The following is a 72,089-nucleotide window of genomic DNA, read 5'->3' on the forward strand; positions in this document are numbered from 1 at the left end:
TTTTTGAAAAAAATTTTATTTTCTATTGGAGTACAGTTGATTAACAATGTTGTGTTAGTTTGTGTACAGCAAAGTGATTGTTATACATATACGGGTATCTATTCTTTTTCAAATTCTCCCATTTAGGTTATTACAGAGTATTGAGCAGGGTTTCCTGTACTATACAGTAGGTCCTTGTTGGTTATCTATTTTAAATATAGCAGTGTGTACATGTCAATCCCAAACTCCCAGTCTGTCCCTCCCTCCACACCCTCCCTACCCCAGTAACCATAAGTTCTTTCACTAAGTCTGTGAGTCTGTTTCAGTTTTGTAATAAGTTCATTTGTGTCATTTTTATTTAAATTCTGCATATAAGCGATATCATATACTATTTGTCTTTCTCACTTAACATGATAGTCTCCAGGTGCATCCATGTTGCTGCAAATGGCCTTATTTCCTTCTTCCTAATGGCAGAGTAATAATACATTGTATATATGTACCACTTCTTCTTTATCCATTCATCTGTCAATGGACATTTAGGTTGCTTCCATGTCTTGGCTATTGTAAACAGTGCTGCAGTGAACACTGGGGTGCATGTAACCTTTCAAACCATATTTTTCTCTGGATATATGCCCAGGAGTGGGATTGCTGTATCATATGGTAGCTCTATTTTTAGTTTCTTAAGGAAACTAAAGGAGCCTCCATACTGTTCTTCATAGTGGCTGTACCAATTACATTCCCACCAACAGTGTAGGAGGGGTTTCCTTTCTCCACACCCTCTCCAGCATTTGTTGTTTCTAGACTTTACGATGATGGCCATTCTGACTGGTGTGAAGTGACATCTCATTGTAGTTTTGATTTGCATTTCTCTAATAATTAGTGATGTTGAGCAGCATTTCATGTGCCTCTTGGCCATCTGTATGTCTTCTTTGGAGAAATGTCTATTTAGGTCTCCTGCCCATTTTTTGATGGCATGATTTCTTTTTTTGATATTGGGCCCGATGAGCTGTTTGTAAATTTTGGAGATTAATCCCCTGTTGGTAGCATTGTTTGTAAATATTTTCTCCCATTCTGTGTTGTCTTTTCATTTTGTTTATGATTTCCTTTGCTGTGCAAAAGCTTTTAAGTTTAATTAGGTCCCATTGGTTTATTTTGGTTTTTATTTCTATTACTCCAGTAGATGGATCAAAACAAAGATATTGCTGTGATTTATGTCAAAGAGTGTTCTGCCTACGTTTTCCTCGAAGGGTTTTAGAGTATCGAGTCTAACACTTAGGTCTTTAATCCATTTTGAGTTTATTTTGGGGTATGGTGTTAAAGAATGTTCTAATTTCATTTTTGTACATGTAGCTGTCCAGTTTTCCCAGCACCATTTATTGAAAAAACTGTCTTTTCTCCATTGTATAGACTTGCCTACTTTGTTGTATATAAATTGACCATAGGTGCGTGGGTTTATTTCTGGGCTTTCTGTCTGTTCCATTGATCTATATTTCTGTTTTTGTGCCAGGACCATACTGTTTTGATAACTGTAGCTTTATAGTATAGTTTGCAGTCAGCGAGCCTGATTCCTCCAGCTCTGTTTTTCTTTCTCAAGATTACTTTGGCTCTTCGGGGTCTTGTGTGTCTCCATAGGAATTAAAAAATTTTTGTTCTAGTTCTATGAAAAATGCCATTGGTAATTTGATAGGGATTGCATTGAATCTGTAGATTGCTTTGGGTAGTATAGTGATTTAGACAATATTGATTCTTCCAATCCAAGAACAAGGTATATTTTTCTATCTGTGTCATCTTTGATTTCTTTCATCTGAATTGTAATAGTTTTTGGAGTATAGGTCTTTTATCTCCTCAGGTAGGTTTATTCCTAGGTGTTTTATTCTTTTTGATGCAATGGTAAATGGGACTGTTTCTTTAATTTCCCTTTCTGATCTTTTGTTGTTAGTGTATAGAAATACAACAGATTTCTGTGTATTAATTTTGTATCCTGCAGCTTTACCAAATTCATTGATGAGCTCTAGTAGTTTTCTGGTAGCATCTTTAGGATTTTCTATGTATAGTATCATGTCATCTGCAAACGGTGACAGTTTTACGTCTTGTTTTCCAATGTGGATTCCCTTTATTTCTTTTTCTTCTCTGATTGCCGTGGCTAGGACTTCCAAAACTATGTTGAATACAAGTGGCAAGAGTGGACATCCTTGTCTTGTTCCTGATTTTAATCCTACTTGGTCATGGTGTGTGATCCTTTTAATGTATTGTTGGATTCAGTTTTCTAGTATTTTGTTGAGGATTTTTGTGTCTGTGTTCATCAGTGATATTGGCCTGTAATTTTCTTTTTTTGTGTGATATCTTTGTCTGATTTTGTTATCAGTGTGATGGTTCCCTCATAGAATGAGTTTGGGAGTGTTCCTTCTTCTGCAAGTTTTTGGAAGAGTTTCAGAAAGATAGGTGTTAACTCTTCTCTAAATGTTTGATAGAATTTGCCTATGAAGCCATCTGGTCCTGGACTTCTGTTTATTGAGAATTTTAAAATCACAGTTTCAATGTCAGTACTTGTGATTGGTCTGTTCATATTTTCTATTTATTCCTGGTTCAGTCTTAGGAGATTGTACCTAAGAATTTGTCCATTTCTTCTAGGTCCATTTTATTGGCACTTAGTTGCTTGTAGTAGTCTCTTATGATTCTTTGTATTCTGTGGTGACAGCTGTAACTTCTTTTTCAGTTCTAATTTTATTGATTTGAGTCCTCTCCCTCTTTTTCTTGATGAGTCTGGCTAAAGGTTTATCAATTTTGTTTATCTTTTCAAAGAACCAGCTTTTAGTTTCATTCATCTTTTGTATTGTTTTCTTTGCCTCTATTTCATTTATTTCTGCTCTGATTTTTATGATTTTTTATGGTTTTGTTTGTTCTTCTTTCTCTAGTTGATTTAGGTGTAAGGTTCGATTATTTTAGGTTATTCTTGTTTCCTGAGGTAAGATTATATTGCTGTAAACTTTCCTCTTAGAATTGCTTTTGCTGCATCCCATAGGTTTTGGATCGTTGTGCTTTCATTTTCATTTGTCTCTAGATATTTTTTAATTTCCTCTTTGATTTCTTCAGTGATCCATTGATTGTTTAGTAGCATAATTTTTAGCCTCCACGTGTTTTGTTGTTTCTTACAGTTTTTTTTCTTGTAGTTGATTTCTAATCTCATTGTGGTTGGAAAAGATGCTTGGTATGACTTCAGTTTTCTTAAATTGACCAAGGCTCAATTTGTGGCCTAGCATGTGATCAATCCTGGAGAATATTCCATGTGCATTTGAGAAGAATGTGTATTCTGCTGCTTTTGGATGGAAAGCTCTATAAATATCAGTTAAGTCCATCTGGTCTAATATATAATTTAAGGCCTGTGTTTCCTTATTTTCTGTCTGGATATTTATCCACTGATAATAGTGGGGTGTTAAAAGTCCCCCACTATTATTGTGTTACTGTTGATTTCTCCTTTTATAGCTGTTAGTATTTGTCTTATGTATTGAGGTGCTCCTGTGTTGGGTACATATATATATATATACAATTGTATCTTCTTCTTAGATTAATCCCTTGATCATTATGTAGTGTCCTTCTTTGTCTCTTGTAACAGTATTTTAAAGTCTATTTGTCTGATATGAGTATTGCTACTCCAGCTTTCTTTTGACTTCCATTTGCATGGAATAACTTTTTCCATCCCCTAACTTTCAGTCTGTATGTGTCTCTAGATCTGAAGTGGGTCTCTTTTAAAAAGACAGAATATATATGGGTCTTGTTTTTGTATCCATTCAGCTGGTCTGTGTCATTTGGTTGGAGCATTTAATTCATTTACATTTAATGTAATTATCGATATGTGTGTTCTTACTGTCATTTTGTTAATTGTTTTGGATTTGTTTTTATAGGTCTTTTTTCTTCCCATCCTCTTTTGCTCTCTTCTCTTGTGATTTGACTATCTTTAGTGTTGTGTTTGGATTCCTTTTTCTTTTTCGTGTGTGTATCTCTGTAGATTTTCAGTTTGCAGTTACTATGAGGTTTTGATACTGCAGTCTGTATATGAACAAGATTGTCTTAAGTTGTTGGTGTTTTAATTTCAAATGCATTTCCAGTTTATTGCATTTGTGCTCCCCTCACAATTGCTGATTTTGATATCATATTTGTCTGTAGATGATTTCCTATCTCTACTGTAAGTTTGCCATTACTGGTGAGCTTTCCATTCATAATTTTGTTTCTAGTTTTGGCCTTTTCTTTTCTGCCTAGAGAATTCCCTTTAGCATTTGTTGCAAAGCTGGTCTGGTGTGCTGAATTCTCTTAGATTTTGCTTGTCTGTAAAGCTTTTGATTTTCCTGTCGAATCTGAATGAGAGCCTTGCTGGGTATTCTTGGTGGTAGTTTCTTCGCTTTCGTCACTTTAAATATATTGTGCCTTTCTGGCCTGCAGTTTCTGCTGAGAAATCAGCCGATAACCTTACGGGAGTTCCCTTGTATGTTATTTGTTGATTTTAATATTTTTTTCATCTTTAATCTTGGTCAATTTGATTATCACATGTTTCGGTATGTTCCTTCCTGGGTTTATCCTGCCAGGGGCTCTCTGCACTTCCTAAACTGGGTGAGTGTTTCCTTTCCTGTGTTGGGGAAGTTTTCAGCTATTGTTTCTTCAGATATTTTCTCAGGCCCTTTCTCTCTCTGTTCTCCTTCTGGGACACCTATAATGCAAATGTTGGTGCATTTACTGTTGTCCCAGAGGTCTCTTAGACTGTTTTCATTTCTTTTTCCTTTACTTTGTTCTGCAGCAGAATAAAGACACCACTCTCTTCCAGATCATTTATCCGTTCTTCTGTCTCAGTTATTCTATTCATTCCTTCTAGTGTAGTTTTCATTTTAGTTATTGTATTATTCATCTCTATTTGTTTCTTCTTTAGTTCTTCTAGGTCTTTGTTAAACATTTCTTGTATCTTCTCGATCTGTGCCTCCACTCTATTTCTGAGATCCTGGATCATCTTTACTATTGTTACTCGGAATTCTTTTTCAGGTAGATTGCCTATCTCCATTTCACTTAGTTGTCCTTTTGGGGTTTTACCTTGTTCCTTTATTTGGGACATATTCCTCTGCCATCTCATTTTGTCTAACTTTCTGTGATTGCAGATTGTGTTCCACAGGCTGCAGGATTGTAGTTCTTTCTTTTAATGGCTGTCCCCTGGTGGATGAGGCTGTCTGAGAGGCTTGTTATGCAGGCTTCCTAATGGGAGGGACAGGTTCCTGCTCACTGGTGGGTGGAGCAGGGTCTTGTCCCTCTGGTGGGGAGGGCTGTGTCAGGGAGTGTGTTTAGCAGGAAGCTGTGTGCTCAGGAAGACTTGAAGCAGCCTGTCTGCTGATGGGTTGGGCTGTATTCCCATCCTGTTGGTTTTTTGGCCTGAGGCATCCCAGCACTGGAGCCTACAGGCTGTTGGGTGGGGCCCAGTCTTGGTGAGAAAATGGTGGCCTCCAAGAGGGCTCACGCCAATGAGTACTCCCCAGAACTACTGCCGCTAGTGTCCTCGTCCCTGCAGTAAGCCACAGCTACCCTCCACCTCCACAGGAGACCCTCTAGCAGGTAAATCTGGCCCAGTCTCTGATGAGGTTACCGCTTTTTTCCCTTGGTCCTGGTGTGCACGTGACCATGCGTGCACCCTATGAGTGGAGTTTCTGTTTCCCCCAGTCCTGTGGAATCCTGTGATTAAACCTCACTGGCCTTCAAAGCTAGATTCTCTGGGAGCTACTCCTCCCATTGCTAGAGCCCCAGGCTGGGGAGGCTGATGTGCGGGCTCAGAACTTTCACTCCTGTGGAAGAACTTCTGTGGTATAATTATTTTCCAGTTTGTGGGTCACGCACCCAATGTGTAGGGATTTGATTTTATCACAGTTGCACCCTGTCTACCATCTTGTTGTGACTTCTTCTTTGTCTTTGGATGTAGAGTATTTTTTTGGGTAGGTTCCAGCATTTTTTTTGTCAGTGGTTGTTCAGCAGTTAGTTGTGATTTTGGTGTTTCCATAAGAAGAGGTGAGCTCACTTCCTTCTACTCCACCTTCTTGTCTCCTCTCAAAAGGGATTTTTCTTTCCAGTGAGGAATGGTTTTCAGAATCGTTGGGCTGGAGGCAGTGAACTAGCTGCTGGGGCTGAGGGCTGGCTATCCACACTTACAGTGCCAGGGTCTGTCTCTTCTGCTATGCTGTGGGGTGGCGGTGGCAAAGGAAGGCAGGAGGCGGCAGCTGCTGCCGAACAGGTCCTCAGTTATCTCTTTTTACTTTTTAAATGTGACTCCTAGAAGATTTGCAATTATATATTGGTGCACATTATATTTCTATAGGATAGCTCTGATCTAGACTGCCATGAGATATGGGAAGTGAGAGAAGAGGCTGGAGTAAGCCATAACATGTTATAACATGCAGTGCTTGTGATAAGGAAGGGGAAACCGTACATTCAGAAGTATTGGCTGAAAGGCTACTAAGTGCCAGACACTGTTCCGGCCATTTGGGATGTGTATCAGTGAATGACAAAATTCCTGCAGAGTTTACATTTTAGAGAAAGCAGGAGGGTCAACAAAGAAGCAAACACAAATAACATACTAGAGTATGTTGGGAATGTTAAGAGCTATGGGGAAAAAAAAAGTTGAGCCAGGTAATTGTTCTCAGGAGTGCTGGGCGTGTAGAGTGAGGATTCTTGCTTTCTGTTAAAGTAGGATGGTTGGGGTTGACCCACTGAGGCATATTTTGAACAGTGATTTGAAGAAGGTGCTAGTATGAGCCACGTGGTTATCTGGGGCAAGAGTTTTCCAGGAAGAACGGACACCAAGCATGTACTCAAGGAGAAGGCCTGGTGTGTTGTAGGAAAAGCAAGGTTGGTGGTATGGAGCAGAGTGAGTTAGAGGGTGTTAGTAAGAGAGGAAGTCAGAGAGAGAAAGGACAGGTGCTGCTCCCATGGAAAAGGGTAGAAGCTGGAAGACCAGTTAGAAGGTTATTTCAGTATTCAGGTGAGAAATGAGAGCAGCTCAGAGCAGGGTAGAAGCAGTAGATATTGTGAGAAATAGTTTCTGGATATGTTTTGATGGTAGAGTGAATAAGGTTTTCCTGGTGTGAATGTGGGTTTTGAAGAGGCCAGGATGACTCCATGTTTTTGGTCTGAGGAACTGGATGAATGAAACTGCCAACAACTGTGCTGGGAGAGCAGATTTGGGGGGAAGATGAGAAATGGTCACCAAGGAATGAGTGAAGATACAAAATCCAAAGATTGAGATCAGGGAGAAGAGGAGGAACCAGCAAAGAAGACTGAATAGCAGCTGTTGAGGTAGAAGAAAAACCGAGTGTGGTGTCTTTGGAAGCTACATGAAGAAAGTTTATTAAAGAGCAGGAAGGGATAAAATGTATCAAATGCTGCTGACAGGAGAAGGGTGAAGTCTGAGAATTGACCAATAGCTTTAATACAAGTGACCTTGAGTATAATTTTTGTGGTATTGGAAGTGAGATGCTGGCAAAATTTGATTTGGACTGGGCTGAAGAAACAATGACGATGGGACTTCCCTGATGGCAAAGTGGTTAAGAATCCACCTGCCAATGCAGGGGACATGGGTTCGATTCCTGGTCTGGGAAGATCCCACATGCTGCAAATCAACTAAGCCTGTGCACCTAGAGCCCATGCTCTGGAACAAGAGAAGCCCGTGCGCCACAACAAAAACTAGCTCCCGCTCGCCACAACTAGAGAAAGCCTGTGTGCAGCAACGAAGACATAATGCAGCCAAAAATAAATAATAAATTTATTTTTTAAAAAAAGAATGAAGATGAATTGGAGGCAGTGAAAATAGATAGCTCTTCAAGAGGTTATATTTCAATGAAAGTCAAAGCATTAAGAAAAATAGTAGAATTGTGGTCAAGAAGTATTTTTTTAATAGCAGAAATAACAGCATATTTGTGCATTGAGATGCAGTGATCCAGTAACGAGGGGCAGTTTGATTATGGAGAAAGGGGCAAGTGCCAGAGTGATGTCTTTGACTAGGTGAGAGTTACAAGACCTAGTAAGTGGATGAGCAGGGAAAAACATCTATGATAGCAGTTTTCAAAGTGTGGTCACCTGGAACTTATTAGAAAGGTAAATTATTAGGCCCTATCCCAGACCTCTTGAATCAGAAACTCTGAAGCCCTATTTTATACCTACACCACTCACAAAAATTAAATTGAAATGAATTAAAGACCTAAATGTAAGACCTGAAACCACAAACCTCCTAGAAGAAAACACAGGAAAGACATTTGTTGACATGGGTCTTGGCAATGATTTTTTGGATATGACAGTTAAAGCACAAACAACAAAATGAACAATAAACAAGTGGGACCACATCCAAGTTAAAAGCTTCTGAAAGTCAAAAGAGATGATCAACAAAATGAAACGGTAGCTTACAGAATGGCAGAAAATATTTGCAAATCATGTGTCTGATAAGGGGTTAACATTCAAAATATATAAAAACCCGTACAACTGAATAGCAAATAATAATCATCATCTAAATGAAAAATTGGCAACGGACCTGAACAGACATTTTCCCAAGATATTCAGATGACAAAAAGGTACATGAAAAGGTCCTCAACATTAGGGCAGTGCAAAGCCACAATGAGATAACACATCAGGCTTGTCAGAATGGCTATCAGAAAAAAAAAAAAAGAGATAAGAAATGCTGGCAAGGATGTGGAGAGAAGAGAACCTTTGTGCAAGGTTGGTGGGAATGTAAATTGGTATAGCCACTATGAAAAACAGTATGGACGTTCTCAAAAAAATTAAACAAAATCACCATGTTGAAGAGATATCTGCACCTCCATGTGCATTGCAGTATTATTCATAACAGCCAAGACATGGAAACAAACTATGTACCCACTGATGGATGAATAAAGAAAATGTGGTATGTTTATAAACAGTGGAATATGGTACAGCCATAAAGAGAAGGAAATCCTGCCATTTGTAACAACACTGATGGACCTTGAGGGCATTATGGTAAGTGAAATAAGTCAGAGAAAGACAAATACTATTCATCTCATTTATATGTGGAATCTAAAATAAAACAGAACACTAAACTCATAGAAACAGATATCGGATTTGTGGTTGCCAGAGGCAGGAGGTGGAGGGTAGGGGAATTAGGTGGAGGTGGTTAAATGTACAAACTTCCAGTAATAAGTTAGTACCGGAGATGTAATGTACAATATGATGACTATAGTTAATAACGCTTTATGGTATATTTGAAAGATGCTAAGGGAGCAGATCCTAAAAGTTCCCATCACAAGGAAAAACATTTTTTTTCTGTAACTGTATGAGGTGATGGATGTTAACTAATCAGTTTGCAATATATACATATGTCATTATGCTATCTTAAACTTACAATATTTAATGTCAATTGTATCTCAATAACACTGGAAAAGAAAAAGAACTAAAGATGTTCAGGCAAAATGTCTCTTGGAAGGACAGGCTGTCATCCAATATTAGAACTGTATTGTGTGGAAGAGATTAGATGGCTCCCTAGTAGTTCCAGAGAGGGACAAATGAAAGTTACAGGTAGATTAACTTCAATTCAAAATTTAAGAAAAAGAATTCTTTCTAACCATCCCCTGTCCACCAGTGGAATGGGTTATGTTGGGAGCAGCAATCAACAAGCTCAGCAGAGGCTGGAAGATACAAAACACAGAAAGGGGGACTGAGACACCAGTACTGAAATGTGTGCACAATTTCAAGATGGCTACAAACCTCAGATTACTATGTCCCAGACTGATGACTTCTAAAAAAGAACCTCTAGGGTGGGATCATGCAGTCTGGCTTAAGAAGCCCTCCAGGTGCTGCTAATATGTGTATTGTCAGAAAAGACAACAGAGGGGGAAAGAGCTTGGGGGAGGGTAATGGGGGTATGCCTGGAAGTTGTCTGCTGATGCTTCAGTTTTGTCAGTGAAGAGAGAACTGAAGTCACTTGCTGAAAGTGAAGACAGGAGGAGGTGTATGAAGAGCTGATGGAGGTTTTATGTAGGAAAAATAGGATCAGATTTTCACTTACGCAGATATTCAATGATCTTGTGCTAAGTACAAGGAACAAAGGATCCCATAATAAGTAAAAAAGATGTTTCCTGCTTTTATGGAGGCTTATCAGTAGTGAAAGAGGTTAGTCCAGAACTGAACAGCCCTTTAAATATTTGAAATGCTCACATAAGATTTTCTCTTAAATAGTTAGACATATTCAGTCCCTTTAACCATTATGTACGTGGCATGGTCTTCCCAGTTCCCATACACTTCTTTCGGTGCTTTTCAGGTGGTCAGAGTTCCCCTGAAAGTGTTGTGCCCAGAAGTAGACACACTGTCCCGGACATGACCTCGCAGAATTCAATGTCAGGTTAAAGAGGTTATTTTATATAAACTGCTATAGAGCAAGGCCTCCCCTATTCTCCATGCCTCAAAATGAATAAACCAAGAGTAGATAAGATGCCTATGGTAAAAAGTCCAAAGAGTACAGAAAGGTACGAGGTAGACAGTAGGTCCCTTGGCTTGTACCTCAGAGGTTATCACTCAGCTTCTTTCCAGAAACTCTGTGGACATAAAGCATAAATATGCTATCCACACACCCACACAAACTGCATTATTTTACTTTACATATTTCTCTGGTTTCCACTTTTATCACCGACATTGTTTTCTACTGGCACATAAAGATGTTATTTATTTGAATTAATGTACCTTATTTAGACCCCCCCTCCCTCCCCCCCGCCCCACCCCACCCCACTGAGAATTTTAGCCATTCTTAAGCTTTGGCCTATTATGAACAACTCCAGGATGCACTGAGGCTAATTTGCGAAGTATTTTCAGGTCTCAAATGTAAGCCTGCTGTTCCAGCCTTCTCCACTCTTTTTGGTTAACACTGAATATGAACTGTTCTGGTTATCTAATTGTCAAAATCATGAACAATGCAGAACAAAAATAAGCAGCTCACAATGCCAATACACATTTCTAAATAGATGCAGATGTACTAATTAGTAACTCAGCACTCTTCCAAGGGGCTAAGTCACTAAGCTAGAACTTTTCCATTATGCCCATAATCCACTGGGGAAACTTCGAAATGCTCAAAACTGATCACAGTATTCACTTATTTTTGTAGCTAAGAAAAGGAGTGAAGAATCATAGAAGTGGAAGTGTTCTGGGAAGAAATGGTCAGCAAAGTCCTCAAGAATGAGGTAGGAGGAAAATTATATTATTGGCTTTGTTTAAGGAGTGAATGATGGGTAACAAAACAAGAGTACCATGTACTCCATTTGAGAAGTCTAAAAATGAGGCTGCAAGAAAAGGCTACTGGATCGAGAAAAGAACTTCTTTAACTTGGGAAGCACTGTACTTTGGGAAGGCAACAAGAAAAATGCCCACATTTTGGCCTTGACATCCTCAGACACCTACCAAAAATGAAGGAAAGTAAGGCATAGCATATATTACAGGGTAGTGAAAACAATCATGGGGTATGGAGCCAGAGAACCTTAGGTTCAGACCCATCAGTTCCTCTGTGGCTCCCTCATATGCAGAGTTGAAACCACTGCATCTGAGAATCCGAGAGCCATACTCACATGTAACCCAGACAGCTTAGTATTAATGCTGAAGGGTGGGTAACTAGTTTATTGTTTACAATTAGCAGCTTATTATCTTGAAGACAGTTTCTTAGACACAAACACATTCATTCTACAATCTCTTTAAACAGACGAGATACATCACTAAAGGACCCAGTAACAGACCACAGTGAGAAGGAGTAATTTTGAGGGAAGTATGATCTCCCTGTGATAAGAAAACAAACCACATTCCTAAAAAATTGACAATAAAAAATAATAAGAAGCTTCCATTTTCTTTATTAAAAAACAAAAATCACCAACTCATGGAAAATAATTCATCAAATCATAAAAAGGAGTAGAAACAAAAAATCAAATGTCAATTTAAAGAATATCTGACACACTATAATGTGTGTATACAGTCTCTTAAATAATTTAAGATTAGCTCCATATTAAACACCCAGCTTTTCTCACATTGTTGCAAACCCAAGTATTGTTCTGACTATACAGTCATTAATTATCTTTTTTAACAAAAATAAAGACTGAACTCAAACAGAACTCCTCTTAGTATTGCCATTTTAACTTTTGCTGCATTACCAGAAAGTGTGTTTTCAAGAACTGGATCTTTCTAAGCCCATTTTTATTTTATTTTTTTTAGTTTTTATTTTATTTATTTATTTTTTTTGCGGTACGCGGGCCTCTCACTGTTGTGGCCTCTCCCATTGCTGAGCACAGGCTCCGGACGCGCAGGCTCAGTGGCCATGGCTCACGGGCCCAGCCGCTCCGCGGCATGTGGGATCTTCCCGGACCGAGGCACGAACCCATGTCCCCTGCATCGGCAGGCAGACTCTCAACCACTGCGCCACCAGGGAAGCCCCCATTTTTATTTTTAAAACTTCACTATTTGATTATATTCATTGTAGAAAAATGTGAAGATATGGAAAAATATAAAGAAAATTAAAAATTTATCCAGTATCCCTCCCCCCAAATATAATAAAAGAGTATATATCTTTCTATTCTTTGTACATATTTAAAACAAAATTAGTACTGTAAAATGCTTATATATCCCCATTTCATATTATACAGCAACAATTTCCTTAGTACGTTAAATATTATGTGAAACCATGATGTTCAGTTGGCTGCTTCACAATCTAATTAGAGCTTAACCATGATTACCTCCAGTTGTTGGATATTCAGAGTGTTTTGAATATCTGCTATTAAAACTATGTTCTACATCCTTCTTTATACATAATTATTTGTGTGTATCTCTGATAATTTCTTAAAGATAAATTCCTAGGAGTAAAGTAACCAGTACAAAGGGTATTTTTTAAGCCTTGTGATACATTTTACCAAAATGCCCTCCAAAAAGATTATACCAATTCACAGTCACATCAATACCTAGTCTAAGAGCTATTTCTTCACATTCCTTGGCAACATAGGAATGTTACTGCTTACCTTTACTGTTACAAATTTGGGGGAATGGTGAAAGGTGTCTTCTTTTTTTCTAATGTGTAAATATTTCCCCACGTTTTCTGGTTATTTGCTTTCCTTCTGTTATTTGAAGCAGTCCAAGTCTTTTAGAAGGCATCTCTGATGTGAGCAATGTCTTGTCTTATCACTTGTTCTTCCTTAGGGGGCAAGGGCACAGAAGCTGCATATCTCTTCTGTGTTTTCTCAAGCAGGAATTCCCCAAATGATTGGAGTTAGAAGGTTACCTTGTCTTCTGGGCAGCCATGCTATTTTAATGTCTTGGTAACATAACAGAAAACTGGGCCATTTTCTGAAAGAAAGCAGGCACAAATTATGGGACTTTGAGTGTAACTCCTAACTTTTAGCTCTTCATTCTTCTTTCATGTAAGGTGAGGTTCAGAATGTTTATCTCAGAGGACTGTTCTGATTCTCACTTATCTCCATCCGCCTTCACATCCACTAGGACATATTTTATACACCAACCTCTAGCCTGGATTGTTGTTTATGCAACCTCCATCATTTGCCTTATTCCACTGAAAAACGTCATTGAAATTTCTACGTTAGTATCACCAAATAGAATCGGAGCTTCTTCATTACAGCGTCTTACATATCTTGACATATAGTGGGTGCTCACTAAGTGTAGTGAATTAATGATACACACTTCAGTGCTGAGAGAGCTGAAAATACTGCCCTGGAATAAGGGATTATTAGTATGGTGTTCCTTAATGCTATAGAATGGAGGCCATGATTCTTAATTTGTCTAGAGCAGCAATTCTTCATTTTCTCTTTTCTACACATATTGACCCTCTTAAAAAATACATACATACAGAAACACACAATTTTACACACACTTTCAGAAGCGTCACAGAAAGAACACCAATTTCTACTATCCATACATCTTTACTTAAAAATGCAGCTGAAATAATAAATTTATTGCTTGACAAATTATCTTTAAGTTCAAGGGACTATGGTCAAAATGGGGTCAGAAACCTAAAAAAAAAAAAAACGAAAAAAAACAAACCCAAAACACACCATCCCATCTTGCAGGTTATACCCTCAGCAGCAGCAAAAGTAGTCACATTTCCTGCCAATCAACAGTGTGTTTATTTAGACAAGCCAAAGTCATGCTGCTCTATCACATTACACTCATTATGTTTAGCTAAATGTAACTGTTTCTAGTTTAAAGTGACATTCTCCAATTCTTAGAATTTGTTTTCTGTTCCCCTTTTCTTTATCCTTATAATAAGGGCTGCCTGTATTTCAATTATGATGAAATACTTCATGGGGAGAAGGGCCTAACATTTACTCATTAAAGAACATTTATCTCCTGGGTATATAGGCTGAAACCAATGGATGTGTTTCCTGCTCCTTATGGATTTAAAGTCTAGTAGGGAAGACAGATTACAAATGTCAATATTCCTGACTCTGCCAGTCCTCAAGGCTGAGAGGCATATTATTACAGTGGTGTGCTGGAGCCTGCTTGTACCAGCTTGTAAAAACCTGATTATGTACATCACTTCCCAGCTTACCAGTGGCTTCATGTTAGTAGCTTGAAGTTGGCCGTGCAAGAGCATTTATACCACAGCAATCAGCAAACACTACAAATCTTGGCACCTCCATGCCCAGCAATTGGCAATCATTTACTACCACATAGTGTCCTTGTCACACTAAAACAGTGGCTCTCATTCCAGGGCTCCTCGGTAGTAATTCAGGTAGAGAGGGCTTTTATCAACTTTTCGAATCCTCTCTCAACTACTTTTCTTAAGACCTAAAAGTACAGATGTGTTCTAGGAGACCTTAGGATATACTGGCTACTAGGTGAATGTAACATCTGATCAATTTCAGGCAACTCCTTATCCAAGGTGGTTAATCAAGAGAGTCTCAAGATGTCCAGATAAAAACCACACATCTCTGAGCTCAGCAGTCAGTTCAAATTATATTCTGGGAATTAATACTAGAATTGAAGAGCTACCAATCTGCAACCCATCACTTGTTTATCATTAATTACTATCTTAGTTTGACGCAGCATTAACTGTTAAGTAGACATTCCCTGGCACCATTTCAGTATTGCTGTTGTCAGCGTTTTGGCTTTAAAGGCTGCCAACACTTTGCATGGATCTGCCAAAGAGAAAACAGCCTTGTCTGTAGTGTAATCCATGTACAGAGCAAATATTACCAATCTTCTGAAGTAAAACTTAGGGATATACTGCAAAGCAGGACAATGTTAAGAACCTGGTAGACTACATAATAAAACTCTCCCCACCTTAACTTCCAGTGCTCTTGCATTACCAGCCAAAATGTATATCTATTCCATTTATGGTTAGTAGTAGTAAATAGCATGAAAACTTGTAGAAAACATCTAGTCTAGTATAAAATACATAAGAAGATGGACCAAGGGTGAAATGCAAATGAAGAGAAAAAGGCAGCTGAGGGTCTATGGAAGTGTCTGCTTACAGATGGCTGAGGATACTTACCCTAATGTTATGGAGGGTTTCTGACCATTCCATGGATCCTATCTGAGGTATGGTAGTGAGAAGTAAACTTTTGGCTTTATTGGCATTTTCTTTCAGGGTCTTTAAGACCCGGTCCACAGAAACCTAGAGAAACAACAACACGGGATGTTAACAGCAATTTAAAATTCCACTGCTTTTCACAGAACATTTTCTTGAGTTCCTACCTGATCTGTTAAAGTCAGTTTACCCCATTTTCAATCCCCTGAGCGCAAGCTCTGCATGTATCAGGGAGAGCTCTTGGAGAAACCCAATGACATCTCTGAAAAGCACTACTGGTTTTCAGTATGGCATCCAAGAAAGTTTCTCAGATATATAATGTGTTAGCATGGCCTAAAAAGATTGTGGCTCTTCTCATGTCCATAGAATGGATTCCAGTTTTAAAAAACTGTTGCTATACTGGATAAATCAGAAGATAAGCACATTTCTCTTTAGAGAAGTCTTCCAGCTAATAAAGAAAAATGATGGAATCAAAGCATCAGCCATTTTACAGTCCCAGTGAATTAATGGATGGGCTGTTAACATCACAGAAAACCCAAACCAAACAAAGAAACAGTCCACTTTAATGAGCTTCCTTGTGGATTATGATGACCGAATATGATCAAATCTCTAGATCCTACTGCAAATTTTAACAGAGCACTGAGAAATTGGATAAACCACCCTAAGGAGATGATATCACCAATTCGGATGGTGGGAAACTCTACAGGACAAATGACCTGGTTTCTTTAAAAAATACCTGGAAGAAAAAAATCACTTATGCTATTTGAGATAACTAGAAAATCGAACTTTGCCTGGATGTATTAAGCAATTATTGTTGGAATGCGATAACGGTAATGTGGTTATGTTAAATGTTTCCTAAAATGTTTATGGATAAAATTATGGATCAGAGTATAGATGAAATATGATTGGCCTTAAGTTGTTATGTTTATGATTGAAGCTGGATGTTGGATTCTTGGACGTTCATTACCATTGTCTGTTTCTGAGTAAAGCTGTTTCATAAGAAAGCTGAAAAAAGTTAAGTGTAAAACAGATGATCAGAAAGAGTACTTGTCATGTTTCACTATGCTTAGAAGAAACCCAAGATTCAGGGGCAGGGCACAATGATTACACCTTTCTGTTTCCTGAAGTATCAAGTCCAGACCCCTCCCACAACATTGAGATGTGTTTAGAACAAAATGATGAGCACTGTAGCAGAGGGGAGTCCCATCACTGTGCGAGGGGATCACAGCACAAGGTGGTGACCAGCTAGCTGGGTGCCTGGCCAGCTATGAATCTTCAAATGCAGGGTCATGAAGCATCCAAGAGATTTACCTTGTATTTTACTCTTTTCCTCACACTTTGTGACTAATATAGATTCTGATCTCCTTTTTCTCTTTGTTTCTGCTGTTGTTCTTCACCCAAAATGTCCTTTCTACTAACTTCCTCACAATAAATTCTAACCTTCTGTTCAACATCCAGCTTAAATCTCAGAGAAGTTTTCTTCAGAAACTATCCCCCTCCCCCATTCCATCACACCTACCATCTGATGACCACCCTCTCAGGAGCCAGCACTATACTAGATGCTCTACATTTATCATATGGCTTAATTCTCCTAATAATCTAATCTCCTAATAAATCTCCTAATAATCTGCAAGGTCAGAAATGTAACTACACAACCCCCACCCATGCGAACAGGTTAAATAACTCAAACCAGTATTACAAGTAAAAAGAACAACAGGAATTTGAAGAAGGGTTTAGGCAACTCTAAAACCTTTTTGCCATGCCAGGCTACACATCTGGTTTAAAGCACAATGACACACATAGCTGACTGAGATGATGCCATCTTTGTCTATGTTTTCCTGGTGGCATTTAATATTATTTGCTTTCGTGCCTTACTGCTTACAAAGAGCTTAGGTTTTTGTTTTTTTTTTTGCTTTTAACTGAAGTAGCTCCAACTGACTGTTTTCCAAACCTCATGTGGGCTACTAAACGAAAGTACCATTCGCTCTGCATGGGGGACAAATGTTACTAGACCGAGCAGAAAGCCACAGGCAGGAAGCAATCTGCTCTTGTGGAGTGGCAGAGGCTGGAGTCTCCTATTAATTGGAAGCAGCTTCTCAACATCATGAGGCTGAGCTGTCCCTTAGGTGACCAAAGCTGCCAAGTCAGAGACTTCGTTGAGTCAGGATTTGCAAATCTCTTACATAACAAACATCCTAGTTGTCAGCAACAGTTTATTACACTGCGGAGTCAGGATAAGACATTCATGCAAAGAATCTGTGTTCATCTATGACCCAAAATCCATACCCACGGATGGACAGGCAGCTAGAATATCTTACTCCATTTTACATGAAATTGGATGGTGAAACAAGCAGCCTGAGATGGTGGTAAGGTCCCTTTGGAGAAGATGTCACCTTCCCTAAGTGTGTTCAGAACCGCCACACCAGCACTTCTTCCTTCAAAAGTTCTTGGCTGTAGTTTTATCACTTTCTCTTTTTAAAATGAGATAAATGACAAGACAAATGATCTGGTTTTTTCAAGTAAGATGCAAGGAATGAAAAGGGAGGAGAATATTACAGTAAAAGATTTAAGAAGCATATCGTTCAAATACAATGTGTGGATTATAAGGGATCCTGATTTGAACAGTTAAAAATTATAAAACGAGGGAAAATGTGACAAATCTGGACATTTGATTATATTAAGGAATTAATATCAATATTTTTTCATACAACAATGGTGTGGCTTTAAAAAATTATTTTAAAAGAGAGGCCTTTTAGAAAAATTTACTTCAAAATAATTAGGGTTGGGGAGAGAAAAGTGGGTAGGGGCATATAAATAAAACAAGATTTGACATGGCTGATAACTGTGGAAAGCTCAGTGATGGTAACTGGGGGTTCATTATACTAGACTCTACTTTTGTAGATGTTCAAAGTTTTCCACAAAGAAAATATTTGTTTTGGAAGCCTGACCTCAGTGGCCCAGTGTCCTCAAATACCAGCTGGATCTTGCTGTCTTTCCTGCCAAAAACCCTCATTGACCTCCCATCTGAAATCCTTACACAGCCTACGTGGCCCTGCCTCCCTCTTCTCCCTCCTCTCCTCTCCACTCAACTCAGGCACGGCCATCTTTCCCACCACACTTAAACCAGGAAGCCTTCCTGGATTTCAAGTATTTGGTTGGGCCAATTTGATATGTACTTCTGTACCTTATCACACTATTTCTTTATAACCCTGAGCCTTCTCACATTGGTTTGCTTGGCCTCTACCCAGCCCCACAAAACCCAGAATGTTGGCTCCTTATGGACTTGTCTGTCTGCTATCATATTATTTTACCAAGCACAGTACCCAGCCAAGGTACGTGAGACAAACAGGAATACAGACAGACATGAATACAGAGTCCTTTTACCAGGAAGAGATACGTAATAGTAGGGTTTTCACCCTACATAATAAACAGTAGCACAGCATACAGAACTTATAACCAAGTCTTTATCCTTAAAGTAAGGGCCAAGTCTCAATATAATTCCCAACACACCTACATGTTTACAATGTACTGTTCCCCTGTTGATCCTTGGATAAAAGTGTCTTTTTATTCTCTATGAAGATTTCTGTTCTTCCAGTGGAAACTACAGAAAAAATCTGTTAATACCTAATGACAGTGTATAAAAAGCTGACTTTAAAACCTGGTAGAATGGCACTTTCTGGAACTAATGTAATATAAACAAAGAGTTAAGACACTCTCTTACTGGCTCACACAGCACGTGGAAACCCAGGCCATACAAGTTCCAAAGAGAATTTCACTTACCACTTCCTCATGCTCCTTCCAGCAATCATAATCTGTTGCCATGGCGATACTTGCGTAGCAAATTCCAGCCTCCTTAGCAAGAATCACCTCTGGAACTGTGGTCATGTTGATAACATCCGCACCCCAGGTTTGGAACATGACACTTTCTGCCCGGGAGCTAAAACGAGGTCCCTCAATTGTGATCATTGTCCCTTTTGAGTGGCACCGGAGTCCTAGCTTCTTAGCGGTCTCTATGAGGACCTAGAATGCAAAGAACCAAACTCAAAACACATGAACATACAAACAGAAGTTCAGCTTAATTTATTTTTCCTCTGATTCTTTAAAAGACTGTTACTATAAATACCTAGTACCTGTAGGCCCTCAAAGAGAACCTAGGAAATCACAGAAGGGTGTTTCCTAGACCCTTACCCTTACATAGTGCTCTGTCCTGCCCCAGCCCCTAGCTCACAGCTATAAGAGCAAACAGTGAGGTTTTTCTACACACCAGGCATTTGTTTACATGCTTTAATCTCACTTCTTAACAACTTTAAGAGACTATCATGGATTGTGAATGGGGGCTTAAGCCTGAGCTCTTAACCTCCAAGGCTACACTAAGGTGCCTTCCTCATTCACATCTCAGAGATGTGCAGAGTGAACTGTTTTCAAGCTCCTGAGAAACTCATTCTCACTGGTCTTTTATACAAAACCTGAGGGCTTTTGTGAAAGCTTTTTGGGGGTAGAAAGTGATTTCATAATCTCTTTTGCCTATTGCCTCTCTAAAGACATACAGTAAAAAACAGAATGGGGCTGTGCTGATTTCTTCTATCCAGAGATAAACTTATCTTGGCATCCCTTTAGAGGCAAGGTCACATATGAGTTTAGAAACATTATTTAAAAGTTTGATCACTTTTTTAGTGTCTAATAACGTATGTCTAATCTAATTTCATTATTTTCTTAGCCTGTGCTTCAACATTCGTTTTTAATTAAAAAACAAAATTAGTCTTTTAAACTTAACTGTTAAAGCACTGCCAAGAATTCACTTACCCTTATGTACGTCCTAGTTTTTTCATCTGTAAAATGGGAATAATAATATTATATAACTCAGAGATACTGAGAAGTTTTTTGTTTTTTTTTTTAAGAATTTATTTATTTATTTATTTATTGGCTGTTTTGGGTCTTCGTTGCTGCATGTGGGCTTTCTCTAGTTGCAGCCAGCGGGGGCTTATCTTTGTTACGGTGCGTGGGCTTCTCATTGCAGTGGCTTCTCTTGTTGCGGAGCACGGGCTCTAGGCACGGGGGCTTCAGTAGTTGTGGCTCGCAGGCTCAGTAGTTGTGGCACACAGGCTTAGTTGCTCCGCAGCATATGGGATCTTCCCAGACCAGGGCTCGAACCTGTGTCCCCTGCACTGGCAGGCGGATTCTTAACCACTGTGCCACCAGGGAAGCCCCGATACCGTGAATATTAAATGAGCTAAGGAATATATATAGCAAGGAATCTAAATGCTTAACTGGTCTTCTAATTATTAACACTGGCAGCTTCTACACATTTCCCAAATAATTTGTCAAGTTTCCTATGATACCATATATAAGATGGAGTGACTCAAAGTCAATAGAAGGCTCCAATCTAGGCCAAAGTCCTACCTGCACATGTCTGAACCACATAAGCAAATTAACCTATTTCCTTAAAAATCACACATTATGCTATGGCAAGACGAGAAAGAATTTTAACAAGAGCTTCGGCAACTCCAAATTTAGAACCATGACAAGCCCTAGATGACCACCTGATGCTACATCATGTTTATTTATCCTATACATGCTGAAAATAAGGTTCTGCTAAATAAAAACTTTTCCTTAAGGAGTATAGGTATAAATACACAGGCTTATTAAATCACTCTTTCCCCTGCTGTCCCCCCCCCACTTTCAAAATTAAGATATAACCAGCCCAGTCCTGTCTTCATTAAATGTCTTTAAAAATCCCAAATAACTGAGCTATATGTCTCAGCCAAACTTCAGAGTGCTTCTAGAGGTGTGTGAAGGAAGATCACAACTATCGCAGGCCAGTGGCAATGTGCCTTGTACGTCTTCACCATCACCCTGGGTGGTGGGTGCCACGATGGGGAGGAGGAAGTAGAGGCTTATTGGCCTGGGTGGGCCAGCCAGTGACAGACCCTGGGCCCTTGCCACCTGGGCAAGTACTCTGCACTCCCACACAAACAGATAAGGCCACTGTAAGGTGCCAGAAATATAAACTACAGGCTGAGAGGTCTCTTTACTGTGTCAGGACTTTAGAAGAATGTGTTTCAGATTACCTTTCGACTAGAAGTACTATTTTTGGAATAGGTAACACTTGCACATGGTACAAAAATGTAAACAGTACAAAAGGATATTATTCTGTGACAAGTATTTCTTCTACCTGTGTACTAGTGACCCAGTTTCCCCATGGGAAACCACTGTTACCAGTTCTTCGGTCAACTTTCCAGAAACACTCTATCTGCATATAAATATTTTCATATTTATCTCTTTTATATACATATATTTCAACACAAGTGGTAAGATATAGTACAACCATAGTGTACCTTGCTTGCCACTTGACAATCTGTCATCGGTACACGAAAGGACAAAATGATGTTGAAAGTTAAAGTGATAATTACGAAGGGGCAACACCACCCACTCTTTACATTTTTTGGACAATATTTTAAAATCTCTTTTAGGGTATATAAGAATAAAGTAATACTCTGAAGGCCTTATTTTCCCATTTTCTTAAACTGCCCTCCCCAGCATTCTTTTAAAATCTTTATGTGAGGGTCCTTAGCTTGACTAGACTAATAATAGCTGAATTAATTCAGTCTCAAGGGAGGCCAAACTGCATTACTGGAAACTATCATCCAACCACCACATTTACATGTGCTCTGCATACATCATTAGCACTTTTCCCTTACCCACCTCTACTCCTAGTACCCAAATCACTGGGCAGTACCTCTGATTTCCCACTGACATGCATATTCTCTCCCTAGTCTATTTCTTCCCAAGCTGCCCCCATTTTGAAGTGGACAAAAATGTTATTGCACACATCTACCTTCCTCTGGAGAGCAAATTTATTCTGTGGACAGATCTGTGTTTCAGACTTACATTGTTCTGATATATTCTGCTGATAACTACCCAGGAACATACACAGTTGATCCTTGAACAACATAGGTTTGAACCGTGCAGTCCACTCATACATGGATTTTTTTCCAATAAATTCATACTACAATACTATACAATCTGTGGTTCGCTGAATCCTTGGATGCAGAACTGCAGATAAGGAGGGCCAACTGTAAAGTTATACTCAGATTTTCAAGTGCATGGTAGGTCAGTGCCCCAACCCCTGTTGTTCAAGGGTCAAATGTATTCTAAACTCACACTTAAAAGTTAACCTGCCCTTTTTTTTGTTTTAAAGAAGTAAAAAAGGTGTTTTCACAGAAGTCACAGAGAATCAACATGCAGTGATATATCTGAAATGGCTCCAACGCCTGGCTTTGGATTCTAGATTTCTGAGACCAGAGTGAGGTTAAGGTGCCCTAGCTCTTAACTGTAAGGAAGTTAGTTTTACATGATTATACAAGGCTGAACATATACTACTTTCCACATTCAGGTGTTAAAATCACCTGAATGATTAACATGTTTAGGTATCTGTATCGTCTAAGTTATTTTATAAAGTAGATTTTACTAGGCAGTTTGTCTCTGACAATAACTTCTGACCTACTGGGTTGCACCTGACTTTCAAATCTTGAGTTATAAGAAAAGTACCATGGATGGACTTTTGAATTGTGGTAGCCATTTTTATTCTCTGAAAGCTAAGGCTGTGATTCCTCACTTTATATCACCATTGGCTTTTGTAGGGCTGCCCCTTTAGTCCTGAGATCTTACTATAATCCTGGAGAGGAAGCTGGACAGTAACAGCCAAACTCAGCTCAAAGGCAAATGATGCCAATCTGACAATTTACAGATTATTAATAACTTAATTCATAAAAGCAGTTAACAGTCACTGGATGTCTTATAACTAAAAGGCAGCACTCAAAGCACTTTATAAGTAAATAACTCTTTTATCCCTCACAGTCCTACGAGGTACATGTTATCATCACCTTATTTTACAAACGAGGAAACCAAACCCGAGGCTTTGGTCCAAAGACACACACCAATTAAGCTGAAGAGTAGAGACCTGATCATAAGAAATCTGGTTCCAGATTGTATACTCTAGACATACTATGCTACCCTAAATTATTTTAAAAGGTATCCTGACAGCAAAATCAAAACTTAGTTAAGAAAAAAAGAAAAGTAGGTTGCAACTTTGAGTGATTCATCTTACAAATGACTGAGAGTAGGGGAGACATTATTAGCAAAGGGAAACAACTCTTCATAAAACCTTGAGTAAGCAGCAAGCTAGAGAGGGGAAGAGAGACCACATGCTTGGCCAGTTAATTCTATGTCTAGATGCCACCCCAAGCCCTCATGATTTATTCTGGTGCACCTTCCAGAAATATTACGAACCTCTCTTGTCTTAGGGCAGAACGGCTCAGCCATTGGAATATGACACACTCCTCTGGCACAGGAATGATTTCCGTCATAGAAGGTCTGAAGCCTTCTGGTAGTCCTACAAAATAAAATAAAAAAGGGTAGTTTTTAAAAAGCCACCTTCCCACCCTCTGGGGGCTGGTAATCAGTTGTATCTAGGTCGATATCTTGGTCCTCACTCCAGAATCAATAGTTCTGGATAAGCTGAAGGAAACTTTTTTTTTTTTGAAAAAAACAACAACAACAAGAAAAAGAGCTTCTGGATGGTATTTGGCTTTTTTGGCTCTGGGTTGGTGGCAACGTGCTTCCCAACAGGAATTAAAGTGTCTGTGGTCTGGTGGCTGTGATAGGATAACCACACTGAACTGTAGATGCAACTCAACTGCGGGCTCAGGAGGCCAGGTAAAACACTTAAGAAGTCAATATGAAAATTTTCCATCATCTCAGATGTAGAGGATTGTATAGTGAACCCCATATATATCACTTAGATTCAACAGTTTCCTAAATTTTGTCAAACTTGCTTCATCTGTTGCAAATCCCAGACTTTGTCACTTCACCCCTACTTCAGAAGGACCAAAATATGTGGAGTATTTTCCACAGCAATGTCATTATCACAGCTGATAAAAATGACATTAATTCCTCAGTATCACCTAATATATAGACCATGGGCAAATTTCCCTGGTGTCCTCAAAAAAAAAAAAATCTTTTTTTAAACCGTTGCTTGATTAGTTTCATGTTCAAACACAGTCCAAACTTTGCATTTGATTGCCCTGTCACTAAATTGAGAGTAATTCCTGCCCTCTGCCCTCAACCTTATTTTTTCATGCCTTTGACCCACTGAAGAAAGCAGCCATTCATCCAGCTCCACATTTCAGAATCATTTGTCTCTTTGCTCCCTTACTTAAGCTTATGCGTCTACCCGCCAGAATTAGTTCTAAAGTCTCATGAAAGTTCTAAAGTTAACTTTCTGATAAAACATTTTTGAATCTGTAGGAGAGAGGGTAAAATTAAGCCAGTGGCAAGTCACCCAGCAACTTCTCTCTCAACGTTTTCAGAATAAAGCACTTCCTATATCCATTATATTGTTCTAAACTTGAACTCATGAGTAATATAGAAAAGAAAGTCCTCATTTCCCTAGAGAGGGGAGAGCAGGGGAGGGACACGGCAAGGGAAAACCAACAGCTGAAGGCAAATCACTTCATTTCTGCTTCCGGGGGTGGGAGGGTAGGCAACAGCATGGAGAAATATTCTGGTTCAGTTTACACAGCTGGCATGTCCACCTATCAAAGTTAACCTGTTACTTCCTCCCCATCACATATTAAACAGTGACACTAGCTGGCACCAAAGCCACCTTGCTCAGAGATCAGGCCTCAGAGATTGGGAGGAATGAAAACCCAGTCTGTTCTCCTCTCAACCCCTTATCGTATACGGGTCTTAAGGGAAAGGCTAAGTTAACCCCAAAGCAATGTCAGATGGCATTGAAGAACAGGTCAAATGACTCTTCCAGCCTATATTAGCAGAGGCTTTTCTCTTTTTGTAAAACTGACTAATAAAATGGTTCCACATATTCCAGCTTTGGCTTGGTTTCAGCCTTCACTGAGTCAAGTATTAGCAAAAATCCTACTTACAACCATGATTAAGTGTGAAAACAGGGCCACAAAACCCTTCAGTGGCTATACCCCAATAGATACCTATGCAGTAACACCCCCATCTTATCTATCTCTGTCCCTCTCTATCTCCATCCCTTCTTTGCCTAATTACTCCTCTCTCTGTTTTGAACATTTACCTTAAGACATAATATGTATGAGTTATTCCTTATGTTATGCTATATACATGTGATACTAACTGCCTACAGTTTTAATTCCCTCTCAACTGGAACATTTTACATTTTTCTCTTTAAACAAAGCTCCTTAACTCCCACCTCTAAGGCTTATAGCAAACCACCATATCTTCTTGATCCTTCATTTCCCAATTACAAAATGTAGTGTTCATCCACCCATTTATAAGAGTGTTATAAGGATTAAGTGAGCCCTGATGCCTAGATATCCCACGGCAGCTCAGAACTGAGGTCTGGGCTAGAGACTGAATTGGGAGTCAGCACCAAGGAGAAGCTGTAGCTGAGAATGGGGTCTCAGAGCACCCAACCTTGCAGGAGGGGTAGCCCCGAGGAAGAAATAGGGACTTTAATACCAGTATTTCTAATAGGTTCAGGGTTATGCTGTTAAGATCCCAGGAGGGAAAGTGCCAATAAGAAACATCTCTTCACACAGACTGCCCACCTACTTGTGGTGTTCTGCATAACTCAAACAGTGACATATTCAAGGAAAAGTAATGATCTAATTTTAAATCACTATAAGTACTCCTATGCTGCATAAAATAATGAGGCATGATTATGCTGAATGAAATTCAGACCAAGAGCAATGGGGTTTGCAATCACAAGTGAAGTGACTGAAGGACACCACCCAAGTGAAATTCTAAAATGAAAATATATGTGATTTTAAGATCTCCTGTCCTCCCCCTGAGAGCTTTTAAGGAGAAGTGAGAGCTTCTGTAATGTAGCAAGAAGCAAAGGACGTTCCACACGGTGGGGACTGTTACCTCATTGAGCCTGTGTTAAAGGGGGTTCCTGCCTGTTCACTCCCAATTTCCAGTCAAAAGAGCTCTTCTATAAACAAAACAGCAGTCTACTCTCAAGTGGAGTTTTCTGACGGATATGGAGAAAATATAGAAAATGTAGTTTTGTACCTGGATTTCAATCCTGTTACTAATTTTTCGTGTGGCCTTGAGCAAATTACTTAACCTCCCTGAATTCTTTCTTCATAAGGTATTTAGCAACATCCACTTACACCCTTGTTTAAAACAGGGCCGCAAAAAACCTCCGGTAGCTACATCCCAATAGGGTGATGCAATAACTCCTCCATTTATATGTCAAATGTGCGTTTGGGGATAAACAGTAATTGTTGCAAAGTGCTACTACTATTGCCCTGAGGATCAATGAGGGAACAGATGCAGCATCCGGCCCACAGTATTCACCCAGGTCACATTACCGATGGACACAGGCTTAGCAGAAGCAAGCACATGGAGGAGCTCATCAATGGAAGACACTTGCAGATTTTTCTTGAGGGCAGAAACTAGGTGTGCAGCCGTGCCTAGGTGAGCACCTTTCCCTGATAAAGGGGGCCCTTAATGAGATCTCTTCTTCCTCCCATCAAGAGATAGAACTGGAATCTCTTCCTGGGCCACAGGAAAAAAATTAGCCTTAGACAACGTCCGACTGGCTGGATCCATTGGGAAGCTGTGTTTTAGGCTGTGGGTGAGAAGAACAGGAAGGATCACACACCTTCCAGAAGCAACCTAGACCAAGGATGAGAGTTTAGGGGTGGCGGCTCTGTCCTACCAAGCTATGAAAGTGGCATGTGGCAGCAAACAAGATAATGCCCCCCTACACCCCTGAATATCCACACCCTAATGCCCAGAACATATGAATATGTTACCTTACATAGCAGAGGGGAACAGAGGTTGCAGGTGGAATTAAGACTGCTAACCAGCTGGACTTAGAAAGATTATCCTGGATTAACCAGGTAGGCCCAGTATAATCACAGGAGTCTTGACATGTGGAAGAAGGCAGAAGGGTCAATACTAGTGATGAAAACGACTTGACCCGCCATTGCTGGCTTTGAAGATGGAAGGGGGCCAGGAGCCAAGGAATGAAGGTGGCAAAGAGCAGGGAAAGGGATTCTCCCGAGCCTCCAGAAAGGAATGCAGCCCTTGATTTTAGCCTACTGAGACCCATGTTAGACTCCTAACCTGCAGAACTAGATAATACATTTGTGTTGTTTAAGCCACTAAGTTTGTGGTAACTTGTTACAGCAGCAATAGGAAGCTAATACATGTGCTCATATGGTTTAACACAGTTTTAACGCAATGCAACTCTGCCCCTAACTCTTGCTTCAATTGCTGAAGCCTCCTAGCGAGGCAAAGGGACTGCTAATTTCACCCCCCTCTCGACCATCAGCCTGGGATATATATCCACTGGAAGTAGACTTCAGGGACTGCCCAACTGACTGGCTTTACTGCTCCCTGGCTGGTTGTGTGCCTCCAGGAGAGAGTCACTCTGACCTGTGTTCACCTTATCAGTCTTCTCATATTTTAAATGGGGAAGTATGAAGGGTAAATACTGTGTGAAGACTGAATAAGAACACATGAAGCAAGTGCTCAGCCCGAGTAACTACTGCTGGTAGAAAATCTGCTTCTGTACTTCTCGTCTGCCAACTTCAGAGCAGACGTACTCGGGTCTCAAGTCAAGGGTACCCCCAAAACGGGGATATGTGATGAGAAAAGTTAGCAAAACAAACAACAAACTGTGTATGGAAGAGTGAAGAAGACAAAATGATGTTGTGTACTGGCAAGAGAAATGAGTTCAAGGCCATCAGGGAGAGAATACCGGGCACTTTCAGACACAGTGGGGGAACAAAGCCCAGAGAAAGACTGACCAGTAGGTTCTTTCTGGATCAAGATCCTTGAACTGGCACAAAGACAGCCATTTGTTAATAGTTTTCCTTTGAGGAAATGCTGAGTTGCAAACAAGATGAGGAAAAACACTTTTCCCACAGCAGAAGCAAACACACCTGCACACTTCCAAGGTGGTTCTGGAGCACAGCACATGTCCACGAGCCTCAGCACACAGGAACACGAGGCGGTTAATTTACTGGCAAAGCGGGGCCAAGGGCTGCTCATATGCAGCTTGGTTTCGGGGAAATGATTCTACCCATATCACTTAAAGTCTACCCAAACAGTCTATCTCATGAGTGCCCCTAAGTGAAAAATGCATCGTTTGGTGCATTTACTCTTAGCACTGCAAGCTGCAAAAGGGGAAGGCTGGTTGGAAAGGCATGCATATTGAAAACTTTAGTAATGTGTCAGATGGCCTTCTATTACGATTCTAACCATCTCTACCAGTAATAGGTATGTGCGTTAATTATCCAGGGCCTGACAGCATCTCACAGATGGGAAGAACTTAATATTTTTCTTTCCCTTCATAATTATCCAGAAATAACTTGACTTCATGTTCAAAAGACCAGAGATGACCAGATAATAAACATTAATACTTCACTGGGGAAAGGGAAATGAGCAGGGATGCAAAGTACAAAAGCAGTGAAGAAACCACCACAAAGGGGACAAGATAGTTTTAAGTACACATCAAAGATCATTACCATCAATGACAAAAGGAACTAGGAAAAAATTACATCAAATTACAGGAAGAGCTGAATAGCTGAGGTCTTCTACCCAGGGACAGCCCTTCTCTGGACTGTGCTGCTCATTCAGAAGTCTGCATATGAGCTGATGCTCAGTAACAGATTCCGGGGCAAGCCCTCCCAGAGGGTAGCAGTTGTTTGAGCTTGGTTTCCAGCACTCCTGTGACTGTGTCTTCCTTCCTGTTATATTTTCTGGGAGTAGTATGGCAACCAGCTTTGAGGGGAGTCAAGCTGGGAGAAGTAAAAATGTTAAGAACTAACCCAGATGAGGGCAGTGGTGACAGATGACAGGGTGGATTCAAGGCACACATGGGCACGACTTAGAGACCGACTGGATGTAGGGGTGACAGATCCACAGCAGCGATCACCCGGTAGATGGCAGTGCGATGGTATTACCAACTTAGCAACTTACCAAGTGGAGAAGAGGGAGCTCGAGACGGGGGAAGGTGTGGGGTTAGAAGACAACCAAGGGGGAAAATTAATGAAGTGTGAATTACAAAGTGTGAGGTGTCTTTGGGACCTTGTCCTGTATCTAGGAGCCAGTGTGGATCTCAAGGTGGAGGCCAGAGCTGGAAGTCCATGTGTCAGGAGTGGTTGAGGTCATAGGGTTTGCAGATGAACCTAATTCAAACCCCACAGGTCCCACTTATTAGCAAATGACCAATATTTCTGAGCTTAAGTTTCCTCAATTTAAACTGAGGAAACGACCCATATATGTGGTAAATAGGGTTAATTGATTTGTGGTACTTGGTAGGAACTCAAACATTGGGAGCTTACAGCATTTTTTAAATAACAGTAAGGATATAAGGTGAGAAGGTAGTTTGCAGAACAGAGTTAACCTCACACAGGGAACAGTTGCTCCCACTTCAAGGACAGCAGCAAGGTGACAAAGAAGAACAGGGATGCAAGTAACTGGCGAAAGGGAGGGTGAAGGAAGATGGCAAGTTTGTGCCTAATACCATCTGTTTTCTTGTAAAGAGGCAATGTTCTCAACCAAGAGCGAGGGATATGGGCAGGAAGCTGTGAGAGAACAGAAAGGGTTCAAAGTAGCTGCTGACAGGAATGGGAGAAAGAGCTAAGCAAAGGCTTCCTGTATAATTCTTTATCATAAACCTCCATTTCTATTGGTAAGAACAAACCCCGTGCCCAAGAGGCTGAAAGACTGAGGAACTGACATCATTACACACCTCAACCTCTAGGCCTACCTTCCAAGGATGGCTAAGAACTTTGCACTGTAAAACCCTAGGGGAAGCCCAAGGCAGGGTTATGTCTTTGGGAGAGGGAAATAAACTGACATCATCCCTTACCCCTGTGGTTACAGCGGGACTTTCCTGATGAGTAAGTGTGCATCACCAGCTAACGCTCATCCCAACCCCCAACCTCTCCCGATTCTAGCGAGAAAATAATTCTCTTAAGAGGGTGGGCATCAGAACTCTTAGGAATCAATCCAACACCCTCATTTAGCAGATGAGGACACTAAGTGACACAGGAATTTGGGGGCAGAGCCAGGATACAATTTTGGATGTCTTCACTTCCAAGCTGGGGCTTCTTCCACCACATTCTTTTAGTTGAACCTAACCAGGGGCCTCAGGCCAGCGTGTTAACAGCATTTTGCAGAAAACACTTGGCATTAGGAATTACATCCTGCCTTTTTTTAATCTTAATTTTTTGGCCATATTTTTCTCATTGTTAAAAAAACAAAAAACAAAATCCCCCAAACACCTTAAACATTCCTGATAGAGGCCGCTATTAAAAAGAAAGAATCTTATTCTCATCCTTACAGAAGTTACCCAGCTTCACCTTGAGATATTTCTGGTAGTGACAGAAGCAGTTTAAGGGACCCTACTAGTATGCATCTTTTTTTTTTTTTTCGCGGTATGTGGGCCTCTCACTGTTGTGGCCTCTCCCGTTGCGGAGCCCAGGCTCCGGACACGCAGGCTCAGTGGCCATGGCTCACGGGCCCAGCCGCTCCACGGCATGTGGGATCTTCCCGGACCGGGGCACGAACCCGTGTTCCCTGCATCGGCAGGCGGACTCTCAACCACTGCGCCACCAGGGAAGCCCTTTTTTTAACTTAATATAATGTGGGCATCTTTCCAAACACTCTGCATATCTAATTGTTCCTTTCATAAATATGGTGAGGGACTTCCCTGTTGGCACAGTGGTTAAGAATCTGCCTGCCAATGCAGGGGACACAAGTTCAATCCCTGGTCTGGAAGATCCCACACTCTGCAGAGCAGCTAAGCCCGTGCGCCACAACTACTGAAGCCTGCACGCCTAGAGCCTGTGCTCCACAACAAGAGAAGCCACCTCAATGAGAAGCCCACGCGCCGCAACAGAGAGTAGCCCCTGCTCAACACAACTAGAGAAAGCCTGTGCACAGCAACGAAGACCCAACGCAACCAAAAATAAATATATAAATAAAACTAATTCTTTAAAAATAAATAAACAAACAAATAAGGTGAGTTGAATTCCCTTCAATGATGATACTCAGGATTGATGGTGAAAGGAGAAAGGTCATATGTGGAAGTTGCTAGAATCTCCTGCCCATGTGTACCTTCCATGGCACGGAAAGTTACTAGTCTAGGGTGGAAGAGAGGCCATATAATCAGTCCCCACCCCCCACAGACAAATGAATTTCTAGGAGTATCTAACAATGACTGGGTCGACAATGGAGGGTATGTGCAACAGAAGGAAAACAGGAAGAGACAACAAAATTCCTCATGCTTTGAAAAAAGCATCTAGGGGAAACAGTGTTGCTTGCTCTATAATAGCAAAAATCTCATTAGAAATCACTTCTATACTCCACTTTATAATGTATCATCCAAGTCAGGCCTTAAAAGTGGGGTGGGATGCGAGGGATGGTTATGTCTTTACCTGCAAGGCTGAAAAGGAAAAACAAAACAAAACAAAAGCCAAGTAAATGCATAGTTATGCCTCTAAATTTCTAAGTCTTGTCTTAGAATTTGGTTAGTCTTATATGGAGCCCTCACCAAACCACAGGCAGGGAGGATCCAGCTTCATAAAACACCTACCACTGATCCTGCTGGGCTCAAAGGAGGGAGGTGCTTCTACCAGCAGGAAGGGAGGTAACAGCAGAACCACTGAGCAAGTAAAGCCGCTGGCTGTCCCAGCTGCTTCCTGGACAGTGGCAAATAGATACAGGAGATCAGAAGACACAAGGATGCAGGCAGGTATAAAGCACAGTAGAGAAACAATTTGAAAAACCTTAGTGGAACCCTGAGAGTAGCTAAGCTTTCAGATTTCTGTCTCTGTTTCATGTGCAAAGCCAGATTATGGGGAGGGAATCAACTTGGATTCCCTATGAGGTCTTTTCTCTCCGTCACTCGGACAGTCTTGCTTCCCCACCAGAGACACCGTGAGAGCCAGATGTACCCTGCACGGGCAGAGGTTTGTACCACAGGAGAACTACCCCAAATTATGAATCTTGGGAGTGTCTCCCTTATAAGATCCTTTTAAAGTAGAAATAGCCTCACAATCCTAAAACAGATGAAAGGTCAGACAGACACATTCTCTCCCCAGTTCACATGGACTGTTTAATAATGGTCAAGAAGCAGAACAAGCCCCATTCTTAACCATGTTTTATCATGAATTGCCAAATGACTTATGGCTCTGATGGTGGGGACCTCCACCAAGTAGAAGAAAGGGATTAATCAAACCCAGTGGGCTTCCCTGGTGGCGCAGTGGTTGAGAGTCCACCTGCTGATGCAGGGGACACGGGTTCGTGCCCCGGGCCGGGAAGATCCCACATGCCGTGGAGCGGCTGGGCCCGTGAGCCATGGCCGCTGAGCCTGTGCGTCTGAAGCCTGTGCTCCGAAATGGGAGAGGCCACACCAGTGAGAAGCCCGCGTACTGCAAAAAAAACCACAAAACAACAACAACAAAAAAACCAAAAATCCCCCAGTATATCAGGAGGCCCAAAGCAGGCACTGAGGACACTTACTGTGGGTGAGCCTCTTACAAATTCTTGGTATAAATTACTATTTAAAATTTTTGGTTTGTGAAGAATATTGCACATGGGGTCCAGGATAAGGGAAGAGTCAGGAAACCTGTCACTGTGCAACACACATGGGAAAATGACCAGAGAACACATTCTTTCAGCATTTAAGTTCTAGATCCACATACATTTTCCTTTCTACAGCAGCCCTAATCACAAATGAAAGATTACTTTCACTTTAAATATTAGCAAAGGTTATTTCCTTGCATGTTTGAGAAACAGATGAAAGGACTGAGTACACACACCCAAAAATACTGGAACCAACTCCTCTCCCCACCTGTCTGCTGTCCTGATTTCTCCAGGTCAGCCACACCCAGGATTCCCCTTTTCTCATGCCGAGGCTTTCAAGTTTTCACAGGTTGGAATGTAGCATGAGCAAACCCAATGATTTTCAGAAGAGAATGATCTTATTTTCCTAAAAGAGCTTTCAGCCTGTCAGACACCTTCAAGGGTATTTTTCATTTTTAGCTTATAGGCATCTAATGATTTTAAAAACAACCATAAAAATCAAAGCTACCTGTCACTCTTAAATCTTAATGACTTCTAAGTTATGCATGGCATGGTTGACAAGCCACGTTGGTGTTTTTTCCCCCTATGCTGAGCACTGAGGGCAAAGAAAGCAAGATGCTCTAGTTCTGCCATCTATTAAAAAAGAATAGCCATACTATTCCATTTTGATTCTTTATCACAAATGTATGTCAGGGAGATTAAAACAGTCCCTCTAGTCTTGGAAGACACTTTAGGATGAGGATATTTTTTCTAAGATGATGTGCTGGCAAAGTTATAGCAGTAGTAAGCAAAAATGTGTTTCCAGATCAATCCCTGGAGAAGAACCCATGGACAGTGCAAGGAAAAGGAGCTTAAGTGACAGAATTCAACCTGTAATTTTGAAGAAAGGACCATGGCCCACATAGGTAAAGTGATCTGCCTGAGGCCAAACAGAGCCAAGATGACCCTTCTAGAGTTCAGTGCTCCTGCCCCCACAGCTCTAATCCTCTGTGCACCTCTGCAGGATGGTGCAGTCCTATCAAATATTCTGGGGCTGTGGTTACAGCTATGGGCACTGAGGCTGTAAACAGCAGAGCCTGCAGCTCACCATTCATGCCTGATGACAGGACTAAGCGGAGGTTCAGACGCCTGCCTTAACACACCAGGATTTACTTTGTTAAAATAAAAAAGTGCTGTCAGTACAACACTTGTAGGGCATTTCTCACAAGGCAAAAAGTTCTGATTCTCCTCTCCTGTAAGACATTCTCAAGCCTGGGTAACAGAAACCACATAGCTCAAACAGCAGCAGTAACACTTAGAAGATGCTCTCCAATAGCAAAATAATGCAAGGCACATATGTAATTTAAAATGTTCTAGCACCCACATCAAAACAGTATAAGAGAAACAGGTAAAATGAGTTTTAGTACCTTATGTAACTTAATATATCAAAAATGTTATTGTTGCAATGTATAATTGATACAAAATTTGAGATCTCATTCTAAATGTTACTTAGGGGATCCTCCTTTCAACAGACCTTTTTTTCTGTTTTTACCAAGTGATGTTAACTAGCAGACATACTCCAGCCCAGACTCACAGTAAAGGCATTTATTGGGTAGGTACCACAGGCTAGATCCATAAAAGGCACTCGCTAGGGACTCAGAACTCCCAAGGCAAGACTAAGGAGGCAGGTTATAGACATGGCACATAGAAGAAAACAGACACCGGAAGATTTTAAGGTCACACAGCTAATAAGTGCCAAGGCAGAAAGAAACCAGATCTGATGGCAACGCCTGTTCTCTTTCTATTCTCTTTGTGCCCCACCTGCTTTCTTGAGAGCCAGTATGTGAAACATTTACATTTACTACATGTGAGACAAAGATCTGGGAAATGCAACAGTGTACAGTTACACCACGAAAGTAACAAATTAATCCCAGGCTTAGTATCCAAGCCAAACTTTTTCTTCCAGTACCATCTACCATACTTTATAAATCCACATCATTCTAGAGTTTTGTGCACTGCATTATTAAAAAAACCACATTGCACCCATTTTCTTAGGTCATTACCCCCAAACACATGTTTTTGACGGCCATAGAGATTTTGATCAGGATGTCCCCTAAACACAAACTCCAGCCTCCCTCTCCCTTCGAACAATCATGTTCATTCAGTCACTCAAAAAATACTGACTGAGCAACCACAGGCCAGGTAGTATTGTGGGTGTTGGGGATAAAGTGGCAAACAGGACATATGGGGTCCATGCCCTCACACCGTTTACATTCTAGAGGGGAAGATGAAAAACATATAGTGTCAGGTGCAGAAAAATGATAGGAAAAATGAAAGGGGAGGGGCACGTAATGATTTTAGTCTATCCTCATTATTTATTAGGTTGAACCACATGAAATTACTGATATTCAACCATTTCTAGCTTACAGAACAGGCAATTTCATTTGGTTCAAGCTAATAGCTTCATTTCATCAGGTAACATTCAATGCTTCTGATGGACTAGGGAATATTTAAATACCTGAAAAGCAGAAGACACACAGAACAGGACTGAATAAACCTTCCTTCCATAACAGTCAAGGTAGGAGAGGCGTTGGGTACAGCGAGCCCAGAGTTAACAGACTGGAAGAGTAGGATGGACTGAGGTGATGGTCAGGGTGAATGGATGGGGGACGCTGATAGGAGATACCAAGTGCTTTACCCTCTGTGGTACTTCTCCCCACCGCTCTGGCTCAAGTAGCAGACTGCAGTTACCTGTCTCCATCCAGAGCATTCTGGGAAGTGGTTACTTCCCCCAGGAATGGGAGGTGGGGGCAGCAGGAGGATGGGATCCCTAGGAGACCACCCTTTTTCTTATGACTTCTTCAACTACTTCTAAATGCAGAGAAAGCCCAGGATCTTGGCAGTCCATTATTGTTCAATATTTTGGTAAAGGAACATTATAGATTCCTTGTGCAATTAAGTAACAGAAAATCCCTAGCTCAGGAACCAACTATTGATCTTAACATCACAAAAAGACAACCAGACATTACGTGCCTCCTGATATGATGCAGAAAGATTCTCACCAAGAATTCAAACCTGGTTCTGATCAGGCCTCCGGAGTTAAGCACTGGTTTACGGTAAACAGAGGGAACAGGGGAAGACACTAAATGAGACTTAAGGATGCAATCAGTAAAATCCAGCATGTGGGGAGACTATAGGACAAAAAAGAAAAAAAGCCTTCTCTGGACCCTCATTTCAACAAACCAACTACAAAAAAAATGTCTGTGGGACAATAGGGAAAAAGAGAACACTGCCTAGACATCTAATACTAAGGAAATACTAAGTAATTTGTTTCTTAAAAAGTTCTTTTAAAGTTACAAACTGATAAATGTTGAAGCTGGGAATTAGGAACTTGAGAGTTCATGATGATTCTTCTATTTTGTATCTGTGGGCCTGTGTCCCCTTTCCCACAAGTCCCCACACATTGTCCACTTGAGCTGAGAACGACTGTACAGGAGGAGCCTGAGCATTTTAGACGACTGCTCACCTGTCAATGAACTGATCAATAATGACGATATCGCCAGGCTGAATCTCTTCCTTCAAGGAACCGCAAGCTGTGGTCACTATGACATGTGTACAGCCCTCCTCCTTCAGAGCCCAGATGTTCGCCTGATAGTTGACTTTTGAAGGCATGATGGTATGCTGCCTCCCATGCCTAAGGAAAGAGAGTAAATATATTAAATATGGTAGAGGAGTGAGCAGGGCATTTTTTTTTTTTTTCAGTACGCGGGCCTCTCACTGCTGTGGCCTCTCCCGTTGCGGAGCACAGGCTCCGGACGCGCGGGCTCAGCAGCCATGGCTCACGGGCCCAGCCGCTCCGCGGCATGTGGGATCCTCCCGGACCAGGGCACGAACCCGTGTCCCCTGCATCGGCAGGCGGACTCTCAACCACTGCGCCACCAGGGAAGCCCGAGCAGGGCATTTTTAATACTCTTGGAAAAGAAAACTCATTTACAGCAGTGCCTTCCAGCCCTTCCCACCAAAATGCTTTCCTTGGCAGAGGAAGAGTGAGAACAGGCCAGGCAATAACCAGCCTACTTTAAGTATAAACTATGTGGTTTTAAAGTGCAGACTCAGGACTTCCCTGGTGGTGCAGTGATTAAGAATCTGCCTGCCAGTGCAGGGGACATGGGTTTGAGCCCTGGTCCGGGAAGACCCCACATGCCGCGGAGCAACTAAGCCCATGCGCCACAACTACTGACCCTGCACTCTACAGCCCAAGAGCCAAAACTACCGAGCCCACGTGCCACAACTACTGAAGCCCACGCGCCTAGACCCCGTGCTCCGCAACAAGAGAAGCCACCGCAATGAGAAGCCCGTGCACCACAACGAAGAGTAGCCCCTGCTCGCCGCAACTAGAGAAAGCCTGCACGCAGCAACGGAGACCCAACACAGCCGAAAATAAAAATAAATAAAGTGCAGATTCAATTTACATTTCATAGTTTACTTTCCTATCAAGAGTAGGTAATAGCTTACTTAGAATTCACTCTCCAGGAAAATATGCCATGTCTATCCTGTGGGGCACCAACACCCCAGAATCTGAGGCATCTGGTCTCTCATAAGCCATGACACAGAAAACAAGAGGTGCCAAGGAAGAAACACCCAAAATAGAAACTCAAGTTTCCAGTCTAATCTCTCTATTCTTTTCTGCCTGATCACCCAAAGAAATTAATGAAACATTTAAAATATTAGATTTCCCAGTTGTTTATGTTGACATCAGCAGGTATGGTCCAAGAATGGATCACCTCACTCATCATTACTGTTATGGGCTGAATTATGTCCCCTCCAAATTCTTAGGCTGAAATCCGAACCCCCAGTACATAAGAATGTGACCATATCTGGAGACAGGGTCTTTAATGAGGTAATTAAGTTAAAATGAAGTCATTAGAGTGGGTCCTAATCCAACACGAATGGCGTCCTTATAAAAAGACACAGACATACACAGAGAAGAACATGTGAAGATACAGGGAGAAGACAGTCAGGTACAAGCCAAAGAGAGGGGCCCGGAACAGATCCTTCCCTCCCAACCTCAGAAGGAGCCAACCCTGCTGACCCCTTGATCTCCGACCTCTACCCTCCAGAACTGTGAGGAAACAAATTTCTGTTGCCACTCAGTCTGTGGCACCTTGTTATGGCAGCCCCAGCACACTTAACACAACCGCTAATGATTTCATGTCACGCTTCAAACAAAATCCAAACACTCTGCCACGGCGCTCGTATCATCTGGGCCCAGCCTACAAACAGCAACGTCAGTCCTTACCTTTATCCCTTCCCACCGGGGCTCAGCCTCACTGGCCTCGCTGCTTAGCTCCCACATCACCTCCCCAGAGGAGTGCTTTCCATGACCACTGCATCTCCATCACATCACTACCCCCTGACCTTATTTTTCTTTCTGGCACCTATTGGCCACTCAAACTATATATTTCCTTCTCAGTGTCCATCCTTCCCACTAGCATCAGCCCTGAGACGGTGAGGCCCTTATCTGTCTTCCCTGCTGGTACCTAGAACTGGACTTGCCATATGAGTAGTTCAATCTGTTGGATGAAAAACTGAGTACTTACACACACACTCTTTCCCCCTATCTCTCTCACACACTCACACACACACCCAGTGTGCCAGGAAACAGCCAGTAACGGGAACTTGACTTCTAAAATTATCTTTAAAACTTCACACGTTAGAGGGTATATTTATAAGCAGTATTTCACAGAGAGTTAAAATTATCCTGAGCTGCTTGAAAAAGTATGAACATCACAGGTAATGTTCTGCCACAGGAAGGCTAAGTGTCAAGAGACCAGTGGTCTTCACATGTGATAATATAGAAACAGGCTTTCAAGGAAGTAACAACACACAAAAATCTCACTTTGTACGATAATGATTAAAAGTTTGGGCTTTGAAGTAAAACTGCCTGGGTTCAAATCCTAGGTCTGCCACTTACTAGCTGTGTGACCTCATCAAAATCACTCAGCTTTCTCAGCCCCCAATTTTTTTTTTTTGATCTGTAAAATGGATAATAAAAAACCCTGCACCACAGGGTTGCTATCCAATATCCCTTGTATCATTCCATATTGATATTTTGAAATAAACTTTAATGTCTCTTCTTCACCAACAACAGAATTAAGAATATGGAAATAATTTGTACATAATTGCAGACAAGCATTAGCATATGAGGGTTTTTACCCCAAGGTCATAAACGACCTCTCAGAAGGTGGAAGTCCATGAATGCCCAGAAAGTATGGTAGTCCCCGCTTATCCACAGGAAATGTGTTACAAGACCCCCCTGTGGCTGCTTGAAACTGCGTATAGTACTGACCTCCATATATGCTATGTTTTTTTCCTATACTAACAGGTGGGTAGTGTACACAGCGTGGATATGCTGGACAAAGGAATGATTCCTGACCCGAGCAGAGGGGGTGGGATGGCACAAGATTTAAAACTTATGAATTGTTTATTTCTAGACTTTTCCATTTAATACTTTTGGACCACAGTTGACTATGGGTAACTGAAACCGTGGGTAAGAGGGGACTACTGTACATGCATTTTTTCTAAGGCTGGTCTCCAAATCTCTGATTAGATTTTCAAAAGAAATTCACATATCAAAAGGAGTTTAGAACCACTGCATGAAGTGGTTCACAGTCCGACACACTTCATTTCAGCTGGCAAGAATATAAAACCTTCACCATGGGGCTACAACATGAACCATTTTCTCTTACAGTCTGGAAAAAATTAAGCGTTTCTCCAGCAATGACCACAGACCAACAAAGAAGGTTGCCTGAAATCAACCCTATGCGACCATCTAGAACTAAAATTTAGTTTTACTGGACTCAGCAAAGCCACTTCCGTTTCAAAAATGCAGTGTGGCAGACAGACCCTAGGGTGGTCTTCATTTTCATGCTCTGAATAATTCCTTCCTTCTCGACTGTGGGCGGACCTGAGATGCTTCCAACCAACAGAACACAGCGGAAGGTACTGGGAGTCACTCCCATGATCAGGCCCCAGCCTGCCAGCATGCAGTACCTGGCCCTCCTGCTGGCCTTGCAGCAGCAAGCTGCTGTCTTGTGAACTGCCCACGGGGAGGGCCACAAAGCAGGGAACATGGACAGCCTCTAGGAGCTGACGGCCTCAGTCCTTCAACCCTGAGGAACTGAGTTCTGCCAACTCCTACATGAGCTTGAACGAGGACCTGGAGCTCCAGATAAGAACAAGCACTTAAATATACCCATGTGACACAATATATACTTGTGTGACCCTGAAGAGGACGCAGATGAGCTGTGCCCACACTCGGGTTACCTGGAAACTGTGGGATAATGTATGCTATTTCAGGCTGCTAAATTTGTGGTCATTTGTTATGCAGCAATAGAAAGCTAATACATGCAGTCTGACTAATTTCTAACTGTGATAAAATGACTTGCTCTTCTCTTTAGGGAACAGTACGAGCCTTGTCAAGGCAATAAGGGTGTAGACACCACCGAGAACCCACTTCAGTGACCCGAAACCCACTCCCCACAAATATACAACTATTACTACACAAGGGGTCATGAATGAAGCAGTTTTTCTTGATCTTGTTAACTAGAAGATAAAAGACAGAAAAGAACAAAAGAAAACATTTCCTCTTGCAGCTAGAACTGAAAGCAGAGCTTCAAGTTTAGTCAAATCATTGCATCACTCATTGGATTGTTCTAAACATTTTGCCAACCTAAGGGGGGATAGGCAAGATCTTTAATCTCCAAAGTCAGTAAAACCTACCCTGAAACTGTAAGCGATAAAGATGACTCAGATGCTATGGCTCCACCAACACATTAAAAACTCATACCTGCATCATTACTCTTTTCACAATTTAAGTAAAATTTTAAATGTTCTTTAGTAGTAACATTCAAAAGCTTGAAATACGTTACCTTGCAAGGAGGACGCAATCAACATTCTTTATTTTCCCCAAAATTAAGGCATCAGAAGGCTGCACACAGTGAAAAATGGTTACAAGTCAGTGATTTAAAAACACATATAGAAACAATCAAAAAGCTGCCATTTCAATTGTTCATCTGTAGTAGGATTCATAGAAACTTGGGGTCTGAGGGTATATTTCAAAGAAGTAAAAGAGTCTAGATTTGATGGATCAACTTAGTCACTCAATATTTACTGAGACCTCTCTACCAGTACAGAGATTCGTAAGACTTAGAAGCGTGCGTGGGTAGGTAGCATTTAGTAAGATCTATTTGTAGCAAGCACCCCTGGGGACTCTGATGCCACACTGATCATACACAGATGTGTCAAGGCTATTTAGCAGGTTCAAGAACAGGTGTGAGAGTGGAATGCAAAAGGAATAGGAGGCCCCTATCAGGGAATTTAAGAACTCAGCACTGGAACCGTTTGCTGTGTTAACCAGGTCTAAGATGGCCACAAGATAACCTCAGGTAATGGAGGAAAAAGTCTGAGAACATAGGAGGTTAAGAAAACATGAGGCTAAGAAGTGAACAAGCTGACAGCAGGACTTGGAGGATACCGGATAAAATCTAAGGACTTGGCTGAAAAGGAGGGTTTGGTTGGGATTGCCAAATACAGGGATCTTCGTAGGAGGATCAGAGGAACCACAGCATTTGGAAGTAGCCCTATGGAGTTAGGAGAAGGCAGACACCTTCACCCTAGCTGGGAGAACTAAACAGCCTCCTTTTAATAGAAAAGGAGGAGTGTTTTATTTCCAATTCAGTTATGCAGTTGTGTTCTCATTCCCCCAAAATCCCCCTTTGGGCCAGGGCTTACTAAGAAAAGGCCATTAGATATTTCCTCCCATTTGTTAAAGACTGTGGTATGACCGATGGGCCCCAAATTAGAAGCTGATTTGAATGCAGTGATCTGGAGAGTACAGTTCCTGTGTTTGAAATGAGCATCTGGCTTCTAGGGATATAATTAAGAAATTATTTGTACACATTTAAAAGCCATGTTCTCAGTAGTCAAGTCCAAGGCAATCTCAGGGATACTGTCTCAGTTGGCAGAGCCCAGTAACAGAAACTCCTGGCCTCTCTCAGCCTGGGGCAGGCAGCCCTGTGCTGCCAAGACAAAAGCAATTTAAAAAGATTTTTTAACTTAAAAATCAAGCCAGCAAGGAGAAAGAAAAAAGCTAGTATGTCTCCACTAACTGGATATTAACCTTGCCAAATGGAGTGTCCACATATTTTTCGGTTCTTCCTTCTAAGATTTCTGGATCATCCAGGCCTGTCCCACCAATTATTCCAATCTGAAGGAGACAATAAAAAGATATCACATTTGATCAGTTTGCAGTAGAAACAAAATCATTATTTTAAGCAAATTCGTTTATCCATACTATATGCTCTTCTCCATTCCTGGTAAGCCCTAGTTATTTTAAAAATCTGAACATTCCTGAAAAGCAATCATTTATTCAGCAAACATTCAAAAGCCTTCTATATTCCAGAAATAACCAAAGCATGAGTCACCTTTTCGGACTAAATCACGTTCTTGCTGACTATCTAAATAACAAATTAGCATGGAAACGTACTTCAACTAGTTTAAATCATAAAGCCAAACCTAAAAATAGGTAAATATGGTTGGAGAAAGTACTTTCTAACCAATTTTATTATCTCTACTAAATGCGTGATGGAATAAATGTTCAAAAAACAACTAGGATAGAAAATATTCAGCATTTCCATTTGGTAAGGGTTTCTCCTCATTACCGCACTTGATAAAGAAACGAGAGATTTTCTTCCCTATGCCACTAAAATCAGAGCTGTAAGGGATCACAGAAAGAGGAATCTGGAATAGCATGAAAAGTTAGCCTCTATATTTATGAACTCCAGCTGTCATTCATATACATGTAGATGTAAGTAATTCAAAGGTCTGTAGTTCCAAATTATTTTCAAGTGTCTTATTGCATTTTCCAGACATTAACTTAATTGTCCTCGTCTTCAGGAAGTAATCTGAGTCTAAAAACCCTGATATTACCCTATAGAGTTAATCCAATTTGATGATTAAGACACCTGAACAAAAACAATTACAAAGGTAACTAAATATATTAACGAAACTGTTAACTAAAAATGAAATAACTGAAATCATTAGGAAGGTTTCCCTGGGTTGATACTTCCTAAAGGAAAAATACTATTTAAATTGTCAGCAACAGGCTACAGAGATGAACTAGAAACCTAATAAAAAGTCACCTGAGCATTTTTTTTCAATGAACAGCTTTAAATCTATTGTCACTTGAGTAAAATTTCTACTCAGCGGAAGTAGCTCCTTGAGAACAAAACTCCAAAGTTAAAAATTAACTGAACATCTGAATTAAATAATTTTGAGATCAGGTTATACAGTTGATTTATACTAGTATGTGGGAAAATAGTTACCTCTCTGGCCCTATTTCCTAGAAAAATAAATCAACAAAATAAGAAAAAGGGCGATTGAGTAAGATTTTTACAAAGAACTGCAGGTTACATGATTTAGTACTTGGAAAGCATCCTCAAGTGGCTAAACCAGTTTTTGAAGTTGCTGCCACCTTGTGGTACATTGTTGAAACCACAGCAGGTTACATATTCTACAGCAAGTCAACATTTTTCTTTGTTACAACTTAACATTGTAGGTAAAGACTGATCAATACAGGACTGCAGTTTTCAAATCAACAGAAGTGTTCACTTAAGTCAGTGGGTTTAAATTCATTTCAGTTCAGTAGAAATTTTAAAAATCGCACTATTTTATGAAATCCTAACCCATCCTCTAGCTGGTGTCTTTATTTTATCATTTCATGTAAGGCCGAAGCACCACAGATCATAGTTGGGATGGGGTAGGGGGTGCAATGAACTGTCCAGCCCATGTCATCACCTCAGACCGCCGAACTGAGGTGCTGACTTTGAAATTACTCTCAGCCTACCCTCTGGGGACTCTACTACTCATGGAAACGTCTGGTGTTTTTGCTTCCTTTTTTTAAAAAAAATACTACCACTCTGACTTGGCTGTTTCTGGCCGTTCCCCTGGGCCATGGCATCTCGCATTCTGGATCTAACACTGGACTCAGACTCGTATATACAAAACAAACCAGACTTGGTTTTGAAACCACCCTCTGTTTAGGCAAGCCAGCCCAGCCTCACAGCAGTGAATAAGAAATGCCAGTTGGGGTCTTGCTGAAGTTCAGTGCCCTGGAGCCCACCCTCAGCAGCCCCAAACTTCAGCCCAAACCACTCTGGCTGCATGATGACCATGCACTGGGTAGCTGCTAACTCAGCCCTCAGTGAGGAATATTTAGTACTGGGTGTGAAAACAAGAGCCGTTACCGCTCATCAGAAAGGCCAGGATGTGTTCTCTGGCACTGGAGTTATCTGCAGGAGAGCCCGTCCAGTCAAACTGGCTCAAGTTGTTTCTCAAAACCCATATCTTGGAAGGGACACAGGACAAGTGTAGCAACTGAGTACAGCCACACCAGGGAACTCAATCCCTAACCTTTTTCTTGCTGCAGACGGAGGCCAGCAGTGCCAAGATATGGCAATGTCGCCACCTGCTGGCTCCATGGTAAAGTATAACTATGGGACGAAACTCCCAAGCACCAGTGGCCTGTCATTCCCCTCCAGCCTCTAAATTCAAGTGGTCAACTCAGTACCTGCCTTGATAAAGTAACTGTGTCTTTGCATTTACATGTCACAGGCACTGTGGCCAAGTTCTCCAGGGGCCTTACCTCATTTAATTTTCACAACCACCCTGTAAGATGGGCCCTATAGTGTAACACCCATTTTATAAAAGAGGAAAGAGAAACACAAAACTTAAAAGAAATTTGTCCAAAGAGCAAATTATAAAGAGCAAAGCTGGGATTGGAACCCAGGTCTTTCATACTCAACCACTATTATGTACTACCTCCCAGTATCCCCTGGAATCCTTGATAAACACCACAACCTATTAGAAATTTGTCTCCATGTTATGAAGAAACTGGTCCTCAGAGTTCAAGTTCTGGACCAAGGTCACAAAGTAAGCATGGAAACAGCAACTCTGGGCACCTGAGTGAACCACCTTGGAAGGGAGGGGGCTGTCCATGCATGATCTCATGCATACTTACCAGGCTTCCTAGGCCAGAGGCATCGCCCTCAGTCCAAGCAGTCCTAGGAATGCTTAGGAAAAGTGTTCAAGGTCTGAGATGGAATTTCTAGGCCAATTCTGCCCAGCCAGGACTTCTTCACTACACAAGATAAAGTTCTGAAATAAGGACCCCCTGGTCCATCAAGGCCATTGCTAGATTTTAACAGCAAGTTGATTCATCCCACACTTTTCCACTTGCAGACCACCAAGTCAAACTCCTCAAAAAGAAGAGATGGTTTGACTTCCTCTCTGAGACTGTGTAAGCATTTTATCTAAATGTTGGCTTACCCAGCCAGAATGGTTACTTCCAACGATGCCAAAAGGGTTCACACCAACCCCTACCCTGTGTCCACTTCCCCTGGTACCAGCCACAGGAGATTTCACATACCCCACTTGGTTTCAACAGCTGTTCACCATCACTTTATACTACATGGAGGAACCTAGCACCCCATGAAGTGGAGAATTTCATTCTTTTCTTATGCCTAATATTCCATTGTGTATATATATACCACTTCTTTATCCTTTCGTCTGCTCATGGGCACTTAGGTTGCTTCCATCAACATTTGTAGACTTTTTGATGATAGCCATTTTGACAGGTGTGAGATGATCTCATTGTGGTCTTGATTTGCCTTTCTTTGATGATTAGCCATCATCAAAGGGCAGGATTTGACTATTTTTGGAAAAAGGGTCTTTGAAGAGGTAATTAAAATTAAATGAGGTCTTGGGGGGAGTGCTAATCCAAAATAACTTCAGGTTCAGAACATCTGTAGTTTTTAATTTAACCAACCTCTCCTTGCAAAGTCAAGATATTATTCTAATGGGCAGACACCCTCTTTGAATATACAGTTCACTTCCGGAAGTGGTCAGTGACTTTTTGAGGAGGATTTTCCTCAAAGCTTGCTGTACTCTGTAGCACTCTCCTTCACTTGTGGAAGAACATAGGGTTCTTCCTGGTGCTCCTCCTGGGTCAGCTGCTGGATACTAGAATCCCCAGGGGAGCTTTCAGTACCAAAGCCCAGGTCCCAGATTCCAGATATTCTAATTGAGCAAGACAGAGTTGTTATTTTTCTTAAAGCTCCTCAGGTGGTTCTAATGTGTAGCCATAATTGAGCACCCTTGCTCTAGGGCCCAGATCATCAATTTCTAAAATCTGGGCTAGCTGAGCATCATAGGCTGAATAATGGCTCCTGCAAGAGAGCCTGTCAGCATTCTAATTACGAGAACCTGTGCATGTTACCTGTGTGATTAATGATTTTGAGATGGGGGGATGATTCTGGATTATCTGGGTGGACCCTAAATGTAATCACAAGGGTCCTTTTAATAAGGTCGAATGAGGAAGAAGGCGATGTGATGATGGAAGCAGGTGGAGAAAAGGCGATGTAATGTAGGGCCCAGAGCCAAGGAACGCTGGTGATCTCTAGAAGCCGGAAAAAGCAAGGAAACATTCACCCTTAGATCCTCCAATAGGACCTGCCCTACTGACATCTTGATTTTAGCTCCATAGGACTCATCCTGGACTTGTGACTGCTAGAATTGTTAAGCGACTACACCTGTGTTGTTCTATGCCCTCCAGTTTGTGGTGGTTGTGAGAGCAGCCAAGGAAACTAGTTCACTAAGAAACACCTGAGGAACTTGTTAAAAATGCAGATGCCCAGCCTTTTCAAAGCTCCATGGCCAATGGTTATCACATTTTAGCGGGTACCTGAATATACTGAGGCTCTTGAAAATCCAATTTGCTGCCCACTTCCCTATTTCAGATTCAGCAGGATTGGGGAAGGGCCCAAGAATTTGCATTTCTAACAAATTCCCAGGAGGGTGCAGATGCAGCACAGGCTTTGAGAACTACTGCTTTAGATGCTTTTGAGGCACAGACTAGAATACCATGATTATAATCACAATCAAAAAACCTCCCTCAGGGATTTCCCTGGTGGTGCAGGGGATAGGAATCCGCCTGCCAATGCAGGGGACACGGGTTCAACCCCTGGTCTGGGAAGATCCCACATGCTGCGGGGCAACTAAGCCTATGCGCCACAACTACTGAGCCTGAGCTCTAGAGCCCATGAGCCACAACTACTGAGCCCACGTGCCACAACTACTGAAACCTGTGTGCCTAGAGCCCGTGCCTCACAAGGAGCCACCTCAAGATGAAGCCCGCGCACCACAATAAAGACCCAAAGCAGACACACACACACACACACCCCTTTCTCAAAGTAACAACAGCAAAAAAGCCCCCATCTCTGTTTTTCTCTGCTGCTCAGGACACCAACCTGGCTGCTTCTTCATCTCCTCACCAGGCAGTCTCTGTCTCAGGGATTTATAGCCCAGGGGTCCTCAACCAAGTGCTGAGGCTCTCCTGAGAGGTGCCTGGAAATCCACAGGGAAATTTCTGGCTGCCACAATGACTGGAGGGAGTGCTACCAGCATTTTGTGGGGAGAGGGGACCCAGGATGTGTACTATGTCCTACAATGCTCAGGACAGTTATACTAAGGGAGGAATTGTCGTACCCCAAATGGCATTGTGTCTCTAGGCAAAAAATGAAGGCTCATTGGTCATTTGGTTTCTGACTGGGGCCTGTGGGTTGTCCACCAGTTTCTGAAGGTCACTCAAGGACTTTCAGTGTGAAGGCCTTTGCTGGCCGCACTCAGCCATCAAAAAGGAGAGTTTCAAAGGCCTGTTCTCCACAGTCTAGACTTGCCCATCCCCCTTAATATTGATACCATTTTGTTTATAGCCCACTACCCAACTATGATGGGACCATATCCCCTCCTTGTCATAGCAACCATGTAAACAAGAGTTATTTTTAATCCCTCAGAGTAAAAGCTGGGCAGCTGCCTAGGGGAGCCATGGCCCATTACAGGAGCCCTCCGGAATGCCAGAGATCGGTTCAGCCCTCTGCATGGCCAAGCATGCCACTGCCCGTGGCTGTTGCCGGAGGACACTGCCTCCCTGAGGTCCTCCCAGACAGTGGCTGCTACTAATACTATGGGAGAGTATCCACTGGGCATTCGGCAGGCAGCTTGCTTCATGCAAACACTCTACACTCCCCCTTCCTTAAGGCTGCATGACCTTTGTCAACAGAATAAAACAGGGCACCGGGACCACATGTCAGATTTCAGAAATGGCTCACAACATGTAGTTGGTGGAATGCCAGGCTCTAGGCCAATTCTATCACTACCTAGGTCCAACTATAATTCTGGACTCCTTAGGTGACCTTTCTGGGCCTCAGCTTTATGTCCACAAAAAGAGGTTTGTGTGGTTATATGGTCTTAAGGAACACTCCAGCTCTATATTTTATGATCTGGGGATAGGATATGGTTTCCATTAGCTTATTTTGCTCTGGACACTAGCAGTTCATGTTTTCTATATAGGACGTTGCCTCAGCAGTCTGGCAGAAGTGGTGTAGGAATCATGGATTTGCAACAGCAAAATTATCACCTGTTCTAACCCCAAAGAGAGAAATCAGCAGGCAGGCCTAGCACTATTTGTACCTATTAATTTTATATTCAGCAGCTGGCCAAGAACAAAAATGTACATCATTCAATATTTACATCAGGGCTCTGATCACAGTGCCCATTCTGCACTTAAATGCACTGCACTAATTTTAAAGGGAAACTGTGGTAGGGAGAATGCAAAACCAGGTTAAAGTGAGACTGTTTTAAATACCACTGCTCTCTATTTTTAATGTCACTTTAAGTGTATTCCTGTAAAGGAAAGGCAATAGTTTCCTGCCTGCCCACTGAAAACTGTGGCCTATCATAATGTAATTTTTGGAGAAAAGATGTTCAAAATTAATCTCATCTCCCTCACTTAGAAGCACTACCATTTAATAAGTTTCAGCCATGTGCTAGAAAGACAATACAATTCTAACGTCCCAGCAAACCCTGCAGTAATGTTCCCATTTTACTGAAATGAAAAAGAGCTTCATAAAAATTCTGCTTTGTTCTCCATGACTGATAAGGAAGAGGCATGCTACAATATTTGTTTAATGCAAGATTCTTTTCAAAATGGCAAAGGGAATACAGTATCTAAATGTGACTGCAGCTCTCCCCAGCCCACCCCCTGACATCAAGTGTCTGAAAGCTGCAAGGGCCTACTAAGCTAATCACTCTGGTTGATTACACACTGATCTCAGAGATTTGCCTTCTACAGGGGGAACTGAACACAAAACGCGGAGTCAAGAGAGAGACTTGAAGGCGACGGGCCTTCCTATCTCACGACCAAGAATTTCTACAGCCAAACAAGTCAACTGAGTTTTTAGCTGATCATAAACAGCCTAGAAGAGATCTTAACTTTGATCCTGTTTATTTCTGTGGACTGTAATTCTACAGTCTCTCCCTGCGAGACATCAACCAGGAAGAAGTGCGTCAAAGCCCCAGGGAAACTTGTTGCAATCCTCGGAACTCGTGCCCTCCTCCGGCCAAAGCTCCCACTGCACAATGATGCCTTGTACCGAGACCTGTGAGGACCAAGGGCACAAGGAAACTGATCCCTAACTTTCAAGATTGCCAACAAAGCAGTTTAAAGCCAGAGGCCTCCGAACAGAGAGTGGCCCAGCATTCCTATACTCCATTTCGGTGTTGTAAAAAACTCTCAAGAGTTCCTAAAGCAGAGATGGCCTAAGTTTAGAACACACAAAAAAGCCGGAAGCTTGCAAAAGAGCAAGCATGCAGTTTTCCCACGTGGGCCGCGGGCAGAGAGCCAAGTCAGAGCGGAAGCTTTGAAGTCGGTCAGGGCTCAAGGAACCCGTCTCAGCGGCTGCAGGTGCCCACCCACCTGGCACACCCGCTAGCCCCTGCCAGACGCATCTGCCCAGAAAGGTGCTCGGGAAGGGTTGGGCGCGGGCGCAGCACCGGTCCGCTGTCCCTCTCTCTTAACTGCTTGCCTACCCGCTGCGCGCTGCGGATGCAGCTGAGACCAAAGGTTGGGGGACGACTCTGCAATTGTTCCCTCTCCCCCGCTCGCCGCCCCTGGGCTAACCGGCCTCAGACCCTCCCCGCCGCGGCGGGGGCGCACTGGCTGGGCGCGCGGCCCAGAGGCGCGGTCCCCCCGAGCGGGAGCGGGATCGTACAGGGCACGGAGGACTGCAGCATCCGGAACGACTAATCTTACCTTCACGGCCGCGGGAGTGGCACCTGAGGCCATGGCTGCGCGAGGAAGGAGCGACGGCCTCGGGCGGGGTGGAGACGTGGAGCGGCGGAGCGAAGCGGTTTCAGGCGCTGGGCCCGGGGCTGACCAACGAGGTCCCGGGGGCGGCTGTGGCTCCTCCTCTTCCTCCCCGGGACAGCTGGATTGGCTGCTGGTGTGGGCTCTCCCCCGCCACCCCCCACCTCAATTTGAGGTTCCAGGGTCCCGCCCCGTTTGCAGACCTTTCTGGTTCTCCGTTGATTTTTTTTCGACCCCCAGTTATAACTAACGGGCTCATGATAGTGAGAATAATGGAGACCGCTGATTGAGTACTTATGTTGTTCCAGACTCTGTGCTTTGCACTTTAATCAGCTCCGTTAACCATCACAAGAACGCTACAAAGAAGGAAGAGCAGCACTCCCGGCTCCGCCTCGTCTCAGCTGCAAGCTCGGCCTTATCTGTAAAACCAGGCCCATTCTCGGTGCAGAAGTTCTCGCGGGAGGGAAAATCGTGGAGAGGAGGGAACAGGCTCTTCGCCAAGGTTACCTCCAGCTGCTAACGCGGGGCGGGGCGGGGTGTGGTTGGCTCTTCTTATCACCGTGACCCAACCGGGGGTTTGCTCCTTTCTGTTAATTCGTGGGGGACAGAGCAGGGGAGGGGTTGACCCAAGACTCAGGGATGACAAAAAGAAAATAAACAGAGTAACGTGCTGCTGGATAACCTTTCTGACCTACAAACTCTGGCCGTTTGAGGTCAGGCTTTCAAGGGGATAAAATATTACCTAACTCCCAGCCTGGGTCAACAGGGCCGGGGCCATCTTTAACCTTACCCACACCAGCCAAAATCCAAGCCAACTAGATTCAGAATCCAGACTCATGTCTTCATCACTCAACACTGGCTGGTCACCCACCCCCCACCCCCCACCCCCGTTATACCAGCCCTTCACAGGGATAATCCCTTACTCTCAAAATCCTCATCCCTTCTCTACTGGGATAATCCAATTTAAACTCCCTGGATGGATTAAACTCTTCAACAAAATGCTGGGTGACAGTGATGTTCTGATATACAGAAACTTTGCAGATTACTCTGGGGGTGGGAGAATGGCTGTGGAAGGGTAAACTTTCCTCTTTCCCTATAGCAGTAAAACACTGAAACACGATGCAAGCATAATTTCATTCAAAACATCACTGGGTGCCTCCTGTATACTGTTCACTTAAACAGTAAAGACTTTCACTCTCTCCTTATCATTTGCTCTAGGTTTAAATTTTCTTGCAATGTAAATTTTCTTCTATTTCTTTTAAGTCATAAAATGAAATAGCAAAGAATAAAAGTAGAAGATTGGGGTGCTCCTTTGAAAGAGCAGGAGGCTGGGAGTTCCTCCCAAATGTAATTTCCTAGGAGCCTGTCTGCTGCTTGTCCTATTGTTGGTAGCCCACTACTCAGAGGGGAACAATTGCAGGGACACAGATACTTGGGTTTTATGGCTGCTTCACAATTAGGGGATCTTGACCAACTTATGTGCTTTAATGTGACAAGCAAGTCCAGTTTCTACTCAGCACTGTCTCCCTGAGGAGAGTTAGACCCTGTAAACAAGTTAAATCCTGTAAGCATTAGAAGACCCCTAGACAAAGAAGGAGTTGGAAACCTGGAAGGGTTAAAAACAAAATTCAACTGAGTAAATTGGAAGTCTGACTAGCTTTATTAGGCAATTCATAAGGGCAGCATCCCACCTAGCTAGAACTAGAGTGCTCTCAGAAGTGTTGTACACAATGGAAGGTTTTTATAGGAAGAAGGATGGGGCAGGGAGCTATTAGCAAAAGAAAAGAAATGATTATTTTTAGGCCAGGACATCTTTTTGGATGGAAAGGACCAGCAAGGGTTTTATCATGCATATTGCCTCTTCTTCCTCAGTAGTGGGGGAGGGAAGGAAGGAGAGATGGATGGAGAGGACCCTTGTGACAGATTACCTCATTGGTGCTGATCAGAAAATTTCAAACTATTTCTGAGGAAGGTCGAAACTGCGGTTAGGTTAGGTATTGAGTCTAAGTTTGGTTTCATGGGCTTTTAGCACAAGCAAGTGATGCCATTTTGGGCTTGTGGTTTTCTTTTTAACAGGGCTAAACTGGACTTCTGGACTTTTCTACTTTAAATTTCAGGACAGGGCTCAAGCATTTGCTCTTGAACTTGTGATGTCTGTGAAGGGAACAGTGTCCCAAGTTTGGTCTGGTTTTTTGAGTGATGTAATTTATAAGCCATTTCTGGGAAGAAATTAGCATTTCTAGACAAAATTTAAACAATTTTTTAACTTCTCAGAAAACAGGCACCCACCCACCAGCTGACTGTAAGGCACTATTTTGTTCTTTGTGTATGGGGCATGGAGTTCAAGACAAATTGATCCCCCTTCCAAGGGGACTCTAGCAATTTTCATCATTATGCATTTTGAGAAAAGAGCATACAAATATTAGAAGCACGGGACTGGCCTGCTGTAGATAATTTGAACTGACAACAACCACTGTAGAGTTTTCTTAATAAAAGAATCGATTTTAGAAGAACATGTCAAATTAAGTTTTCAGAAAGTTAAAAACATTCAAACAAATAAATAGTTGGCACATGTCAGAGATGTATTTAACTCATTAATAAAGGAACCAGCAGGATGACAAAGCTGATTCAAAGGAGGATGTAAGATGCTGCAACAGCAGAAAAGAGAATGTTAGAATAAGATGGAAAAATTAGATACAAAACTGGTATATATTTTACAAGGCAATAAAACTCTAACCTTCGGGGTTATCATGTCTGTGAACAGATACCACCTGCATCTTCAACTTCGAAAAAAGATTGTCACTTATCTATCTTAACAAGCAAGATATATACTGAAATGCCCACGGTCACGAGACCCCTCCACAAGACCACCAGAGACAAGAGTCAAAGCCAAACGGCTAGGGTCTTTTATTGCAGGTTCGAACCTGGACCTCCGCGCACTCGTTGCCGGTGACGCTAAGAGGTCCCGATGGAGTTTAGTACAGCTCTTTTATAGACAGGTACAAACAAGCTCGGGACCTTCTGCGGGGCTTTCCAGGGGTGGGGAGTACTGATTGGCTAACTTTTAAACAAAGACACTAGTCACTGATTGGTTAACTTTTAAACAAAGACACTAGTCACCGTCTGATTGGTTGGATGGTTGCAAAAGGGGGTTCAGCAAGCATAGTTACAGAAGCGAGAGCGGCTGGTTAAGTTTCGGTTTCCTGAGGCTTTGTTTTTCAATTAGGAATACTTAAGATGGGGCCATAGTTACAAACAGTACAAACAGGAAGATCGATGCAATCCTAGCAGCGCTACGGCCTAATGGCAGGGCATCAATTCAGTCCTATTTCTACCAAAGTAGAACATAGCCCTTCATTCCCCCTTCTTTCATGAACCAGAGGAGCCAATCTTGGGTCCTCAAGGCTCAGTTTTTTCATTTTCTAAGTCCTCGTATGGCTGATATTGTGATCTTAATACCATCAGCTGAACTGTGTTTATTCTTTTTCGGACGAAATCCATGATTTTGTTGAATATACAGGGGCCTATAGTGAGGAGGAGAAGGAGGCATAGTAGAGGGCCCAGGAAGGGGAGGAGGAAGGGAAGCATCCCATGAAATCCTGACCAAAGGGGATTGTCCGCTAATTCTTTCCGGCGGCGGGCTAAGTCTTCCTGGAGCTGGTGAATTTTGTTTCTTACAATGCCTGATTTATTTGCATAAAAACAACATTTTTCTTTTAGGGCGAGGCATATCCCACCCTGTTCAGCTGTCAGCAAGTCTAAGCCCCTCCTATTTTGTAGGACCACCTCGGCCAGCGAATCTAATTGGTCCTGTAAGTCCTGAATGGTTCCAGAGAGGGCTTCTACATCTTCTATTAATTGTCTAGACAGCTGATTATAGGAGTGAAGGGAGACCCCAAGACCTGTACTCCCTATGGCCACAGCTCCTGTAATTCCTAGTCCTACCAGGAGGGGTATGGCTGTAATGGCTCGTTTGGTTCTTCCTGCCCAAAGGTCAAAGCTGGGAATGGGCAATGGAGTGTCTCCCGAGATCAGGTCTACATTAGGGAGGAGGGTGGCTAGGTTGCAGACCCCTGTCCAGTTCTGGGGTAAATAGGTGTATGCTAGGTTATTTCCACAGACAAAGACAGTGGTGTTAGGACTACAGAGGGAGGAGTTTACGGGGATATACTGACTACATCCAGTAGATGAAAGGATTCCCAAGTCAATACTGGCGTTAGAGAGGGAATCGTTCTTGACAAAGCATGAGGTATTAAAGGTAGTTGAAAACTTTGAAAATTGTATGGGAAACGGCTCGGGGAGTAAAGTTGGGTTACATTGTTTGCTGATGTTTAAATTGGCGAAAATGGGGATGGCTATAGGGCGGGGCGGTCCTTGAGGAAGGCAGAGCCAGCAATCTTGTGCTAAGTTGGGGTTGGTGGTATTTAAAAGCGCAAAAGTAGCTTCTAGTATAGTCGTGGTTTGGGGGTCCAGTTCAGAGGGATTGACCTTAGGGCGAATTAGGGGGTGGTAGCTGAGCTGTGGGTACAGATCCTGATAGGCCTTTTCTATTTGTCTTCGGGTTTCTATCTGGCGCACTTCGTCTTGGGGCCCTCCACCGTCTGACATATGTATGGGGGCCCTGGTATTCCAGCATACCGGGGTCCCGGGAGTGCCAATGCATCCAGCCTGAAGGTATTTATTATTATCACTAATGGTGGGACTTTTATTATTCTGTAGTGTGGCTGTGAAATAAGTCTTGTTATTGGTCCCTGTACATTGCTGGTAAGAGGAGTAGCACGTGCTATGCATTGATTCCTGAAAAGTAGAACAGGGACAAATAGCTCGGGGGGGGAGTGGTTTAGGCTTATGGTGGCATTGCCAGCTGGTTTTGACCCCGGTGCCTCCATATACCTGAACAAGGTATGCAGTTATTCCCCCGCAATCCTGCATATGAGTATACCTTCGGGGAACAACAGGAGTCTCGCTAGTACCTCCCCTGCACTCACACGGTGCACCATATAGTTGTTGCATTAAAGCATTCTTATTGGGGGGGGGGTTGAATCCTCCCCTCGTGGCCCGAGGGTTGAGGGTTAGGACTGTCATTAGAGCTATCAGCAGTACCTTGGTCCTCATGGGGGAGGGTATGGCGTAAGGTCAGTTTGAGGGGATTGTCCTTACTCCGATCAACCGTCCAGGTGACGTCAGCTTTAGTGGACTTGATGAGGTCAGAAAGTGGGTCCACCGGCTTGACGTGGGTGTAATGGATCCAGGCAGCTATGCTGTCCACCTTGATGGCCGTCGGCGTTGTCAGGATGATCTGGTAAGGTCCTTTCCACCTGGGTTCTAGGGTCTCTTGTCGATGGCGTTTGACAAGGACCCAGTCACCTGGTCGGAGCTGGTGTGGAGTAGGCGGGGGTCCTGTTGTATATAGCTCTTTTAGTTTGGGCCAGATTGTCTCATGTATCCGCTGTAAGGCTTGGAGGGAAGACAGGAGATTATTTTCTGGGTCCGATTGGATAAGGTTAGTCTTTAGGTTAGGGATAATAGGAGGAGGCCTACCATGTATTATTTCGTAGGGGGTAAATCCTAGCTTATAGGGGGAATTTCGCACCCTAAACAGAGCGTAGGGGAGTAGGACTACCCAGTTAGCGCCAGTCTCCATGGTTAATTAGGTCAAGGTCTCTTTTAGAGTTCTATTCATTCTTTCTACCTGTCCTGAACTCTGGGGGCGGTATGCACAATGTAATTTCCAATCAGCCCCAAGTATGGAAGCCAGATCCTGACTTACCTTAGAAACGAAGGCCGGCCCGTTGTCTGACCCTATCATAACTGGAAAGCCATACCTGGGCAGGATTTCTTCTAGTAGATTTTTAGCTACTATTTGTGCTGTCTCATTCTTGGTCGGGAATGCCTCAGTCCAACCTGAAAAGGTATCTATAAACACCAGTAAATATCTATATCCATATTTGCCAGGCTTTACCTCCGTGAAGTCCACTTCCCAGTAGGCTCCGGGCTGGTTCCCTCTTTCCCGGATGCCAGCGGTTGGTGGGTGGGTGTTAGCATTATGGAGTTGGCAGACTGCACAGCCAGCAACCAGTCGTTCAGTTTTTTCAGAGACATTTTTAATTTTAAGTCCAGTCTGTCTGATGAGATCCTGTAGCCGTCGGGCGCCCAAGTGGGTGCTACGATGGATCCGTTCAAGGACCAAGGTTCCTAGTTTTTCTGGAAGGAGGATATTGTTCTTAGCGTCCCGCCACCATCCGTCTTTAACCTACATCTTCCGAGTAGTCGGGTTGGGGCGGTAATTCCCGGGGCCCTGGATCCGGCAGTTGTAGGGGAAGTAATGGTATTGGAGTGTATGCCGCCTTTCGAGCCGTCTGGTCTGCCAAATTGTTGCCCCGGGCGACTGGATTTGTGGGTTTTTGATGCCCCGGGCAATGTACAATGGCTAACTTTTTGGGTTCCCATATGGCCGCTAGCAAGGCCAGGATTTCCTCTTTGTTCTTGATGTCTTTGCCCTCTGCTGTGAGTAGTCCCCGCTCTCGGTATATTGCCCCATGTATGTGTGCGGTAGCGAAAGCATACCGGTTGTCTGTATATATGGTGGCTTTTTGGTCTTTGCTCATCTTGAGAGCTTGGGTCAGGGCAATTAATTCAGCTTTTTGGGCTGAGGTCCCTGGGGGGAGAGTCTTTGCCCATATCACCTCAGTTTCCGATGTTACCGCTGCCCCCGCATACCTCTGACCTTGCTGGACAAAACTACTGCCGTCAGTGAACCATGTGACTTGTGCATCTAATAGGGGCTGGTCACGTAGGTCTTCCCGAACCCCATGGATCTGAGCCAGTACCTCTGCACAATCATGGAGTGGGGAGTCTAAGTCTGGGTCAGGTAATAGAGAGGCAGGGTTTAAAGCCCGTGGTGGAGTGTAGCTGATTTTGAGAGGATTTAACAGTAGACCCTGGTAGTGGACCAATCGAGCATTGCTCATCCATCGGTCGGGAGGCTGTTTGAGAACCCCGTCGATGGCGTGGGGGGTGGTGACATGTAATTCCTGTCCCATAGTTAGTTTGTTGGCATCCTTTACCAATAGGGCTGTGGCGGCGATCACCCGGAGGCAAGGAGGCCAGCCTGCAGCCACGGGGTCCAATTTCTTCGATAGGTAAGCGATAGGCCTGGTCCAAGGACCGAGGGGTTGGGTCAACACGGCCTTAGCTATGCCTTTGTTTTCATCCACAAAGAGGTGGAAGGGTTTGGAGACATCAGGGAGACCCAGGGCGGGTGCGGATAGCAAGGCAGTTTTGATCTGCTGAAACGATTGCTCAGCCTCCTCTGTCCATTCAAAGGGCGTCTGTTCTTTGGTGGCTAAGTATAGTGGTTTGGCCATTTCAGCAAATTTGGGTATCCATAAACGGCAGAACCCAGCTGACCCCAAAAATTCTCTCACCTGTCGAGGCGTGGTGGGTCTGGGGATGCGGAGGACAGTCTCTTTCCGTGCATCTGTGAGCCATCGTTGCCCCCCTTTCAGTAGGTATCCCAGGTAAGTTACCTCAGGCCTGCAGATCTGCGCCTTTTTGGCAGAGGCCCGGTATCCCAGGGTGCCGAGAGTCTGTAGGAGGTTTCTGGTTCCCTGCAGGCAGGCTTCAGCGGTCCCAGCAGCTATTAAGAGATCATCAACATACTGCAGGAGGGTTATATTGGGGTTTTGTCTCCGGTACTCACTGAGATCCTCGTGTAGGGCCTCATCAAACAAGGTAGGTGAGTTCTTGAATCCTTGGGGAAGTCTGGTCCAGGTGAGTTGTCCGTTTATGCCTCTCTCGGGATCCGACCATTCGAAGGCAAAGAGTTCTTGACTTCTGGGTGCTAAGGGTAAACTAAAAAAGGCATCTTTGAGGTCCAGCACAGTATACCATTGTTTTTCTGGACTAAGGGCGCTCAAAAGAGTATATGGATTGGGTACGGTAGGATGGATGTCTATGACTCGTCTGTTAACTTCCCTCAGGTCCTGTACTGGGCGGTAGTCTTTACTGTTAGGTTTGCGGACTGGCAGCAGGGGTGTGTTCCAGGCCGACTGGCAGGGACGCAGTATACCTAGGTCAAGAAGCCGGCAAATATGTGGAGTGATACCAGTTTTGGCCTCTATGGGCATGGGATATTGTCGGACACGTGCAGGATCTGCCCCTGGTTTGATTTCTATGAATAGGGCTGGGCGATGTTTGGCTAGTCCCATCCCACCTGTTTCTGCCCATGCTTCGGGGAACTGCTGAAGCCATGACTTTATATCTTGATTTTGGGAGGGTGGTTCCTGGTGAAGTCGGTACTCATCTTCCAAGTTCAGGGTGAGCACAGATATGGGTTGGTTGTGAGGGTCTGTTATGATCGGCCCCTCTGGCCGAAAATGAATTTGCGCTCCCATTTTAGTAAGTAAGTCTCTCCCCAGTAAGGGGCAAGGGCTATCGGGAATGACCAGAAAGGAGTAGGTTACTTTTCCCGTGCCCAAGTCCACAGTTCTCTGAGTGGTCCAGGGGTAACGTTTAACTCCCGTAGCTCCCTGGACCCAGGAGGTTTTGTCAGAAATTTTCCCGTGGGGCTTAACCAAGACCGAATGCTGTGCCCCTGTATCCACCAGGAATTGGACTGGTTTCCCCTCCACTTGTAGGGTTACCCTGGGTTCGGGGAGGGGGTCCAAACCCCGTCCCCCCTACTCTGCATCATGTGTAAACAGGACTGGGGTGGTGGCCTTCGGTTGCCATTGCCCCTGGTTGGGGCGCGGCTGCCTTTTTTTGGGGCATTCCCGAGCCCAATGGCCTTTTTCCTTGCAATAGGCACATTGATCTCTGTCCAATGGTCACCTGGGAGGTCGAGTGGCTGGGGGGCCCCCTTGATCTTTCTGAACAATGGCGGCCAGGACCTTAGTCATTTTCTCAGTGGCTTTAAGTTGTTTATCCTCTGGGGCATCTCGGTTATTAAAGACGCGCTGAGCAATACGGAGTAGGTCCTGTATCTGTTTGCCCTCCAGATCTTCTAACTTCTGGAGTTTCTTTTTAATATCAGGGGCTGCCTGGTTAACGAAGGACATTACAACGGCAGCCTGATTTTCCGGGGCCTCTGGATCCATAGGGGTATATTGCCTAAAGGCTTCCATTAATCTTTCTAAATAAGAGGAGGGACTTTCTGTTTTACCTTGTACAATTGAATATACCTTGGCCAAATTAGTGGGCTTGCGCGCGGCAGCCCGGAGACCCGCCATTAGAGTCTGGCGATAAATGAGCAGTCGTCCCCTACCTTCTCCGGTGTTGTAGTTCCAATCATCCTGCGGGGGGCGAGTTAAGGGAAAGGCTGCATTAATAAGATCAGGGTTAGCGGTGGGTTGACCATCATCTCCAGGAACCAGTTTTCTTGCCTCCAGCTGGATTCGTTCTCATTCCTCGGTAGTGAACAGGATCCGGAGAAGCTGTTGGCAGTCATCCCAGGTGGGCTGATGAGTAAACATAACACTATCTAGAAGAGCTATCAAGTCTTTAGGATTATCAGAAAAACGAGCATTCTGGGTTTTCCAATTATGTAAGTCACTGGTAGAGAATGGCCAATATTGGAGTCGGGGGTTCCCTGTCTCATCGGGAGGGCCTATTTCTCGCAGGGGTAGGGCTGTGGTGGAATCTGGATGGCGGAACCCTGGGTCGCGCTGAGTGCGTCCACGGGTGCGTCCAGCCGGCCCAGGGTAGTTATTTTCATTGGGCAGGAGGGCCGGCAGTGCCTCTGCCTCTCGCTCCTCCGGTTCTGACCTGGGTGGCCTCTCGGGAGGGGCCACAGGAGGTTCTTCCAAGGGGAGAGGAGCAGGGTCATGAGCAGGAAGGGGGACCGGTTGTGGGGCCAAAGGAGGATGTTGATATGGAGGGGGTTCTATGAGAAGGAGGTCTTGGCTGTCAGAAAGTATGGGTGCGGTTGAGGTCTGAGGCTTGGGAGGTTTAGTTGGTCGGGCCGTAAGGATCTTATATGTCCCTGATGACAAAAAGGGGGCCATCCAGGGAGGTGGGTTTTCTACCAGGTCCTGCCATACCAAGATGTAGGGGATTTGGTCCGGATGGCCTTCTTTCCCTGGTAAGAAAACTCTAGATTTAATTTTTAGGACTATAGGAAGACAAAAGGTACCCTTGGTGGGCCAACCAACCCCGAAAGCTGGCCATTCAGAGCGGCAGAAGGTAATAAGTTTTCTTTTCCGGATGTCCAGACTGAGATCGTGTCCTCGGGATTTCACATCCCCAAAATTAGTGAGAAGGAGGGAGAGAGGGGTACTCTGTGTTTGGCCCATGTTTAGGTCCTGGAAGAGGTTGGTTAGAAAAGGTTATTCTGAAAACGAAAGTGATTAAGAGCAGTCCCAATAGTGGAGCCTGTAAAAGGAGGAAGGGAGGTTATCGCGTGCGCGCTTCAGATGGGCTATCAACCCCCAGATGGGTCGCGGTGGACGTCTCCAACCACGCCCGACTAGGTGTCCTATAGCGCGTCCGCCAGGACTGTCCTAGTCCCCAAAACAGAAGGTACCTTGAGCCAGCTTACTTACCGATAGGTTGTCAGCGATGACCCGTTGACCTGATGTCTGGTGGGCTTGGGGGCATCCCGGACGAGCCCCCAAATGAAATGCCCACGGTCACGAGACCCCTCCACAAGACCACCAGAGACAAGAGTCAAAGCCAAACGGCTAGGGTCTTTTATTGCAGGTTCGAACCTGGACCTCCGCGCACTCGTTGCCGGTGACGCTAAGAGGTCCCGATGGAGTTTAGTACAGCTCTTTTATAGACAGGTACAAACAAGCTCGGGACCTTCTGCGGGGCTTTCCAGGGGTGGGGAGTACTGATTGGCTAACTTTTAAACAAAGACACTAGTCACTGATTGGTTAACTTTTAAACAAAGACACTAGTCACCGTCTGATTGGTTGGATGGTTGCAAAAGGGGGTTCAGCAAGCATAGTTACAGAAGCGAGAGCGGCTGGTTAAGTTTCGGTTTCCTGAGGCTTTGTTTTTTAATTAGGAATACTTAAGATGGGGCCATAGTTACAAACAGTACAAACAGGAAGATCGATGCAATCCTAGCAGCGCTACCGCCTAATGGCAGGGCATCAATTCAGTCCTATTTCTACCAAAGTAGAACATAGCCCTTCAATACCACCAGAGTCTGAACCCTTATCAGTAAGAAACAATAAAACAAAGTTACAGCACTTAGGTAAAGGGTCTGCAAACCTTGCCTACAAAGAGGCAAAAATTGAGGAGTGTGTGAAACTCAAAAACATAAACAATATCTGATTGAATGAGCCTGGCTGTATTCCAGTACAACCTTATGGATGCTTAAATTTGAATTTCATATACTTTTCACATGTGACAAAATATTAATCTTCTTTATTATTTTTAAAAAATCTTTATTGGAGTATAGTTTACAATGGTGTGTTAGTTTCTGCTTTATAACAAAGTGAATCAGTTATACATATACATATGTTGCCATATCTCTGCCCTCTTGCGTCTCCCTCCCTCCCACCCTCCTTGTCCCACCCCTCTAGGTGGTCACAAACCACCGAGCTGATCTCCCTGTGCTATGCGGCTGCTTCCCAATAGATATCTATTTTACATTTGGTATTGTATAAATGTCCATGTCGCTCTCTCACTTTGTCACAGTTTACCCTTCCCCCTCCCCATATCCTCAAGTCCATTCTCTAGTAGGTCTGTGTTTTTATTCCTGTCTTACCGCTAGGTTCTTCATGACATTTTCTTTTCTCTTAAGTTCCATATATATGTGTTAGCATACGGTATGTCTTTCTCTTTCTGACTTACTTCATTCTGTATGACAGACTCTAGTCTATCCACCTCATTACAAATAGCTCAATTTTGTTTCTTTTTACAGCTGAGTAATATTCCATTGTATATATGTGCCACATCTTCTTTATCCATTCATCCGATGATGGACACTTAGCTTGTTTCCATCTCCGGGCTATTGTAAATAGAGCTGCAATGAACATTTTGGTACATGACTCTGTTTGAATTATGGTTTTCTCAGGGTATATGCCCAGTAGTGGGATTGCTGGGTCATATGGTAGTTCTATTTGTAGTTTTTTAAGGAACCTCCATACTGTTCTCCATAGAGGCTGTACCAATTCACATTCCCGCCAGCAGTGCAAGAGGGTTCCCTTTTCTCCACACCCTCTCCAGCATTTATTGTTTCTAGATTTTTTGATGATGGCCATTCTGACTGGTGTGAGGTGATATCTCATTGTAGTTTTGATTTGCATTTCTCTAATGATTAATGATGTTGAGCATTCTTTCATGTGTTTGTTGGAAATCTGTATATCTTCTTTGGAGAAATGTCTATTTAGGTCTTCTGTCCATTTTTGGATTGGGTTGTTTGTTTTTTTGTTATTGAGCTACATGAGCTGCTTATAAATTTTGGAGATTAATCCTTTGTCCATTGCTTCATTTGCAAATATTTTCTCCCATTCTGAGGGTTGTCTTTTGGTCTTGTTTATGGTTTCCTTTGCTGTGCAAAAGCTTTGAAGTTTCATTAGGTCCCATTTGTTTATTTTTGTTTTTATTTCCATTTCTCTAGGAGGTGGGTCAAAAAGGATCTTGCTGTGATTTATGTCATAGAGTGTTCTGCCTATGTTTTCCTCTAAGAGTTTGATAGTTTCTGGCCTTACATTTAGGTCTTTAATCCATTTTGAGCTTATTTTTGTGTATGGTGTTAGGGAGTGATCTAATCTCATACTTTTACATGTACCTGTCCAGTTTTCCCAGCACCACTTATTGAAGAGGCTGGCCTTTCTCCACTGTACATTCCTGCCTCCTTTATCAAAGATAAGGTGACCATATGTGCGTGGGTTTATCTCTGGGCTTTCTATCCTGTTCCATTGATCTATATTTCTGTTTTTGTGCCAGTACCATACTGTCTTGATTACTGTAGCTTTGTAGTATAGTCTGAAGTCAGGAAGCCTGATTCCTACAGCTCCGTTTTTCGTTCTCAAGATTGCTTTGGCTATTTGGGGTCTTTTGTGTTTCCATACAAATTGTGTAATTTTTTGTTCTAGTTCTGTGAAAAATGCCAGTGGTACTTTGATAGGGATTGCATTGAATCTATAGATTGCTTTGGGTAGTAGAGTCTTTTTCACAATGTTGATTCTTCCAATCCAAGAACATGGTATATCTCTCCATCTATTTGTATCATCTTTAATTTCTTTCACCAGTGTCTTATAATTTTCTGCATACAGGTCTTTTGTCTCCTTAGGTAGGTTTATTCCTAGATATTTTATTCTTTTTGTTGCAGTGGTAAATGGGAGTGTTTTCTTGATTTCACTTTCAGATTTTTCATCATTAGTGTATAGGAATGCCAGAGATTTCTGTGCATTAATTTTGTATCCTGCTACTTTACCAAATTCATTGATTAGCTCTAGGAGTTTTCTGGTAGCATCTTTAGGATTCTCTATGTATAGTATCATGTCATCTGCAAACAGTGACAGCTTTACTTCTTCTTTTCTGATTTGGATTCCTTTTATTTCCTTTTCTTCTCTGATTGCTGTAGCTAATACTTCCAAAACTATGTTGAATAAGAGTGGTGAGAGTGGGCAACCTTGTCTTGTTCCTGATCTTAGTGGAAATGGTTTCAGTTTTTCACCATTGAGGACGATGTTGGCTGTGGGTTTGTCATATATGGCCTTTATTATGTTGAGGAAAGTTCCCTCTATGCCTACTTTCTGTAGGGCTTTTATCATAAATGGGTGCTGAATTTTGTCAAAAGCTTTCTCTGCATCTATTGAGATGATCATATGGTTTTTCTCCTTCAGTTTGTTAATATGGTATATCACGTTGATTGATATGCGTATATTGAAGAATCCTTGCATTCCTGGAATAAACCCCACTGGATCATGGTGTATGATCCTTTTAATGTGCTGTTGGATTCTGTTTGCTAGTATTTTGTTGAGGATTTTTGCATCTATGTTCATCAGTGATATTGGCCTGTCGTTTTCTTTCTTTGTGACATCCTTGCCTGGTTTTGGTATCAAGGTGATGGTGGCCTCGTGGAATGAGTTTGGGAGTGTTCCTTCCTCTGCTATATTTTGGAAGAGTTTGAGAAGGATAGATGTTAGCTCTTCCCTACATGTTTGATAGAATTAGCCTGTGAAGCCATCTGGTCCTGGGCTTTTGTTTGTTGGAAGATTTTTAATCACAGTTTCAATTTCAGTGCTTGTGATTGGTCTGTTCATATTTTCTATTTCTTCCTGATTCAGTCTTGGGAGGTTGTGCATTTCTAAGAATTTGTCCATTTCTTCCAGGTTGTCCATTTTATTGGCATAGAGTTGCTTGTAGTAATCTCTCATGATCTTTTGTATTTCTGCAGTGTCAGTTGTTACCTCTCCTTTTTCATTTCTAATTCTATTGATTTGAGTCTTCTCCCTTTTTTTCTTGATGAGTCTGGCTAATGGTTTATCAATTTTGTTTATCTTCTCAAAGAAGCAGCTTTTAGTTTTATTGATCTTTGCTATCGTTTCCTTCATTTCTTTTTCATTAATTTCTGATCTGATCTTTATGATTTCTTTCCTTCGGCTAACTTTGGGGTTTTTCTGTCCTTCTTTCTCTAATTGCTTTAGGTGCAAGGTTAGGTTGTTTATTCGAGATGTTTCCTGTTTCTTAAGGTAGGATTGTATTGCTATAGACTTCCCTGTTAGAACTGCTTTTGCTGCATCCCATAGGTTTTGGGTCATCGTGTCTCCATTGTCATTTGTTTCTAGGTATTTTTTGATTTCCTCTTTGATTTCTTCAGTGATCACTTCATTATTAAGTAGTGTATTGTTTAGCCTCCATGTGTTTGTATTTTTTACAGATCTTTTCCTGTAATTGATATCTAGTCTCATAGCTTTGTGGTCGGAAAAGATACTTGAGACAATTTCAATTTTCTTAAATTTACCAAGGCTTGATTTGTGACCCAAGATATAATCTATCCTGGAGAATGTTCCATGAGCACTTGAGAAAAATGTGTATTCTGTTGTTTTTGGATGGAATGTCCTATAAATATCAATGAAGTCCATCTTGTTTAATGTATGATTCAAAGCTTGTGTTTCCTTATTTATTATCATTTTGGATGATCTGTCCATTGGTGAAAGTGGGGTGTTAAAGTCTGCTACTATGAATGTGTTACTGTCGATTTCCCCTTTTATAGCTGTTAGTATTTGCCTTATGTATTGCGGTGCTCCTATGTTAGGTGCATAAATGTTTACAATTGTTATATCTTCTTGGATCGATCCCTTGATCATTACGTAGTGTCCTTCTTTGTCTCTTGTAATAGTCTTTATTTTAAAGTCTATTTTGTCTGATATGAGAATTGCTACTCCAGGTTTCTTTTGGTTTCCATTTGCATAGAATATCTTTTTCCATCCCCTTACTTTCAGTCTGTATGTGTCTCTAGGTCTGACGTGGGTCTTTTGTAGGCAGCATATATATGGGTCTTGTTTTTGTATGCATTCAGCCAATCTGTGTGTTTTGGTGGGAGCATTTAGTCCGTTCACATTTAAGGTAATTATCGATATATATGTTTCCTATTCCCATTTTCTTAATTGTTTTGGGTTCGTTATTGTAGGTGTTTTCCTTCTCTTGTGTTTCTTGGCTAGAGAAGTTCCTTTAGCATTTGTTGTAAAGCTGGTTTGGTGGTGCTGAACTCTCTCAGCTTTTGCTTGTCTGTAAAGGTTTTAATTTCTCCATCAAATCTGAATGAGATCCTTGCTGGGTAGAGTAATATTGTTTGCAGGTGTTTCTCCTTCATCACTTTAAATATGTCCTGCCAGTCCCTTCTGGCTTGCAGAGTTTCTGTTGAAAGATCAGCTGTTAACCTTATGGGGATTCCCTTGTGTGTTATTTGTTGTTTTTCCCTTGCTGCTTTTAATATGTTTTCTTTGTATTTAATTTTTGATAGTTTGATTAATATGTGTCTTGGTGTATTTCTCCTTGGATTTATCCTGTATGGGACTCTCTGTGCTTCCTGGACTTGATTAACTATTTCTTTTCCCATATTAGGGAAGTTTTCAACTATAATCTCTTCAAATATTTTCTCAGTCCCTTTCTTTTTCTCTTCTTCTTCTGGGACCCCTGTAATTAATGCAAAAGTTGGTGCGTTTAATGTTGTCCCAGAGGTCTCTGAGACTGTCCTCAGTTCTTTTCATTCTTTTTTCTTAATTCTGCTCTGCAGTAGTTATTTCCACTATTTTATCTTCCAGGTCACTTATCCGTTCTTCTGCCTCAGTTATTCTGCTATTGATCTCATCTAGAGTATTTTTAATTTCATTTATTGTGTTGTTGATCATTGCTTGTTTCATCTTTAGTTCTTCTAGGTCCTTGTTAAATGTTTCTTGCATTTTGTCTATTCTATTTCCATGATTTTGGATCATCTTTACTATCATTATTCTGAATTCTTTTTCAGGTAGACTGCCCATTTCCTCTTCATTTTTTAGCTCTGGTGCGTTTTTATCTTGCTCCTTCATCTGCTGTGTGTTTTTATGTCTTCTCATTTTGCTTATCTTACTGTGTTTGGGGTCTCCTTTTTGCAGGCTGCAGGTTCGTAGTTCCCATTGCTTTTGGTGTCTGTCCCCAGTGGCTAAGGTTGGTTCAGTGGGTTGTGTAGGCTTCCTGGTGGAGGGGACTAGTGCCCATATTCTGGTGGATCAGGCTTGATCTTGTCTTTCTGGTGGGTAGGTCCACGTCTGGTGGTGTGTTTTGGGGTGTCTGTGGACTTATTATGATTTTAGGCAGCCTCTCTGCTAATGGGTGGGGTTGTGTTCTTGTCTTTCTAGTTGTTTGGCATAGGGTGTCCAGCACTGTAGCTTGCTGTTCGTTGAGTGAAGCTGGGTGCTGGTGTTGAGATGGAGATCTCTGAGAGATTTTCACCATTTGATATTATATGGATCTGGGAGGTCTCTTGTGGACCAATGTCCTGAAGTTGGCTCTCCCACCTCAGAGGCACAGCACTGACTCCTGGCTGTAGCACCAAGAGCCTTTCATCCACACGGCTCAGAATAAAAGGGAGAAAAAGTAGAGAGAAATAATTAGTAGAAGTAGAAAGAAAGAAAGGAGGGAGGGAGGAAGGCAGGAAGGAAGGAGAGAAGGAGGGAAGGAAGGAAAGAAAGAAGATAAAGTAAAATAAAGTAAGATAAAATATAATAAAGTTATTAAAATAAAAAATAATTATTAAGAAAAAAATTAAAAAAAAAACAAAAACGGATGGATAGAACCCTAGGACAAATGGTGGAAGCAAAGCTGTAGAGACAAAATCTCACACAGAAGCATACACATACACACTCACAAAAAGAGGAAAAGGGGGAAAAATCATAAATCTTGCTCTCAAAGTCCACCTCCTCAATTTGGGATGATTCGTTGTCTATTCATGTATTCCACAGATGCAGAGTATATCAAATTGATTGTGGAGCTTTAATCCGCTGCTCCTGAGGCTGCTGGGAGGGATTTCCCTTTCTCTTTGTTCTCACAGCTCCCGGGGTTCAGCTTTGGGTTTGGCCCCTCCTCTGCGTGTAGGTCGCCGGAGGGCGACTGTTCTTGGCTCAGACAGGACGGGGTTAAAGGAGCCGCTGATTCGGGGGCTCTGGCTCACCCAGGCCGGCGGGAGGGAGGGGCACGGAGTGCAGGGCGGGCCTGCGGCGGCAGAGGTCGGCATGACGTTGCACCAGCCTGAGGCGTGCCGTGCGTTCTCCCTGGGAAGTTGTCCCTGGATCCCGGGACCCTGGCAGTGGCGGGCTGCACAGGTTCCCCGGAAGGGGAGTGTGGATAGTGATCTGTGCTCGCACACAGGCTTCTTGGTGGCGGCAGCAGCAGCCTTAGCGTCTCATGCCCGTCTCTGGGGTCCGTGCTTTTAGCTGCGGCTCGCACCCGTCTCGGGAGCTCGTTTAAGCAGCGCTCTTAATCAACCCTCTCCTCGCGCACCAGGAAACAAAGAGGGAAGAAAAAGTCTCTTGCCTCTTCAGCAGCTCCAGACCTTTTCCCGGACTCCCTCCTGGCTAGCCGTGGTGCACTAACTCCTTCAGGCTGTGTTTACACTGCCAACCCCAGTCCTCTCCATGCGCTCGCTCCGACCGAAGCCCGAGCCTCAGCTCCCAGCCCCGCCCGCAACGGCGGGTGAGCAGACAAGCCTCTCAGGCTGGTGAGTGCCGGTCGGCCCCGCTCCTCTGTGCGGGAATCTCTCCGCTTTGCCTTCCGCACTCCTGTTGTTGCGCTCTCCTCCGCGGCTCCGAAGCTTTCCCCCCAACACCACCCGCAGCCTCAGCACGCGAAGGGCTTCTAGTGTGTGGAAGCCTTTCCTCCTTCATAGCTCCCTCCCACTGGTGCAGGACCCGTTCCTATCCTTTTGTCTCTGTTTATTCTTTTTTCTTTTGCCCTACCCAGGTACGTGGGGAGTTTCTTGCCTTTTGGGAGGTCCGAGGTCTTTTGCCAGCGTTCAGTAGGTGTTCTGTAGGAGTTGTTCCACGTGTAGATGTATTTCTGGTGTATCTGTGGGGAGGAAGGTGATCTCCGCGTCTTACTCTTCCGCCACCTTCCTACCCCGACTAATCTTCTTTAGATGTTTTCCCAATCACTTAAGATTGTAAAAACCATTTTTCATTTGAAGCTATGCAAAAACAGGTGGAGAGCTGGTTTGGCTGAGCAGGGCTTGGGCTGTTGTTTGCCATTCCCCTCCCAGAAGCAGATGACCTTTGGGCAGACTTGTTGAACAGTGCTTTAATATGTCTTTGAAAAGGCAGACAGTAATCTTTTTGGCTTATTTCCAAGTTTTAGATAATTTTTTCTTAACAATCCCCAAAATCAAAGTATGGCAAAATTTCTAATAATCAGTGGTCTCCCTTTTTGATTGGTATAAAGAATCTTCAACAAGACAATAGGAGTCTCAAGGGTCTGTCTATGAAAGTAGCATCTTGCCCTACTGTTCTGGCCTATAAATTCCTACCGTTTACCTGTACCCTTGTCTTTCTGAAGACAATTGTAAAAAAGTACCGATGCCATCTTACAACAATTCTGATTATGGCACTACATGGATATTTCAATAGCTTTCTCTATTTTCATGTAATCCCTTGTACATACCTTGCCAGCTTCTATCACCTAGCCAACAAGGTACTGAGATGGTGTTGCCAATAGCTGTCCACACCAGGTCTTGAGCAATGGTCCTTCCATGTCCCACGTTCCCTTGTCAGGGAAAAACCTACAATGATTTATGTCTTTAAATATGACTAAATTACATGCTAATTTAAAAGACTTTTCTAAATCATTCCAGGAGCATCAAATATTGAAGAAGAAATGTTCACACAAATGCATGAAATATATCATCTCAGCTGACCATATCAGCTTTCCCACTGAAGTTCACATCTCTGCTACTGACCAGTGTGTCAGTGCTGGATGGGTACTACAAAATAGACCCAGGCTGGTGGTAACCCTTCCTCAACTGGGAATGTTAAAGCTGTCAAGTTGTCATGGCTGAAGCAACTCACATAACTCCCCACCACCTTGTAGAAATTTGCTGAAATAAAAATTCTGAACAACCTGAGTGTGTCCTTGCAGATCCCCAATTCTGTGTGACTCAGATCTTTTTACAATGTTTCTGTGTCACAGATATTATGGGTAAGGACATTTTGGCCACCACTTTTGTCAGTGGATTAGAGTTTGGCATTGGAAGCTTAGGTAAAAAGGTGAAATTGTATTAGCAAGCAGCCACTTTGGATGTAGCAGAACATTGATAACAAAATATCTTAAGAGGGGGCTTCCCTGGTGGCACAGTGGTTGAGAGTCCGCCTGCCGATGCAGGGGACACGGGTTCGTGCCCCGGTCCGGGAAGATCCCACATGCCGCGGAGCGGCTGGGCCCGTGAGCCATGGCCACTGGGCCTGCGCGTCCGGAGCCTGTGCTCCGCAACGAGAGAGGCCACAACAGTGAGAGGCCCGCGTACCGCAAAAAAAAAAAAAAAAAATCTTAAGAGGACAGTAAGAAAATCAATAGTAATAATAATAAATTTTTAAAATTGTTGCCCCTTCAAATCCCAGTCAGGCAAGCCCATGAAGACCCCAGAGATGTCTCAACTGGTATAAATTCAGATTCAAAGACTGCAATGTCATCATTGCATACAGTATAGTCATTGGGAAAAAAAAAGTCAAATAGACACAACAAACCTTAACAAAATTGTGTTCAGAGAACTTTTTCCATAGGCAGTTCTCTAAATACTTAAATTCTTTTTCCCCTGCCACGAGAAGAAAAAAACAGTTCTTAAAATGAAACAGTGCCTGGTATTTATTAGGATAAGAAGTAAAAGATATGCAAATATGTACTAGGCCAGCCTTAAGGTAACATTCTATTTTTTAAAAATTAGTATAGCTTGGTAAGTATATAAAAGATTTATCTGCACCCCAAGTTCTTTAACACTCCTGGTTGTGGTAAATAACTGAATGAATTAAACCATTTTATTAGGTTTTTTTTTTTTTTTTTTTTTTTGGTACGCGGGCCTCTCACTGTTGTGGCCTCTCCCGTTGCGGAGCACAGGCTCCGGACGCGCAGGCCCAGCAGCCATGGCCCACGGGCCCAGCCACTCTGCGGCATGTGGGATCCTCCCGGACCGGGGCACGAACCCGTATCCCCTGCATCAGCAGGCGGACTCTCAACCACTGCGCCACCAGGGAAGCCCTCAGACTGTTATGAAGCCCAGGCATCACAGATTTTCTACAACTGAATTGATGGATTCTAGGGACATTTAAAAACAGATTTCATGTAATTTTGCCTTGAAATTCTTCTTTGTTCTTTCCTTGTCACATTGGTCGGTTTTGTGTCCCAGTCATCTGCATACGTCATGGTTTGTAGGTGCATAGGATGGCTTATATTCATTCATCGAATGAATAACTGAGTGAACGGCTATATGAGTGAATGAATGGAGGAACAAATGCATTAATTATTATGTTTTTAGTGTCAGCAAGAGAGAAAAGCTCGGAAATGCTAAGGAATTTGAACAGCAGGGGGCAGCAAACATTACCTTTTTTTGTTGTTTTTAACCCTACAAGTCAACATATGAGAAAGAGAGTGAGAGAGGTGTTATAATTTAAAGGGCAATTCTAAAGTGACAAGTGTACTCAGCTTCAGTTGCTGGTAGAACAACGCACAGAGTTTTTCAGAGTTCTTTCCTCAAGGACCCCAAACTCTTATATAGATGGCCAGCAGATGGCAGCACTTTTCATGGGTCAGGAATATAGAACAGCATTTTTTTTGGAGAAAAAAGATATACAGGGCATGAAATCTTTATTTTAAAAATTACAGAAGTAAAATACTTACTAGAGGATTGAATTTTCTAGTCACAAATATCTTGATGAAAGGAAGATAGAATTTTAACCATGAGTACATTGTTCATTTTGAAGCAAGGTGATAACTAAAATGTTTTAAAATGTCAAGTTTGAGCCTTACAAAAGGTGAGCTGTAATTGATGGCAATCATTTGGATTTTACTGGGTACTTTTACAATGTTCCTTTATCAGATTTTTCAGTGATCTTTTCACAGATGTTAGCCAAGAGAAAGACACATGCACCGTAGACACAATGCTTTTAGATTACTGATTAATAGCACTAAGTGACTTCCTACGTTGTCCTTGGCTACCTTATTTAAGTGTCAACAAAGTACCTCAGTCTCTTAGTATTACCGTGTCTTCACCTTTTCTAAACATTTAACTACTTTAGT

At 42.7% G+C, this 72,089-nt stretch overlaps 1 protein-coding gene across 2 annotated transcripts; it reads right to left on the reverse strand.

The window, feature by feature from the left end:
- Positions 1-13,296: 13,296 nt before the first annotated feature.
- Positions 13,297-50,351, reverse strand: MTAP (methylthioadenosine phosphorylase). 2 transcript variants are annotated; one of them, XM_065878964.1, is made up of 8 exons: positions 50,319-50,351; positions 42,291-42,377; positions 41,041-41,099; positions 36,636-36,803; positions 23,825-23,927; positions 19,316-19,555; positions 15,500-15,622; positions 13,297-13,335 (listed from the first exon to the last, which is right to left on the reverse strand). In XM_065878964.1, exons 1-8 carry the CDS (start codon positions 50,349-50,351, stop codon positions 13,297-13,299), a joined length of 852 nt encoding a protein of 283 aa, XP_065735036.1. The 2 variants fall into 2 exon arrangements, with proteins under 2 accessions (XP_065735036.1, XP_065735037.1); XM_065878965.1 differs by lacking the exon at positions 13,297-13,335 and having other exon boundaries at positions 15,601-15,641; positions 19,318-19,555.
- Between the last annotated feature and the right edge of the window lie 21,738 nt (positions 50,352-72,089).

The sequence above is a fragment of the Phocoena phocoena genome, chromosome 6, assembly GCF_963924675.1.
Source record: "Phocoena phocoena chromosome 6, mPhoPho1.1, whole genome shotgun sequence".
Classification (NCBI taxonomy): Eukaryota; Metazoa; Chordata; class Mammalia; order Artiodactyla; family Phocoenidae; genus Phocoena; species Phocoena phocoena.

Excerpts from the sequence above, each read along its gene's own strand:
- MTAP (XM_065878964.1), bottom strand. The coding sequence starts at position 50,351 with ATGGCCTCAGGTGCCACTCCCGCGGCCGTGAAG. Across the intron at positions 41,100-42,290 it reads TGGACACTCCATTTGGCAAG|CCTTCTGATGCCTTAATTTT; the intron begins GTTAATATCCAG and ends CACTGTGTGCAG. Across the intron at positions 23,928-36,635 it reads ATTGATCAGTTCATTGACAG|GACTACCAGAAGGCTTCAGA; the intron begins GTGAGCAGTCGT and ends TTTATTTTGTAG.